Consider the following 72089-nt stretch of genomic DNA (forward strand, 5'->3'; position numbering starts at 1 on the left):
TGGAAGGGGTGCAGAACTGGCTATATTTAATGTGATTAATATTATGCAGCCCAAGCCCAGTGTAACTTTTGAAAATGTAGAAGCAGATTTTTCCCTTTTTTATAATGGAGTTACTCCAGAGTTCCCCAGTTGAGGAGAAAAATATGGCACCGAATATTTAACTTCCAAAAAACAACAGAAATACCTCAAAAGCTGATACTTCACAGCAACAAATGCAGTCTGTGTCATACAAGCATTCTGTACTGTTGAGGTAGTGACCACATGGTGCAGGGAGGTGCTATGGAACTATTAATCTATTATGGAAATCAAATTAAAGTACTGAACAAAATGCACACAGATGACCACAGCACAAGTTGCCAATATTATAGCCATATCCAGCTTGAATGTGCAATGGGTAGCTCTACTGATAACATCTCATTTCTTCTTTAAAGTACAGTACTGCATGTTCTGTATAGTTTTTCCTTTCAAGCCAGTTTTTCTTTTCTTTTCCTTTTCATGTGACTCCAGCTCTTTTGATTGGTAGACCCCAATGGGACAGAATAGAAATTACACCACAAGCAAACAGATGAGATGGGTTATCTGGCTCAAAATAAAGCACATAAGTTACTCAGGTTTAGTGGTAGTGCTTACTGGGAGGGAGAATTGTACTTTCATTTATGTTCATCCAAATATGGAGAAAGATTGTTTTATGTGAGAGCTAATATGTCTGTCTTTGTAGGAATTCAAAGAAATCCTCCCTCTGCCCTTCCCTAAGCAATCAATACATTTACAGCCATGGAAGAGTAATAAATTCAGATAACCATGACTGAATAATTAGATAGATAGACAGATAGATATAAAATACACACACACACACACACATATTTCAGATCTGAGTCCTGTGAAATTTTCTGACTGCCACAAACCTGGCAAAAAATCAGAATTCCAGAGGTTTGGAATACAACAAAACATTTTTCCTCTTCACTTCAAATGTTCTGGTGAAAATAAAAGGCATTTTTCACAGACTGAAAGCTTTTATTTGCACACATGAATGTTCTCAAGAGGTGAAGATCAACCCTGCACAGAGAGCCAGATTAATAAATTCCCAGGCCAGAAGGGATCATTGTGATCATCTGGTCTGACTTCCTGCATTACACAGGCTATAGAACTTCCCCAAAATAATTCTTGTTTGAATTAGAGCATGTATTTTAAAAAAAATCTAATCTTGATTTTAAAATTGCCATGATGGAGAAACCACCACTGACCTTGGCAAGTTGTTCCAATGTTAATTACCTCACTCTTAAAAATGTAATACCTTCTTTTCAGCCTGAATTTGTTATTCTTCAGCTTCCAGCCATTGGATTGTGTTATAACTTTCTTTGTTGGCCTGGGTACATTATCAAATATTTGTTCCCCATATAGGTACTTATAGATGGTGATCAAATGATCCTTTAACCTTCTCTTTAGTAAACTAAAACAGTGGTTCTCAACCAGAGGTACACAGAGGTCTTCCAGTGGTGCATAAATACATCTAGATATTTTCCTAATTTTACAACAGACTACATGAAAAGCACTAGTGAAGTCCGTACAAACTAAAATTTCATACAATAACTTGTTTATACTGCTCTATATACTATACACTGAAATCTAAGTATGATATTTATATTCTAATTAATTTATTTCATACTTATATGGTAAAAATTAGAAAGTAAGCAATATTTCAGTGTTGGTGTGCTGTGACACATTTGTATTTTTGTGTTTGACTTTGTAAGCAAGCCATTTTTAAGTGAGGTGAAACTTGGGGGTATATAAGACAAATCAGAGTCCAGAAAAGGGTAGAGTAATCTGCAAAGGTTGAGAACCACTGAACTAAACAGACTGAGTTCCTTGAATCTATGACTATAAGATATGCTTTCTAATCCTTAAATCAATTCCATGGCTCTTCTCTGAGCACACTCTCCAATTTATTAACATTGGATATTTTTGAATTGTGGGCACCAGAACTGGACACAATATTTCAGTAGCAGTGACGCCTGTACCAAGTACAGAGGTAAAATATCTCCCCACTCCTACTCAAGATTCCTTTGCTTATACATTCAAAATTGCATTAAACCCTTTTGTCTATGGCATCTCATTGGGAGCTCATGTTCAGCTTATTATCTAGCTTGACCTCCTCATCTTTTTCAGTCACTGCTTCCTAGGGTAGAGTCCTCCAGCCTCTAAGTATGGCTACATTCTTTGTTCCTAGATGTACATACATATTTACATTTGGCTGAAATAAAACACACATTGTTCACTTACGCCCCATTCACCAGACAATCCAGATGACTCCATATTAGTGACATTTTCTTTTCATTAGTTAACACTCCCTCAATCTGTATGACATTTGCAAACTTTATCACTAATGATTTTATGGTTGGTTTTTTTTCCAGGCCTTTGATAAAAATGATAAGTAGTGTAAGGCCGAGACCTGAATCCTGCAGGGCCCTACTAGAAAAACACATGCTTGATGATGATGCCCAATTTACAATTGCATTTTGAGACCCATCAGTTAGCCAGGCTTTAATCCATTTAATGTCATTCTAGTTTTTAAATCAAAATGTTGTGTGATACCAAGTCAAACACCTTAGGGAAGTCCAGGTATCTTATGTCAATCCTGTTAGCTTTGTCAATCAAACTTGTTATCTCATCAAAAAAGTATATCAGGCTAACTTGATGGGATTTATTTTCCATAAACCTAAGTTGACTGATATTAATTATATTATCTGCCTTTAATTTTTTATTAATAGAGTCCTATATCAGATGCTCCATTATTTTGCTCAGGATCAATGTCAGACTGACAGGGTCATCCTTTTTATTCTTTTTAAATATTGGCACAATCTTAGCTTTCTTCAGATCTTCTGAAACTTCACCAATGCTCCAAGAGTTACTAAAAATCAACATTAATGATCCAGCGAGCTCCTTAGCTAGCTCTTGGATACAAGTTATCTGGACCTCCTGATTTAAACATTTCTAACTTTAGTAGCTGTTTAACATCCTCCTGAGTTACTATGAAAATAGAAAATGTTTCATGATCATCTGACATATATCTATCTATCTGCCTTCACTTCCTCACTAACCCAGGTTGTATTTGTAACTAGTCCAGCTTCCTTTTGCAATTGTCGCTTTTCAGACTTCTAGCAAATTGTTCTTAAAAAATACCCAATTATCATTCCTGAGGGCTTTAGTGGAACTTAAGTGGTGCATAAGCCTTGTTCTGGCCTTCCTCACAGGGGTGAATTTCATCCAAAAGCAAAAAAAATAGGTTTACACAGCTCTGTTCCGGAACTGGAGTGTAGCTAATTAATGAAATGTGCTCACGTTTTGTTTAGTTTTGGGGGTTTTGTTTTGTTTAGTTGGTTGGTAGATTGGCTAGTTTTAAGTTGTTTTTCTTTAAATTGAGCCAATTACCATTAGCATATTTTCATTCTTTGCTCTCTATCTTTCTCTCAAAGTATATTTTCCTATCCATTAAAATTTATAGTGGCTTGCCAATGACTTTGCTGGTTGGAGTTTTCACTAGAATTTAACAATGCATACATTGTTCTGTAGCATAGTATGCACTGCCTGATTAAAAAAAAATTCTCAGCATTTATGAAATGCAATTCCACCAACTGTCAGAGATAAACAGTTATCTCCACTTTATTGAACTAAGTAGTCCTTTATTTGTTGTTATAGTAATCCTTGAACATTGTTGTTTCATTAAAATTGTCAAGTTCATTGAATTTTTGATAATAGGGCTTAAATGCAACTCCTTTTCTCACAACCACCACCACCACCACCAAATATGATTATTAGATTCATAGCATTTATGGCCAAAAGGGACTATTAGATCATCAATTCTGACCTTCTGTATAACATAGGTCAGAGAATTTCACTCAGTTACTTCTGTACTTGAGCCTAATGACTAGTCTTGCAGAAATGCATCCAGTCTTGATTAGAAGACATCAAGAGTTGGAGAATCCACCACTCCCCTTTGTAATTTGTTCCAACTGTTGATCATCCTCACTGTTAAAGTTATGAGAATAAGTAAGATATGTGATTGATGCTAACTCAGAAAACCCATTCCATATGTCATGAGTTTTCATATTGTGAAAAGATGCCATCTAGCATATAACTTTATCAGTGCTTCAAGGTATCTTCTACTCTTTAAAACAAGCAGGAGCTCCATTGACTTTTCTGAATGACTTTATCATTTGTAGTGGTCTGAGTTCTGTGTGTGTGTGTGTGTGTGTGTGTGTGTGTGTGTGAGTGTGTGTGTATTTGGATTTGTGTTGAACAAAATATATATATATATATATATATATACATACATAAAATTAATGTTTACAAACTCAAGATAAAAGACATATCTCTAGCATAAAAAAGGGTTTCTTAACAATGCTTTCATAACTACTTTTTGACAACAGTTGGTTTAAATTTCCAAATAACCCTTGTTTCAAAGGAACAGTATCAAAACACATGCAAAAAATAAAAGTCTAAATAAGGCACAATAAATTATTTCATTGCTTAAGTATTGGATTTCAAAGGGAGAAGAGAGGACGCACACGGATATTAGAGTGAACTATATTGGATCTTTGGGAATTGCTGTCAAATATTGATGAAAACAGAGACTGTAGGAGATCAGATAAAAGAAAGAAATGATTACATTTGGACTAACAATGTGAAATTCATGGCCAACAGAGATTTCATAGTAAGCTAATAGCAATCCACCAAAGAACAAAGCTGGAGGAAGTCCGGCACATTTAACCACATTTACAATCAGTCAACGTATGTAGAAATTATATGTTTCATTTTGCTTCATTTTGAAATTCGTAAAGTACAGTGTATAGTGGATTTGATTGTGTCAGACAGTTATCATTTGTTCACAGGCATTGGAATCCTCAAAAGAGAGAGGACACCCATTCATTTTAGTAACATTGCTACAATTCATGCTCATCAAAGTACTAAATCATCTTTTAGCCTGTTAGATCTTAAATCACAGTTGTGAAATGCAATAGCTTATTGCTTTAACATATTTCCCATTCTTGGGAAATGTGCTGTAGTCTTAGATTTTCTTTCCCTGAGTATCATAGTACCTGGATCTGGGACACAGAATGTCCTGTTTAGAAATAATCATAATGTAAAGTAAAGGCTGTGATAGGAGTACACTGTTAGCACATCAGAGAACTATCCACAGTGACTCCAAGATCTCTTTCCTGAGTGGTAACAGCTAATTTAGACCCCATCATTTTGTATGTATAGTTGGAATTATGTTTTCCAGTGTGCATTATTTTGCTTTTATCAGCATTGAATTTCATCTGACATTTTGTTGGCCAGTCACCCAGTTTTGTGAGATCCCTTTGTAACTCTTCACAGTCTGCTTTGGACTTAACTATCTTGAGTAGTTTTGTACCATCTGCAAACATCACTCTTTATTCCTTTTTCCAGATCATTGAGGAATAAGTTTATCAGCGCTGGTCCCAGCACAGATTCTTGGGGGACACTGCTATTTACCTCTCTCCATTCAGAAAACTGACCATTTATTCCTACCCATTGTTTCCTGTTGTTTAAGCAGTTACTGGTCCAGGAGAGGACGTTCCTTCTTATCCCATGACTGCTTACTTTGCTTAATAGGGACCTGTCAAAGGCTTTCTAAAAGTTCAAGTACACTTTATCCAATGGATCACCCCTGTCCACATGTTTATTGAACCCATCAAAAAATTCTAATAGACTGATGAAGCATGATTTCCCTTTACAAAAGCCATGTTGACTCTTTCCCAACAAATCATGTTCATCTATGTGTCTGATAATTCTGTTCTTTACTATAGTTTCAACCATTGCTCTCATGGACTGAGAAAACACAGTTCAAATTAGGCAAATCATCAAAGGAAAATGAGACAAGATAATGGCATAATATCTAAAGGGAAATAATTTGACTAGCCATGACTGCTGCATTCACATCTGAAAAGCCCTGATAAACATCATTCAGGATAAGATTCAGCTGTGATGATGTTCACTAGCATAAACTACAGAAATACACATTTCCTATAAATCAACTAATATATCCCTAATTGGACTTCAACATTTCTCATCCATGTACAGAGCCTTGCAAGGGTTTGATCATTAGCTACTATGCATGTCGCATAACATCTTGGTACCACACACATACGCCACCTTTTTTACCAAAGCAGTGTTATAACATTAAATGAAATTCCAAAAGAAAACGTTATTTCATTTCATCTGTTAGAGAGCCATGCAAACAGACATCTAACCAAGCACCGTAGCTCATTTTGTATAGAAATGCCCCGTAGGCTGGCATACAAGGTTAAATTTTATACCCTTAAGTCTTCTCAAGAAAAGAAACACAAAAAATGAACTAATTAACTTTTCTATACCTTTTATTACACTGTAGTTTATGTTATTTTTTTAACAAAGAAGATGTTATTGCATAGGCATTTATTAAGTGGTATACTGGAACTGCCAGTCTTTCATGAAGAACATAATAACAGATTAGATAGATAGATAGATAGATGTGGTCCTGACAAAAATTATTTGGGCCAAATCTGTGTTTACTGACACCCAATGAAAGCAAAGAAGTTGAATAAATCAGAGCAGAACTGGGCCCATTGTTTCTAAACCCAGAAAAGATTACAGACAGTTTAATAGAGATCTCTATTATGTAAATCTGTCAGAAAGCAGTTGCACTATAATGTAAGGTTTCCAAAGTTGTCACTTGTAATGTAGCAAGTCTTTTCAGTGCACAGCCAATCTTTTTCCATTTTCTGTTCAACTTTTCTAGGTCCTGGATAAAAAAGGCTTAAAATATTAGTTGCTTATGTGACTGATCACCTACATAATACAATATTGTTTCTTCCGTCTGATTGGATGATTGAATTTTTGATTAACAGACAGAAAGAAGCCAATATGACCACACAAATACCTTTGGCACTAACCTTCATGCAACACATCTTTGCAAATTTTTTCACAAGACTTTCACTTTCTGTAAATATCCTTATAAACAAAACTATTGGTGAACAAATATTTGGAGAAAATTAATAGAAGAGAGTCATGAATACAACTCATGGGAGCAGAACTCCTGGGGACTACAGATAGAGTGCTACTTGAATAGGTTGTGATTTTTAAACTACTGTTGCATTGTGGATATTCTTGGGATTTAGGTCAGGTAGTCTGTATGTTAACCACTGCTGTGTTCCATGGAGCAAAAAGCACCTTGATTTTATGAAAAAAACCAAACCCTTTCCTTCTCTGCTCTCCATTATCCCCCTACTTCTGTGTTGGGAGTGGGCATCGTGCCTCTGCTGCAAATTGTGCTAAAGAGATGTTGAGATGATATAAATAAAATATAAATGCATCCCTTACATGTTACAATCGGGAGGGCAAAGCATGGATTGCAAAACGACAAAGATTTGAGGAGGCTCCACAAAAGTCAGTCTCTTTGCAGATGTCCAGGGATGTAAAGCTGCAGTTGGAGCAGCTCTGTATATAGCTGATTTAATAAAGCTTGACTGGTTTACTAAGAATGGAGTCCTCTCAAGTTATTAACCCACACACGGTAAGTGAAACATGTCATTTAAATACCATTAAAGTTGTGACGCAAACTGGCAAAAGTCAGGAAATTCTAAGTCAAGGCTTACACTCCATCCCTTGCTTTGAATTTCTGGGCTTGTCTTGGTTTATATCATGGTCTTAATGTTATTTAAGTATGGCTTTTAATTTAATTTCCTGTTTTGTTTATTTAAGACAGAAAAAATCTGTCATGAAAGTTTATAAAATACATAGCTTTCACCCCAGAGACTGGTACAACGTCTTCAGAAGTGAATTATTTGCCAGGCCTTATTTTTGTTTGTTTTAAACAAACATTGTGGGAATGTTTCAATAATTTTGAAAAAATGAACATAATGGGCGAAAGTCTATTCTCTGATGAGACTGCATGCGTAAAATTGAAAGCAGAATGTGGCACTCTCTCCTTTGTTGTGAGTATCTGTAAACATAAAAACCTGTTATATATTGCCACAGATGGAACCAAGACCTATAATTTTCCTACAGGGACAAGGTGTAGATTAGGAAATCTGTGATTGCATTTCCTTAACTTGGAGCCCAACAGCCTGAGACTTTATATTCTAGGTTACAGCCCAAAATAAATGTGTACATTTGAGTTACAAATCCTTGGAAAAGCAGCAAAGAGTCCTGTGGCACCTTATAGACTAACAGACACTTTGAAGCATGAGCTTTCGTGGGTGAATACCCACTTCATCAGATGCATGTAGTGGAAATCTCCAGGGGCAAGTATATATATGCAGGCAAGCTAGAGATAATGAGGTAGTTCAATCAGGGAGGATGAGGCCCTGTTCTAGCAGTTGAGGTGTAAAAACCAAGGGAGGAGAAACTGGTTTTGTAATTGGCAAGCCATTCACAGTCTTTGTTTAATCCTGAGCTGATGGTGTCAAATTTGCAGATGAACTGAAGCTCAGCAGTTTCTTTTTGAAGTCTGGTCCTGAAGTTTTTTTGCTGCAGGATGGCCACCTTAAGGTCTGCTATAGTGTGGCCAGGGAGGTTGAAGTGTTCTCCTACAGGTTTTTGTATATTGCCATTCCTAATATCTGATTTGTGTCCATTTATCCTTTTCCGTAGCGACTGTCCAGTTTGGCCGATGTACATAGCTGAGGGGCATTGCTGGCATATGATGGCGTATATTACATTGGTGGACGTGCAGGTGAATGAACCGGTGATGGTGTGGCTGATCTGGTTAGGTCCTGTGATGGTGTCGCTGGTGTAGATATGTGGGCAGAGTTGGCATCGAGGTTTGTTGCATGGATTGGTTCCTGAGCTAGAGTTCCTATGGTGCGGTGTGCAGTTACCGGGGAGAATATGTTTCAGGTTGGCAGGTTGCGTGTGGGCGAGGACCGGCCTGTCACCCAAGACCTGTGAAAGTGTGGGATCATTGTCCAGGTTGGGTTGTAGGTCCCTGATGATGCGTTGGAGAGGTTTTAGCTGGGGACTGTATGTGATGGCCAGTGGAGTCCTGTTGGTTTCTCTCTTGGGTTTGTCTTGCAGTAGGAGGCTTCTGGGTACACGTCTGGCTCTGTTGATCTGTTTCCTTATTTCCTCATGCGGGTATTGTAGTTTTGAGACTGCTTGGTGGAGATTTTGTAGGTGTTGGTCTCTGTCTGTGGGGTTAGAGCAGATGCGGTTGTACCTCAGTGCTTGGCTGTAGACAATGGATCGTGTGATGTGCCCAGGATGGAAGCTGGAGGCATGAAGGTTTTCGGCATAGGGTGGTGGTAATGTGACCATCACTTATTTGCACCGTGGTGTCTAGGAAGTGGACCTCCCGTGTAGATTGACCTTTCACAGGTCTTGGGTGGCAGGTTGGTCCTCGCCCACAGGCAACCTGCCAACCTGAAACATATTCTCACCGGTAACTGCACACCGCACCATAGGAACCATAGGAACCGCAGCCACACCATCACCAGTTCATTCACCTGCACGTCCACCAATGTAATATATGCCATCATATGCCAGCAATGCCCCTCAGCTATGTACATCGGCCAAACTGGACAGTCACTACGGAAAAGGATAAATGGACACAAATCAGATATTAGGAATGGCAATATACAAAAACCTGTAGGAGAACACTTCAACCTCCCTGGCCACACTATAGCAGACCTTAAGGTGGCCATCCTGCAGCAAAAAAACTTCAGGACCAGACTTCAAAGAGAAACTGCTGAGCTTCAGTTCATCTGCAAATTTGACACCATCAGCTCAGGATTAAACAAAGACTGTGAATGGCTTGCCAATTACAAAACCAGTTTCTCCTCCCTTGGTTTTTACACCTCAACTGCTAGAACAGGGCCTCATCCTCCCTGATTGAACTACCTCATTATCTCTAGCTTGCCTGCATATATATACCTGCCCCTGGAGATTTCCACTACATGCATCTGACGAAGTGGGTATTCACCCACGAAAGTTCATGCTCCAAAACGTCTGTTAGTCTATAAGGTGTCACAGGACTCTTTGCTGCTTTTACAGATCCAGACTAACATGGCTACCCCTCTGATACTTAAATCCTTGGAAGCACAGGTTTACAAAGGAAGCAGTACAATGGCTCTAGTGATAGTGGCATACCTACCTCTCTGGGCTAGAGGGGGCTAAGAGCATGTGAGTTCCTGTTGGCTGATCTAGGAGCAGCGTTGCTGGCCCTTCTTAAGCCAAAAATAAGGTTGCAACAGGAGGTCGTGGAAGGAAAGAAACTAGAGTGAGAAGGTGACTGCAAACCCAAAAGGCACTAGAAATGGACAACACTGGGGTAATCTAGGGTCTGAAACTTTGTTGGTCATATTTTAGTTTTGCAAAATCAGTATTAGGGGAGAGTTAGATCAAACTGACACTTTATTCAAGTCTTCAAAGTTCAAGTGGGTGGAGGATGAATATATTTCTGGTTTTGGTCCATCTCTAAAGCTTTGTTTACATTAAAAAAAAATCACACCATTGCTATCACCTCTTCATGGCCTAAGAGTTATACAGAGGTGTGCTGGAGGGGATTTAAATTGCCTTTTCTTTAGCAACACATCTGGGTTACTAATTAAGGATAAATGCAGGGTATTACCAGAGCTGTCACTTCCCCATATGGCCATGTAGCCATGTTAGTCTGTATCCACAAAAAAAATGAGGAGTCCAGTGGTACCTTGAAGACTAATAGATTCATTTGGGCATAAGCTTTCATGGGTAAAAAACACTTCTTCAGATGCTATCTGGTTCTGTCCCTTGCATCTGAAGAAATGTTTTTTTAACCCATGAAAGTTATGATCAAATAAATCTGTTAGTCTTTAAGGTGCCACTGGACTCCTCATTGTTTTTCAAATGCTATGTGTAAGCTTCCAAAGTTTTCCCAGAGGAAACAGCAAAAGAATTTAGATATATAGGTACTGTAGCTGGGAAGGTGTGATCACACTGAAATTAATGACTTGTCACAGATCTGGGAACAGAATGCTGACCAGATAAAATTAAAGGAATCAGTAGTTGGGAGGCAAAATCAAACCAGTATCTTAGATGCCTTTATACAAATGCGAGAAGTATGGGTAATAAGCAGGAAGAACTGGAAGTGCTAATAAATAAATACAACTATGACATTATTGGCATTACTGAAACTTGGTGGGATAATACACACGACTGGAATGTTGGTGTGGATGGGTATAGTTTGCTCAGGAAGGATAGACAGGGGAAAAAGGGAGGAGGTGTTGCCTTATATATTAAAAATGTACACACTTGGACTGAGGTGGAGATGGATATAGGAGACGGAAGGCTGGAGAGTCTCTGGGTTAGGCTAAAAGGGGTAAAAAACACAGGTGATGTCATGCTGGGAGTCTACTACAGGCCACCTAATCAGGCGGAAGAGGTGGATGAGGCTTTTTTCAAACAACTAACAAAATCATCCAAAGCCCAAGATTTGGTGGTGATGGGGGACTTCAACTATCCAGATATATGTTGGGAAAATAACACCGCGGGGCACAGACTAGCCAATAAGTTCCTGGACTGCATTGCAGACAACTTTTTATTTCAGAAAGTTGAAAAAGCTACTAGGGGGGAAGCTGTTCTAGACTTGATCTTAACAAATAGGGAGGAACTTGTTGAGAATTTGAAAGTAGAAGGAAGCTTGGGTGAAAGTGATCATGAAATCATAGAATTTGCAATTCTAAGGAAGGGTAGAAGGGAGTACAGCAGAATAGAGACAATGGATTTCAGGAAGGCGGATTTTGGTAAGCTCAGAGAGCTGATAGGCAAGGTCCCATGGGAATTAAGACTGAGGGGAAAAACAACTGAGGAAAGTTGGCAGTTTTTCAAAGGGACGCTATTAAGGGCCCAAAAGCAAGTTATTCCGATGGTTAGGAAAGATAGAAAATGTGGCAAAAGACCACCTTGGCTTACCCTTGAGATCTTGCGTGACCTACAAAATAAAAAGGCGTCATATAAAAAATGGAAACTAGGTCAGATCACGAAGGATGAATATAGGCAAATAACACAGGAATGCAGAGGCAAGATTAGAAAAGCAAAGGCACAAAATGAACTCAAACTAGCTATGGGAATAAAGGGAAACAAGAAGACTTTTTATCAATACATTAGAAGCAAGAGGAAGACTAAGGACAGGGTAGGCCCACTGCTCAATGAGGAGGGGGTAACAGTAACGGGAGACTTGGAAATGGCAGAGATGCTTAATGACTTCTTTGTTTCGGTCTTCACTGAGAAGTCTGAAGGAATGTCTAGTATAGTGAATGCTTACGGGAAGAGGGTAGGTTTAGAAGAGAAAATAAGGAAAGAGCAAGTAAAAAATCACTTAGAAAAGTTAGATGCCTGCAAGTCACCAGGGCCTGATGGAATGCATCCTAGAATACTCAAGGAGTTAATAGAAGAGGTATCTGAGCCTCTAGCTATTATCTTTGGGAAATCATGGGAGACGGGGGAGATTCCAGAAGACTGGAAGGGGGCAAATATAGTGCCCATCTATAAAAAGGGAAATAAAAACAACCCAGGAAACTACAGACCAGTTAGTTTAACTTCTGTGCCAGGGAAGATAATGGAGCAGGTAATCAAAGAAAACATCTGCGAACACTTGGAAGGTGGTAAGGTGATAGGGAATAGCCAGCATGGATTTGTAAAGAACAAATCGTGTCAAACTAATCTGATAACATTCTTTGATAGGATAACGAGCCTTGTGGATAAGGGAGAAGCGGTGGATGTGATATATCTAGACTTCAGTAAGGCATTTGATACAGTCTCACATGATATTCTTATAGATAAGCTAGGAAAGTACAATTTAGATGGGGCTACTATAAGGTGGGTGCATAACTGGCTGGATAACCGTACTCAGAGAGTAGTTGTTAATGGCTCCCAATCCTGCTGGAAAGGTATAACAAGTGGGGTTCCGCAGGGCTCTGTTTTGGGACCGGTTCTGTTCAATATCTTCATCAACGATTTAGATGTTGGCATAGAAAGTACGCTTATTAAGTTTGCGGACGATACCAAACTGGGAGGGATTGCAACTGCTTTGGAGGACAGGGTCAAAATTCAAAATGATCTGGACAAGTTGGAGAAATGGTCTGAGGTAAACAGGATGAAGTTCAATAAAGATAAATGCAAAGTGCTCCACTTAGGAAGGAACAATCAGTTTCACACATACAGAATGGGAAGAGACTGTCTAGGAAGGAGTATGGCAGAAAGAGATCTAGGGGTCATAGTGGACCACAAGCTTAATATGAGTCAACAGTGTGATACTGTTGCAAAAAAAGCAAACATGATTCTGGGATGCATTAACAGGTGTGTTGTAAACAAGACACGAGAAGTCATTCTTCCGCTTTACTCTGCGCTGGTTAGGCCTCAACTGGAGTATTGTGTCCAGTTCTGGGCACCGCATTTCAAGAAAGATGTGGAGAAATTGGAGAGGGTCCAGAGAAGAGCAACAAGAATGATTAAAGGTCTTGAGAACATGACCTATGAAGGAAGGCTGAAGGAATTGGGTTTGTTTAGTTTGGAAAAGAGAAGACTGAGAGGGGACATGATAGCAGTTTTCAGGTATCTAAAAGGGTGTCATCAGGAGGAGGGAGAAAACTTGTTCACCTTAGCCTCCAATGATAGAACAAGAAGCAATGGGCTTAAACTGCAGCAAGGGAGATTTAGGTTGGACATTAGGAAAAAGTTCCTAACTGTCAGGGTAGTTAAACACTGGAATAGATTGCCTAGGGAAGTTGTGGAATCTCCATCTCTGGAGATATTTAAGAGTAGGTTAGATAAATGTCTATCAGGGATGGTTTAGACAGTATTTGGTCCTGCCATGAGGGCAGGGGACTGGACTCGATGACCTCTCGAGGTCCCTTCCAGTCCTAGAGTCTATGAGTCTATGAGTCTATGAGTCTAGGTGGTGGTACATTGAGTTGTCACCCAATATAAGGCTAAATACATTTATTTGAGAGAGCCCTTGAGGTGTGTCCACAATGCTATGTGTGGCTCAGGAGAATGGGCTAACCTTATCAATCCAAGATGAAGTATCCTGAGCACCTTTCCAAAAGATAGAGAGTATGTGCCCCTGGAGAGTGAGCTCTCCTTCCACCCCTGGAGACAGTAGGCCTGGTTCTGTCCCATTCCAGCAAAAGGCCTTCAGCCACCACCACCTGGGCAGTACACTGTCTTCTTCCTCCCCAGTGCAACTGTGACTCTAGGAGCCTTAATTTTCTTAATGATGAATTAAATATCTTCACTTTTGATCTGAAAACTTGAAGAGTTCAGAGTCTAGAAGATTGACTTCTTACTGATGCCCACCACAATGTCCATGGATACACCAGTCTATGGCATTGAAGTATCCTTCACAGAAGTACTGCTTTGTACTTTAGGTTGAGATGTGCCAATTGCCTGCCTGGCCTGCTAGTTTATAACCCAGGAGTAGTGAATGAGACTTACAGACTCAATCACAAAACAAATGAAGGGGAACAGCACTCTATGATGTCCCTTGCAGGATATCCTAAAGCATCCCATTTATCCCATTCAAAAGAGGAGACTGGGATTATCATAACCTAGTCCCAGATTTGGACCTTAGCGTCCAAAATATGGGGGTTAGCATGAAAACCTCCAAGCTTAGTTACCAGCTTGGACCTGGTAAAGCTGCCACCACCCAAAAAATTAGAGTGTTTTGGGGCACTCTGGTCCCCCCAAACCTTCTCTGGGGACCCCAAGACCCAAATCCCTTGAGTCTCACAACAAAGGGAAATAAACCTTTTCCCTTTCCCCCCTCCAGGTGTTCCTGGAGAGATACACAGAAACAAGCTCCATGAATCTAAACAGAGGGATTCCACCCTCCCCGTTTCCAGCCTTGGAAAACAGAAGTACCGAGAGCTAATCTCTCTTCCCCCCTCACCCAGAGGGAATGCAAAGTCAGGCTAGTAAATCTAACACACACAGATTTCCCCCTGACTTCTTCCTCCCACCAATTCCCTGGTGAGCACAGACTCAATTCCCTGGAGTTCCCCACTAAAGAAAAACTCCAACAGGTCTTAAAAAGAAAGCTTTATGTAAAAAGAAAGAAAAATACATAAAAAATGGTCTCTCTGTATTAAGGTGACAAATACAGCGTCAATTGCTTAAAAGAAATATGAATAAACAGCCTTATTCAAAAAGAATACAATTCAAAGCACTCCAGCAACTATACCCATGTAAATACAAAAGAAAAACAATAGAAATCTTACTGCCTTACTATATTTGTACTTACAACTTGGAAACAGAAGATTAGAAAGCAGGAAACAGAAATCCTCCCATAGCCGAGAGAGAGACAGGCAGAAGACCAAAGAACAAAGGACTCACACACAAACTTCCCTCCACCCAGATCTGAAAAAGTCTGGTTTCCTGCTTGGTCCTCTGGTCAGGTGTTTCAAGTACTTCTTTCCAGGTGTAAGAGACATTAACCCTTAGCTATCTGTTTATGACATGCCCCCCAAATTGCAGACAGTGGGGAAGCTCACTGGCGGCGATTTCCTTCTAGAACTTTAAAATAAACAGATTAATACAACACATGCACCTTTACATATACCAGTAAGTATATAACTAACAGACTTCTACATTTTAAGAACACTTTTTAACTACTGGATTCTGGGAAACTCTCACGGGAGAGTATATCAGCTACTTTGTTAGAAGCTCCTGAGATGTGCTGAATTTCAAAATCAAAATCTTGAAGAGCTAAACTCCAACGAAGAAGTTTCTTGTTGTTCCCCTTGGCAGTATGAAGCCACTTTAGTGCAGCATGGTCAGTTTGTAGCTGGAACCGCCGTCCCCAAACATATGGGCGTAGCTTTTCCAGGGCGTACACAATGGCATAGCATTCCTTTTCACTGACTGACCAGTGACTTTCCCTCTCAGACAGTTTCTTGCTGAGAAACACAACAGGATGGAAGTTGTGATCTGTTGCTTCCTGCATGAGAACTGCTCCTATACCACACTCAGATGTATCCGTGGTTACTAGGAATGGCTTGTCAAAATCCGGGGCCCTGAGTACAGGGTCAGACATGAGTGTCGCCTTAAGCTGGGTAAAGGCCTTTTGACACTCATCAGTCCACTTAACTGCATTTGGCTGGGTCTTTTTGGTCAGGTTGGTCAGTGGGGCAGCGATTTGGCTGTAGTGTGGTACAAATCGCCTGTAGTACCTGGCCAAGCCTAAGAAGGATTGGACCTGTTTCTTTGACCTTGGGACAGGCCACTTGTGGATAGCATCCACCTTGGCCTGTAGGGGGTTTATGGTTCCTCGACCCACCTGGTGCCCCAGGTAAGTCACTCTGTTTTGGCCTATTTGACACTTTTTGGCCTTAACAGTTAGTCCGGCCTGCCTGATGCTCTCAAAGACCTTTTCCAGGTGTAGTAGGTGTTCGGGCCAGGAGTCTGAAAAAATGGCCACATCATCGAGGTAGGCAACTGCATATTCTCCCAGTCCTGCTAGTAGACCATCTACCAGCCTCTGGAAGGTGGCGGGTGCATTTCCAAGGCCGAAAGGAAGGACATTAAATTCATACACCCCCGCATGGGTGACGAATGCTGACCTCTCCTTGGCAGGTTCATCTAGCGGTACTTGCCAGTACTCCTTGGTTAAGTCTATTGTAGAGATGAACTGGGCCCGTCCCAACTTTTCCAATTGCTCATCGGTGCGGGGCATTGGATAGTTGTCCGGACGAGTTACAGCATTTAGCTTACGGTAGTCCACGCAAAAGCATATTTCCCCATCTGGTTTGGGTACCAGAACCACTGGAGATGCCCATGCACTGGTAGATGAGCGGATTATACCCATCTGTAGCATGTTCTGGATCTCCCGTTCTATAGCAGCTTGGGCATGAGGAGACACCCGGTAGGATGGGGTTCTAATGGGATGAGCATTACCTGTGTCAATGGAGTGGTATGCCCGTTCAGTCCGTCCTGGGGTGGCTGAGAACAATGGGGCGAAGCTAGTGCACAGCTCCTTGATTTGTCGCCGCTGCAGACATTCCAGAGTGGTTGAGAGGTTCACCTCTTCCACGCCACCGTCTTTTTTCCCTTCGTAGTAGACACCGTCAGGCCACTCAGCATCATCTCCCTGGACTGTAAACTGACAAACCTGTAAGTCTCTGGAATAGAAAGGCTTGAGAGAATTAACATGGTACACTCTGGGCTTTAGTGAGGAATTGGGAAATGCTATGAGGTAGTTCACAGTTCCCAGGCGCTCTTGGACAGTGAATGGCCCTTCCCATGATGCTTCCATCTTATGGGCTTGTTGCGCCTTCAAGACCATAACCTGGTCTCCTACCTTGAAGTAACGTTCTCTGGCATGTTTGTCATACCAGGCCTTTTGCTCTTCCTGAGCATCCTTTAGGTTTTCTCTAGCAAGGGCTAAAGAGTGTCGGAGGGTGCTTTGTAGGTTGCTTACAAAGTCCAGAATGTTAGTTCCTGGAGAAGGCGTAAACCCCTCCCATTGCTGCTTCACCAACTGTAATGGCCCCTTAACCTCGTGACCATACACAAGTTCAAACGGTGAAAACACTAAACTGGGATGTGGTACAGCCCTGTAGGCAACCAGCAACTGCTGCAACACTAGGTCCCAATTATTGGAGTATTCATTGACAAATTTACGTATCATGGCCCCCAAAGTTCCATTAAACCTTTCCACCAGGCCATTGGTTTGATGGTGGTACGGGGTGGCAACCAAGTGATTCACCCCATGAGTTTCCCACAGTTTTTGCATGGTCCCTGCCAGGAAATTAGATCCTGAATCTGTAAGGATGTCGGAGGGCCAACCTACCCTGGCAAAAATGTCTGTTAGGGCCAGGCACACAGTGTTAGCCCTGGGGTTGCCTAGAGCTACTGCTTCCGGCCATCGGGTAGCAAAGTCCACGAAAGTCAGTACGTACTGCTTTCCTCTGGCTGTCTTTTTTGGGAAAGGCCCCAGAATATCCACAGCTACTCGCTGAAATGGGACCTCAATTATGGGGAGTGGCTGGAGAGGGGCCTTGACCTGGTCTTGAGGCTTTCCCACTCTTTGGCATACCTCACAAGACCGGACATACTTGGCAACGTCCTTGCCCATCCCCTCCCAGTGGAAGGACTTCCCTAACCGGTCCTTGGTTCTGTTCACCCCAGCATGGCCACTGGGATGATCATGGGCTAAGCTTAAGAGCTTCCCCCGGTACTTAGTTGGAACCACCAACTGTTTTTGCGGCTGCCATTCTTCCCGGTGTCCACCAGAAAGAATCTCCTTGTATAAAAGTCCTTGGTCTATAACAAACCGGGATCGATTAGAAGAGCTGAGAGGCGGTGGGGTGCTCCGTGCCGCCGCTCACGCTTTCTGAAGGCTGTCATCTGCTTCCTGCTCAGTCTGGAACTGTTCCCTTGAGGCTGGGGTCACCAGTTCTTCCTCAGACTGGGGACTTTGGCTTGGTCCCTCTGGAAGCAATGTAGGTGATGGGGTTGTTTCCGTTGCTGGTGAACCGCTCTCCGCTGGTGCACCTGAGGGTATTTCAGGCTCTAGCTGAGCCTTTTGGGTATGGCTCTGTTGCTTCTGCCAGTTTTGGCTTGCTGGCGCCCTCTGGCGTTGAGTTTGAAGATGTGGTTGGAATTGCTGGTGCTGGTTGCTGTTCCAGTTCCGGGCCTGGGACTGGAGGTGCTGTGGCTGTTTCAGTGGTTGGCATGGAATCCGGGTCCACTACCTCTGTCTGGGTCTCTGGTAACACAGACGGGGCATCTGTGGATGGCTCAGGAACAGGAATGGGTCTGGAAGCTTGCCTGGTTTGGCTACGTGTAACCATTCCCACTCGCTTGGCCTGCTTCACCTGGTTGGCCAAGTCTTCCCCCAGTAGCATGGGGATAGGATAATTGTCATAGACTGCAAAAGTCCACATTCCTGAACAGCCTTTGTACTGGACAGGCAGTTCAGCTGTAGGCAAGTCTACAGCTTGTGACATGAAGGGGTAAATTGTCACTTGGGCCTTTGGGTTGATGAATTTGAGGTCTACGAAGGATTGGTGGATAGCTGACACTTGCGCCCCCGTGTCTCTCCACGCAGTAACCTTCTTTCCGCCCACTCTCAAATTTTCCCTTCGCTCCAAGGGTATTTGAGAGGCATCTGGGCCTGGGGATCTTTTGGGTGATGGTGGTGTAATGAATTGCACTCGGATGGCGTTCTTTGGACAGTTGGCCTTGATATGTCCCAGTTCATTACACTTAAAGCATCTTCCATCTGATGGGTCACTGGGTCGAGGTGAGTTACTGGAGACTGGTGAGGTGGAAGAATACCGTGTCTGTGGCTTTACTTGGGTTGTAGGTGGGGTTTTTGGCTGCCCTCGGTTGTAGGGTTTATGGTCGGTGTGCCCTCTGGGGTATTCATTCCCCTTGACAGTAGCTTTCTTGCTTTCTACCACTTCCATCCATCTGGCTCCAATCTCCCCTGCCTCGGTGAAATTTTTGGGTTTTCCATCTTCTATGTACCGTGTTATGTCCTCAGGAACACCATTCAAGAACTGCTCCATTTGTATGAGGAGGTGCAGTTCTTCCAAGGATTTAACATTGTGTCCTGATATCCAGGCCTCATAATTTTTCCCAACGTAGTAGGCGTGTTTGGGAAATGACACATCTGGTTTCCACTTTTGGGTTCTGAAACGCCGACGAGCATGATCCGGGGTTATCCCCATTCTGTGTCTGGCCTTGGTTTGAAAAAGTTTATAGTCGTTGAGTTCTCCTTAGGCATTTCAGCTGCCACCTCTGCTAAAGGTCCACTGAGTTGTGGCCTCAATTCTACCATGTACTGGTCTTCAGAGATGCGGTACCCAAGACAGGCTCTTTCAAAATTTTCCAAGAAGGCCTCGGTGTCATCACCTGCCTTGTAGGTGGGAAATTTCCTGTGCTGTGGAACAATCATTGGCGCAGGGTTGTTAGGGTTGGCTGTGTTTTGCTTAGCCTTTTCTAATTCCATGGCCTGTCGGTGGGCTTCCCTCTGGAGTTCCCACTCTTTCTCTTTTATTTCCAGCTGTTTTTGGTGGTCTGCATCTTTGGCTTCTTGCTCTCTTTTGTAGGCTGCCTCTCTGGCTGCTTGTTCTCTTTGGTAGGTCCACCTCTCTGGCTGCTTGTTCTCTTTTGTAGGCCACCTCTTCTTCTTGTAGTTTTCTGAGGTGGGCTGCATTTTTGATCTGTTCTTCTCTTTCTTTCAGCTCCATCTCTTTTTGTTTTATTTCTACTTCCTGTATTTTTTTTCCATCTCTCGCCTGTGCTCGGCGTCTTTGATTTGTCCTTCGGCCTCCATTTTTGTCTTGTTAGGCATGGTTCCTGTTTTCTTGTGTTGGGGTGCCCTCCGGTGTTTATTGTCTGAACTGCAGGCTCTGTTGCCTCCTGGGGTCTGCCTAGCAACAGTGCCTTATTCCCTTTCTTCCTCTAGCTAATCTTTTCAATGTAAAGTAAACTAGAAAAACCACTTTATTTGCATGTGTATAGTGCTGGTATTTGACTCCTAATGGGAGTGCTATTGTGTGACAAAAGACCTGTAATAGTCCCTTAATGGTTCCTTGCTTAATATGCAAGCCAAAAACTGCCAGAGAGAGCAGAAAAAAAATTCTCTCTGGTTCCTTTTAAAAGCAAACCGTTCCTCTCTGCTTAAAAGCCCCTAGCAGAGAAAAGAAAAATATAATATTCCTACTGGCCTCTGGATTCTATCTTTCCCACAAATGCTGCCACTCATATCATAACCTAGTCCCAGATTTGGACCTTAGCGTCCAAAATATGGGGGTTAGCATGAAAACCTCCAAGCTTAGTTACCAGCTTGGACCTGGTAAAGCTGCCACCACCCAAAAAATTAAAGTGTTTTGGGGCACTCTGGTCCCCCCAAACCTTCCCTGGGGACCCCAAGACCCAAATCCCTTGAGTCTCACAACAAAGGGAAATAAACCTTTTCCCTTCCCCCCTCCAGGTGTTCCTTTAGAGATACACAGAAACAACTCCGTGAATCTAAACAGAGGGATTCCACCCTCCCCGTTTCCAGCCTTGGAAAACAGAAGTACCGAGAGCTAATCTCTCTTCCCCCCTCACCCAGAGGGAATGCAAAGTCAGGCTAGTAAATCTAACACACACAGATTTCCCCCTGACTTCTTCCTCCCACCAATTCCCTGGTGAGCACAGACTCAATTCCCTGGAGTTCCCCACTAAAGAAAAACTCCAACAGGTCTTAAAAAGAAAGCTTTATGTAAAAAGAAAGAAAAATACATAAAAAATGGTCTCTCTGTATTAAGGTGACAAATACAGGGTCAATTGCTTAAAAGAAATATGAATAAACAGCCTTATTCAAAAAGAATACAATTCAAAGCACTCCAGCAACTATACCCATGTAAATACAAAAGAAAAATAATAGAAACCTTACTGCCTTACTATATTTGTACTTACAACTTGGAAACAGAAGATTAGAAAGCAGGAAACAGAAATCCTCCCATAGCCGAGAGAGAGACAGGCAGAACACCAAAGAACAAAGGACTCACACACAAACTTCCCTCCACCCAGATCTGAAAAAGTCTGGTTTCCTGATTGGTCCTCTGGTCAGGTGTTTCAGTACTTCTTTCCAGGTGTAAGAGACATTAACCCTTAGCTATCTGTTTATGACAGGGACTTAGAATCACACTTCGATTTCTCACATGGCACCACTGAGGACTAAACGTGAGACTACACAGATGAACCCACAACCCTTTTTATTCCTAGAAGAATCCTTATGATTAGTGCATCAGCCCTCAATTTTTTGCACATTAGTACAATGTACTAACCACCAAGATTGTTCTGGGAATGGCATTAGAGCATGAGCCAATTACATTTCAAGTGCTGAAAGATCATTCCCACAAAATGCCGCTGTGCTGTGAATGAATAGTAAAGTTTCCAGCATGGATTCTCAGATACCTCTAAGGTCATACTGAGATGCTGGCAAACAAAATGACACCTCATGCCAACGTCCCCATGTTCCAACTGAAAACTCACAAATCAATAGCAGGAACCTGTCTGGCTCACCTATGTGTTTGTATTGTTAAAATAGACATTAGAATTTTAAAAATGTGTTTAGACTTTATTGAATTCTTGTGAGTTGCTGCATTCATTAAACTCTGTATCCCGTATTGTAAGATGATATTTCAGCATTTGTCTTGTAAGGCTCTGTGACATTGTAAATCACCAGACAGGAGAGAGATATTAACTAGTGTAAAGTGCTGGTCTCCAACAGAAGGTGATATGTCCTGGATAACAAGGAAGAGCCAATGACACCAGATGGAATATTAAGACGGATAAAACACTTTATTGCTCCCTTTCCCCACCACGTGAAGATGAGTCATGCAAGTGGATTCCTTCTATCAGTTGAGTTCACAATTCAGAGCACATGGGAGAAAGGGAATAAAAACACTAACAAGAAGGAATTGGATCTCTATGCTGCTTGTACTCTGGGGGGCAAGGTTTCTAGGCATAAGCAAGGGATCCCCAGCTGCTTAGCCTGGGTTAGCCCTAAAGGACATATAGAGCTTGTTTATTATAGAAACTTCCATTACTTTGAAAACTTGAAACTGTAACTCAGTTATGTGTGTATGTTTACTTGCTTTAACATTGTAAATAACTTCCTTGTTTCCTTCTTGTATTAATAAATCTGTATATAGTTTATTACAGGATAGGCTATGAGCACTGTCTTCAGTATGAAATCTAAGGTGCAATTGACCTGGGTTAAGTGACTGGTCCTTTGGGACTGGGAGTACCCTGGATATTGCTTCTTTTGGTGTAAGGGATCATCTATCACAAACATAAGCTCACCTGGGTGGCGAGGCTGATCAGAGTACCCAAGGTAACCGTCTGTTTCTCCATGTTAGGGCTATTATAGTGCCTGAAGAGTTTACACTTGACAATTGATTGGTGAACTCACAACCATTTTGGAGTTTGTGCACTGCTTCCTAACAGTCTGCTCTGTAGCTGGTACTCATACTCTTGAGGCATTCCAGGACAGCTTGACCCATACATCCCAAACACTAGAATAGATCTTGTTATATAAATACAGCTATAGTGAAAACAAACCGCCTAATGGTTTTTGTTTGAAATAAGGTGACTAAAGCTTTTGAAAATAGTCAGGCAGAATTACAGACCCTTTGCACGAATATGTGGAACTACCTGGCATAGAGATGGCAAATGTGCTGTACCCTCTGCCCTCAGTTCTTTGGGGACCTTGGGCACAGTCTTTCCCAGAACACCTAGTGTGATTGCACATCATCCCCAATCTGGCTACCTTAATGTCTGGCCAGAAACATTTGAAACTTTCCACATGTATAGAAGGGATTATCATGTGAAAGCATGCATAGTTGTCCAGGCCAACTGTAAAGAACTGTTTACTCTTAGAAGAGTAGTGTGTCAGAATCTAAAATTCATGTTAAACTAAATGGCTTATGGATTAACTTTTTCACCAACATCTGAATTTTGAGCCCAGAGTAGTTGTCTGTTTCAGAGGTAATAAATCCTCACAGCAAAGCAGAAGATATCATAAGAGCAAAATAGTTTATGTAATTATTATGCTACCAAAAATAGTCTTTCTTCTGGAAGAAAGATACAAAAGCACTTATTTCTGCCTAAGCATACTCTTTATTATTTGCAGTAAAGTAGAAAGCTAAATCTGCACTCAGTAACATTTTAAGAGATTTGCAAATAACATTAAATAGTCACTAGTATCAAAAGATTGTTCCACAAAAATGCATGCACTAAAACCTTCAGCACAAATTAAATCATTCTTACATTTTGGCAATGTAAGAGAACTGGCTCAGTCATAAAATTGGTGATTCATTAGTGTTAATTAGTGCTTTTTCCCAGCTAGTAACAAATTAGAGAGACAGACTTTTTTTCTGTATTAATCATTCCACAATTCCAATAAAAGTATAATTTATGTATCAGCCACTTCAGATTTTAATTGCATGTATTTCAAAACAAGCTTTAAATGGTTTGAAGATACATATGTTAAAAAACAAAAAGAACTTACAAAACTGAGGCAAATTCAAAGTTAGTTAATAGCAGACCCTAAAGAATGGTGCTTTTCAACTTTTCAGCAGCCAGTATTTGGGCTGAGCAAACAGGTTTGGATGAAATAAGAAACAACTGTGAACTTAACTCACAACTTGAATTGAAATGTTGTGTGTGGTTGTAAAAAGTTTGATTAGCTTTGTCATTATTTTCTTATCTTCATCACCCATCTGTGCACTGATAAGATCTGGGCAGGAGTAGGAGTAGGAGTGCTGGAATGTGGTTAGTATTTTGGGCCCTACAAGAAGTAGGAAATAGCAGAAATCTTGTGAGATAGCCTGATTTTGGTGATATTTTCAGCTTAGTTGTGGAAACACCCCAAAAGGTATTGTCACAGGGTGTTCAGCCCCATTAGTAGGGAGCAGAGTCCAGTGCCCCTGGACTGATTACCTGATGCCCAATAGGGCTTAAAGGAAGGCCTCTGTGCATTATAAGGAAGGAGATGGACACAGGTTAGCAGTAGATTCCTGCAGGGCTCTGAGTCAGTAGTTACTAGCAGGCAAAGCCTGTAGAGAAGGTTAAACTCCAGGCAAGACTTGCTGTTAGAGCAGGAAGACAGCTCCTCAGGGAAGAGAGAGTGTGCCTAGCTTTGGACTGGGATGAAAGAAATCAATTTTTAAGAGAGAACAGACCTTCAGGGAGTAGGGGGCTGGGCCCAGCTGAAACTGGGATGAAGACTGTGTAAGTTTGAATTCTATTTTGAAAGACTTTGTGCAGGGCTCAATTGGACAGCAAAAGGGGGAATGTTTTGAATCTCTGGAGTGAGTGAACTTTTTAAGCAGGTGCTGAGTGGAGGGGAAACTGAGGTAGGCCTCCGCAGAGGCACACTTGGCCAGCAGGTGGTGGTCCAAGGCAGGTGCCCCCTTTGATACTGTGAATGGTCTGGATAAAGCTTCCCAAAGTCTCTGCATTTGGAGGAGGGCATTCAAGAGCTGCATCCATTACCAGCTGAAGCAAGAATGGAGATGACTAGCTGACCCACATCTCTTGCCTGAATAACACTACTACCAAGGAGAAGAGGTACCAAGGAAAGGATTAGGGTACCTCTCTCCTCTAAGTCAATCATTCACTAAAAGAAAAGTCTTTCTGTGGCCACTGGTGGCAGTAGCAACATGCCAACACATTCCACTGTGTTGCATTAGCTAACACTGCTGATTCAGCCAGGCCGGGGATGGTGGTGTGTGTTGATCCCAGTGGCACCAGAAGGCTCTTTAGTCTTAAAGGCAGTGACACTGAAGTTCAAATTTGAACAGCAGCTGGTACTGCACTGCCTGATCCTGTGGCAGCTCATCCCATGGCCTAATTGTACTGTCAGAGCTGCACAATGGATCTCAACCTTGTTTTGGACGCCAGTCCTTTGCTCTCTATGCAGAAAGCCATGTGCGCCAGCAATAGCATGAGAAGTGTAAATGCTGAACAAAATGTTACCCATTTCCTCTTACTTCTGCTGCCCATGTCAGTAGTTAGGCTGGAGGCATTCACTGCAGTTAAGGTTTTTATTTTAATTTTATTTTTCTATTGCTGTTTTCTTTTGTTTTTGAAAGACTCTTTAGTGCTCATGACACATGCCCCCTATTTATCCACACACCAAGCATAGCATAAGCAACGGCAGTGCCCTCCCCTGCTACTGAGCTTCAGTGCTAGCATGAAGTGATCATCTCCGTAGTTGAGAAGGTATTTCAGGCTCTAGACATTGGCCACTCCTGGCCAGCTAGTGACAATTCAAGTGCTGTAGGTCTCTTTCTGTGAAGGCTGCCTTCACATCACCATTGCTTTTCTCATATGACACCAGCCTGCCTTCTGACAGATGAGAACAACCATCTCACACTAATGACTGGAAATGAAATACAGTGGGGAAATAGAGGGGAAAGGCTCTATGTCTGACACAAAGCAATTTCCTATTATAAAAAAATAAAAGGGAGGGTGGTTGTCAGGTTTTTGTGTGTGCTCATGTTAGCATTGTAGGTGTGTGCTCAACTATTAATGAATATAAGATTAAATGGATTCCATCTGAACAAAAGAGGAAACCTCAGTGGCCTTTTAGGAAAGCCAGGGGATACTAACCATTCTTTAAATTGATATATGAGATCATGTAGAAAACCATTTGTGCTCCCTAAGCGTTAAATATGTTAATGATGAAAATACCAGCTTCCACTATGTTAAATGCAGATGTGCGCTAGTAATGAAATACTACCTCTTTCAAAACCCAAATTAATTATATTTGCAAGTATAATACACTTGAATTATATACAGCTAAAAATCCAACTCTGTTGTTTGATTACAGTAAGAAAATAAAACACCTGTTCATTGCATTATTACAAAAAAAAGCTTTTAGCAGGTATTCCTTTAAGAAGACTAATGTTTTAATAACTCTCTTAGCATTAGCAGACAAAATCCTTTTTAGCTAGTCAACAAATTTCAGAAGAAGGCAACTCCTAGTATTTTTCATGTTTGAGTCACTGAAAGTTTACTGTTTTACCAAATGATCACATACTGTGCCTTCCTTTTAGAGAAGTAATTTTGCATTAGCACTATATATACAGCAGCAATCTCCCTGAGTCGGTTATTGATCCGATCTCCCAGCATTGTATTAAAGGGAACTGTACTGCTGGAAGTGTCCTATTCAGGAAGCAATAGAAAACCTAGTTCCTGACCACTTGTGATATTAAATAGTCAACAGTGGGGGTGTTAACCTTAACCCCAAAGAAAAGGACAAATGCAAATTTCAATAATTACACTTTTGTCTAAGTAAAATTCCTTTAATTTCAAGGGTTAAGTAGTAGGCTTGATTCTCAATTCATACTACTGCATATTAGGTGTAACGCTATATAAATCAGTGGATTTATAACAGAGAAAACTTGTTGGAGTGGAGAATCTGGTCTAGAATTCTTCATTTCCTTTCATAAACTATTGTGTAGCATTGCTATGCAGTGTTGAACAGCTGCTGCATTTCACCACAGTTTGAGTAAAATAGTACATAGAACATCAGTATATTGGATTATAACTGGATTATGATGAGAAACCTAATTTTGAAGTCAAATGCATAACCTCACACACGGTTTAATGGAATCACTCCAGATTTAGAGCATTGTAAACTAGCATCAGAACTTGGCACCGTAACTTTAACATTTGAAAAGTTTTAATGCTTGCATGGAGTTATTAAAAAATATAGAAGTACGGTATATTGATCTCTTTTAAAAAAAAAAAGAATGGGTTAAATACAGCAATGACAAAATGTAATGCAGGCTACATTCTAGGTGTGAAAGGGGCTCTATGGCAAAATGTTATTTGCACCAATGTGGCACTAAGTGAATAAGAAATGTACACAAAGGGGGCTGAGGGGCAATTCAGATGGAGCACACCTGCTGTACCATCCCTTGGGAAGATACCTTCTGGTTGAGCTGGCCAAGTGAAAAAACAGGTATGCAGGAGATGGGATGGTCCTGTTCTATCCCACTCTGGATGGCTTGTAAATGAGGGAGCACTAGGAAGGGAGGCCTTTGATTCTTTCCTCTCCACCGATGTGCACCCACAACTTGATTGCAGGGCATGATTTGGTACTCCACCTGGACTCTGAGGGTCAAGCTGGGTGTTTTCACACTTGTCCATCATCACCAGCAGGGGCGGCTCTATGTATTTTGCTGCCCCAAGCATGGCAGGCAGGCGGCTTTCGGCCTCATGCCTGCAGGAAGTCCGCTGATAATGCGGATTTGGCAGCGCGCCGGTCCCGCGCCTTCAGCGTATCCGCCACCAAATTGCCGCCGAAACTGCGGGACTGGCAGACCTCCCACAGGCGCGCCGCCAAAGGCAGCCTGACTGCCGCCCTCACAGCAACTGGCAGGCCACCTCCCCCCCAGCTTGCCACCCCAGGCACGCGCTTGGTGCGCTGGGGCCAGGAGCCGCCCCGATCATCAGTGAGAAAGGTTCTGCTGGCCAGCGACACCTGTGCATTGCCCATGGCTTTGCACAAGTCTGATTGATTACAACTCAGTAATCAGTTCTGTTGATGCAACAGATGAAATAGAATCCAGTTCACTCTCCCAGAGCTGTACTAGCTCGGAGGGGCTAACAGGAGTAAAATGCAGTGAAGACTTATTTTAGTCACAAAAGGAAAGAAATATGATTCCCAATACATATAAAGAACATTTAATAGTGAACAAGGGCCATTTATACGTTACTCTTCAGAATAGAACAGAACTTTAGCCGTGAATTACCTGCCTTTCACATGCTTTATTTTAAAATAACAAATGTTCTAAATGAATCAATGTGTATTTACATCTTTAACTTTGTCTGAAAGTGGCTCTTTGTCTGGAATTTTGCCATAAGTCATCAGTAGCAGCACTCTCACTGTATGGCTTCTTGAAACTGATAGCGCAGACAAAACTTTATCCCAAGCTGAAACTTGGCCTAAAAACTCATAGCCAGCAAGGATATTTATTTGCAAAATTACACATAAAGGGAAGAAACTGAGTTATTTACTAGATTATATTCATGCTCATAAATCTAAAACTTTCATTTTTTAAAAATTGGCAACCATTTAGACCATGTAATATTGCTGAATCAACTCTGGTATTTTCAACAACAACAAAAAAAAACCGGATGAGTGATTCAGGTTTTCTGACTGGGTCCTCCAGACAGAGGTGTATTTTTCTGTGTTTCTTCTAAATAAATATTGATTTTCTTAATTGCGTATGTAGATAAGGAATTACAATATAGATAAGAACAGGTATGAGGGAGCTGGTCTTGTTTGCCAGGCCTGTTAGGTGAAATAAGCTTCCCTCTCCTCTCCCCCCCCCCCATATAGAGGTCTAGTGTAAGGTCTGTGAATCACTCAAATCTTCAAAATATGGCCCAAGTAGTGCTTAGGCCTCATGCTGGCCTTCTGCACAGGGATGAATTCCACCCAAAATGCAAACACTACCTCATTATGAGCTAAGCTATCACCTCCCAAGTAGAATCTCACAGGAAAGGACATAACACAATTAAACCTCTGCAAGTTTCTGGTGATGCCTTAAGGGAGGCTTTTGCAGCCAGAGCTGAAAGTTGGTCTTCACACCACAGAGAGCCGGAGATCATGGTGAAATCTAGTCCCAGTTCTGTGTGTCTCTAGTTCTTCTGCACTTTCCTATGGCCAACCCCTCCACTTGCAGAGTGGCTCACCCAGAAGCTGTGCTACTGCTGGTCTCTGTGACCGATCTCCATTTTCTACCCTCTGTCAGGATAGAAGATGGGAAATAGAAATTAATTCCGCTACTTGATGGGTAGCATTAACTTCTCCAGCTTTGCCCTGACGGGTCCAACAGGTTAACATATGCGCATGAAACACAGTGTCTCCTTCCTAGCTTTTCCTCCTTGCCTGGTCCTATCACGAGATATCACACATAGCCCCAGTCGCACAATGGAAATTCTGTGAACTTTTGGAGGCGCAAGTGGAGAGTGTCCCAAGGGTTAGACCATCACAGCCCTTACTTAGATAGACAAAAGAGTAAGGCTCCCCACTTACTCTACTACTCAGCTCTATTCCTAATGGCCCTGGGGAGGATAGCAAGATCTATTTGCCCAGTGCTCCTCACTTCAAGCAAGTGGGCAGAAAAGAGGCCAGGAGTGGGAAGAAAGCTGGCCCCTCCAGATTCCATAACAAGAGTTCCACTCAGCTGTAGTACCATAAGTAACAGTATCCTGCAATCAAAGCCAGAGATTCTGCATTCTAGGGAGACTTTCCCCTCCGAGTTATTCTCTGTACTGTGCCCCTCTCTCTTGCTGGTTCACACATTTTAGATAATAAAAACACAGGGGAGTATGTACCAAGAGAGAGAAAACAGGATGAAGAAACAAAATATCCAAGTCTTTGAATTTGGTTTCTCTTAGCTCATTTAGGAACAAACAGTAACATCTATATGGCTCTGGTTATCTTATCAGAACACAACACCATAGGGCAAGAATACATTACTGCACTATGTTGGCACAGCAGCACCAATGCAGCTGTAGCGTATCTTGTGAAAATGTGCTATGCTGATGGGAGAGCACTCTCCCAATGGTATAATTACCCCAGCCCGACCAGAAGCAGAAGGTATGTTGGCAGGAGAGTGTCTTCTGCTGACATAGTGCCAGTGTGGACAGCATGAAACTTGTGTCAGTCAAGGAGAGGTTCACACTCTTGAACAGCATAAGTTAGATTGACATAACCAGTAGTGTAGACCTGCCCTGAATCACATCAAATTTAGAAAATGTTACTGAGATTATATTGATTATAAGACTAACATTTAGTTCTGGGATGGCATATTTGCAAACAGATACTTATACCTGTATGAAACTTGTATCCCTGGAACATGACATGCTGTATATCTCTCTATAAACTGTGCTACTTGTACCATAAACTCTTTATCTTTTTTTACTTTGCACACAGTGACTTTTTTATTCATAAAAGTTCACCTGTGATGAATGTTCCCTTCCCTTTCACGGTGTTGATTTTTAAACATAATGTTGGCTGCAATTCTTCCATCATTACTAGCATATTTCCTTAATGTCCCTTGTTAATATAGTGTACATGACTAAGACAGAAGCAGAATTCTCATTTAACTTCAACACATCATATACAGCCAGGGGTTCAAAACTTTGGCAGGTCCTGCTAAAGGTCTCACAGGCTGCAGCATGCTGAAAGTGTTATTTGCTTTTCAATAAATGTGTTTGGAAGCTGTTAATTGAAAACCTTTGTTATATGGCAGTACTGGCTGGAATTTAAATACACCTTCCTGCTGCTTTGTCTGAGAGAAGGGGAAATAGGATCCAGACTCTGATTTGTGCTAAGCTGTCGTCAGTCAGGAGTACTCTCTCCCGATTAACACTGGAGAAGCTGAGATCAGAATCTGATCAGATGTTTCCATAATAATATCCATTCAATAGAGATTGGAAGATAGGTTTGGGAAAAGATAAGAATACTACCATGATTCCCCACATGCTCCAACCATCAAGTGCTTTCTTAATCAAAACAAATAATCTTTTTGAGGAATTCTGAAATGTTTTGTTTTTAATTTCTTTTTTTCTGCTCAGCACCAGAACTGGAAGTGCTGGATTATCATGAGAATGTCTGTTCTTGTGGTATTTCTGATATGAGCAGAATGGATGTGCCAGAAATCTCACATAGAGAGAGCTCACTTTTGTGGACTCAGAGGTAAAATTGCTCAGAGGTCAAATTCCAACCTAGGATACCTTCTTCGGGCTTGATGCTGCTTTCTCATTAATCTAATTTCCCTGTCTGCAATGGATTTACTCCTGTCTGCCGGTGGTGCAAATCAGAGGCAAATCAGGTCCATTAATGTCAGTGGAGCCATACCAGGGATGAAGTTGGCCCATGAGGTTCAGATAATCTGAATCCGCATCAGATAAACATCTGAACTCCTGGGTGGTTTTCCAAATCAAAACCATGCTACAGCCCTCTGGCACTTTTCCATTTACAAATTCATAGCTAAAAAATGGACATATATTTGGATGACACAAGATATTTAGGAATGAGAAATATTTGAAGTGCTGCATCAGCAAATCTGCAAGGAGAACTATATTGCAAGAGTTTATACAACTTGTTGCTCCGGTTGACTCATGTTTATTTATTCACTTCTCAGACTACATGCTAAGGACTTGATCCTACACACTATAAAATATGACCATACATTGACATGTATTTTATGCAGGGCTACCATGCACGTGTACTCAAGTGCAATGCTTGATTCCACAGTTACATGGTACTGTGCACCCATATATATATCAGTCTGTTCTCCCTTCTGATAAGTATGTCCTTCACTTTAGACTCAAATTTATCTCCATGCAACATAAATCAGATGTTTATCTCATTTTTATTACTATAAATTACTTACACGATGGGCTTGATCTCACCATGAATGTGTGCACAGAGCTCCCACTCTGGTCAGTTCCCGTCTCTCATGTGATGTTCTGTAGGGATTACTCTTGTCCCATCCTTTTTTAACATATGTCAGACCTGTTGTGGGACTCTGAAGATTCCATTGTCTTCAGCATGCTGACAACATCCAGCTTTATATCCTCCTCAGGGAATGTGACTAGAGCCTCAGTACCCGAGAGAGGAAAACAGCTGATCAAAACTCAACCCAGCAAGATGGGGTAAGAAGAGGGAAGACACTTGAAGCAAACAGCCAAGACCTTGACCAAGCTCCCTATTAAGGGTGTCGTCCCCCCTGTCAAATTAGCATAGAAGTTTGTAGTATTTCTAGTTTTGTTCTTGCTGCTTGAGAATCAGGTAGTAACCATAACTAGGGAAGCCTTCCCACACCTCTGGGGAGAAGCCTAGTAGCCATGATATGCTTGTTTGGCTCCTTGCAACTGGTTACTATCGTTCCCTGTACCTAGAGCTGGATTAATGCAACAGTTAATCTAACTGCAGCTTGTAGAACACACAGCAGCCCACTTCTTGTATTGAACAAGCTGGAAAGAGGACATCATAAGTGTTGTACATCCAACACTGACCCTCTATCCACTAACAGGCCCAATTCAGACTGTGTTGTAGTCTGATCATCTTTGCAGCTTGGTGGAAAATCTTACCTTTTGCAGTAGTAAACCAAAAGGGATATACTCAAACTGGGGGTAATTTACCCAACTGCAAAGGGCCTGTGTAATAATAGAGCCCCAGGAAAGACAGGGAAAGGGGAAGGAAGAAGGAAATGCAAAGCAACAACTGACCCCTTGTCAGAGAGGAGCCTGCTTTTGATTATATTCTTATGTAAATATTAATTTTCTGTATCTTGGCACCTAAATATCAAAAGGGATTAGTGCACTGTAAAAACTAGAGAGAGAGAGAGAATCAATGAGAGATCCAGCCATGGGGCTTCATAAGAGCAGGTAATTGATAAATACCAAATTATAAAACTAGGATGATTTTTTTACAGTTAATGATGGTAGGGACATGATTTTCCCCTCCCTTCATTTTCAGCTGCTTGGACTATTACATCTTTGTATCCCACAGTCTGCATCTTATAGGTGTCTAGAGGGAAGAGAAAGCACCCACAATCCACCTGCTGGGCATTCTCTAAATGTGGGTGGGGGGTGGCTCTTGCAAGCTTAGATCTGGCAGACCAGGCTGGCTCCTCTACTTCTTTCCACAGAGTCTCAAGTGCTAAAGTTATGTTGGAGGGAGTATGAAGGGCAAAGCATGCTAGAGCATATCAGGAGCAGGAAGGCGTGGTGAGTGGGAGTAGCCAGAGTGCATTCTGCTCCAGCAAGCTCAGCTGGTGTCACTTAGGGTATGCCTACCTTTCAATGTAAGGCTGGGCTCAGACTCAGGCTCAAGACTAACCCCCTTCCATCCACACACAAATCATGCTAACTTGGGGCTTAGACCCAGAGTCCCAGGACCCTGGGGGCTGCAGGGTTTGAGCCCTATTTCAGGGGCCTTCTGAAGCACCCCTCTCATAAGATATTGAAGTTCAGTTTGTGTCCTTGACAATCTGCAAGGATTTTTTTCTTTGCTCCTGGACTGAGCTATTTGAGACAATAACCCTCTGTGTCTTGTCCTGTTCCAGGCCCCTCGACCATTTCTGGCTGCAGCATCTCCACAGCTCATCCACGCCGCAGCAGAAGCCTGGGCCGATGTCCCTTTCTGGACTGTTCCAAGAGGAAGTGTTTCCGTGATGAATTTATGGCTAAAGTCCTGGACAAGGCCAACAAGCAGGCCCAATACCAGTGACAGAGGGACTTGCAGCTAGTGGAAAGGCTGAGGCTGGCTGCACAGCTTGAGGACAGCAAAGGAGCTGGCTGCACAGCAAAGGAGCAGGCACTTGCTTTGCAGTTCCTGGAACAGGAATGGTGGCTAAGGGAGTAGGACAGTGCTCAGCAGAAAGAGATAGTCTGAGTGGCTCATATCACTAGTGACTTGCAAAAGTAGCATCACCTGCTGCATCACCCACACCATGGCCCAAGTTCCCTGTGCATTAGCCTATGCTGCAGTCCAAAAGCAGCCTGGAAGACTCCATGGCTGGGTGTCCCATGCAACTGGGCCCCATGAGCAGCTGGGCAGGGCAACCTTGTCCCATGCAGTCCTCCATATAGACCCTCTCCCCATAGGGACCAACTTTCTCTGGTGATGGTGGGTGCCTGCACTCCCCGCCCCTTTCCCTGCCCCGGCCCCGCCCCAACTCCACCCTTTCCCCGCCCCTGGCTATGCCCCCATTCCAACCCCATCCCCAAAGTCTGTCCCTAACTCTGCCCCCCCTCCCTGCCCCTACTGGATCCCTTCCCCAAATCCCTGCCCCAGCTCCACCTCTTCCCCTAGCACGCCATGTTCCCCCTCCTCCCCCCTCCACCCCGCTCTGCGAATCTGCTGTTTCATGATGCAAGCGCTGGGAGGGAGAGAGGAGAAGCAGGATGCGGCGGCACGCTCGTGGAGGAGGCGGAGATAAGCTGGAGCAGAGGGCGGGGCAGGGAGTGGCCGGTGGGTGCTGAGAACCCACCAATTTTTTTCCGTGGCTGTTCCAGCCCCGGAGCACCCACAGAGTCAGTGCCTATGCCTCTCCCCATGGATGCCTCCACCTCTCTCCTACAGTGTCATGTGCACAACAAATGGGGAAAGAGGGAAAGGAGAACAGGTGGCCAGGGGCCTTGCCATGGTAGAGGGGCTTCTATTTTGTACATGGTTTCACTCTTTGCATTTGTTCATGCAAAGAGTGAAACCATGGTAATTTGGTGCGGCAACAGCAGCTGGCCTGCCTGGGAATGGGTGAACATTGCACTTTTCAAATACATGTTTAGAAATAAACTTTCATGATGAAATAAAAAAATCTTTATTTCTATAACTGCTTCACATTGTGATGTATATTCAAAATAATAAAGGAAAACACACAATTGGGGCAATTAGGAATTAGTGTGCAAAGACTATTCATCAATCTATCGCAATCCATACTTCAATCACTTCCTTTCATTAGTCCATACTGTGAATAACCCTCACCCTCCATTTCATGGCTGGTCATCTCATTCATAAGTACATTGCATGCAACTAACATTCCATACCCCTCCCCACAATCAATGAGATCCCATATCTCCCCCCACAAGCAGATCCATTGGGCCATGTAAGCCCATACTGTGGGAGGACATATAATCCCTGGCTTCTGATGCCTGGGTGCATCCAGCTCCAGCTGCGGTAGGTGCCTTTTCTGGCTGCGTGTACTGATTCAGCAGCCCTTCACTGTCATAAATCCATTCAGGAGGACAGGCTCACCTCTGGCTTCACAAAGATGGTGAAAAGCACTACAAGCTGGGTCAGCTGATTCAAGTCCCAACAACCCTGGGCTTACAGGGTAGTGTAGGCATACCCTTAGGGTGGCACGAGTTAGAGAAGCATCTGTGGTACTTGTAAACCAAGTGCCAGCTCTGGCCAAGGCTGCAGGCATTAGCTAAGAAATGACAGATTCATAGCTGGAACCAAACCAGCTCACTGTTATGTTACTTGTGTTCAAAATAGGTATTAGTCTTATTATAATGTGTTGAGTGCTTAGACTCTATGAAATGCTTGTAAATTGGTGCATGATTTAATCCCACTTGTAATGTCTGTATTCCATGCCATAAGGAAATATGTGCGTTTTGCTTTATAACTTTGAAAATGTTTGCTCTGAACTTGTGAACCCAGGCATGGGAATCGTGTTCCCTCACCTGCCCCCATCCAGGAAGACTAACAAAAATTAAGTGGGCCATCATAAGACACAAGCTTTGTTAATTGTCCCATTCACTCACAGAGAATGATATGCAGAAGGCTCATCATCCCATCGGTTTGAATGCTGCAAGAGGGAAAGAAAAATAGTCCACATGAAGATTTCTCGTCTCTTCACTGTTTGAACTCTCACAGGGCCAGAGACTCTAAACTGAAGTGAGAATCTCCCATGGTTATCCCTGGGTTTGCCCTGAAAAACAGTTCGAATTGACAGATCACTACAACTCACTCTTAGGATTTCGATTTGTGTGTGTGTGTTTGCTAGGGTTACCATACGTGCACGTTTTTTCCAGATGTGACCTCTTTTTTGGTCCTTTGATCTCCTTCTGGTTGGATTTTTGAAATGACTGGGAATTTTTCTTGCTCGTTGCAGATCAGAAAGAGCCGACTGGCGGTATCCACACTCCGACTGGTCCCTCCCCTGCATCCGCAACTGCTGGATCCTGCCTAGCCTGGCCCTCCAGGAAAGCGGATCTGCCAAGCATCTCTTGGCCAGGCTGCCTGCTCTGCTATGGGGATTGGAGGGGTGACAGGGCCAGGCCCTGGTTCCCCACCCTGGGCAAGGAGAGAGGCCTGCTGGGAGGTGCTGACTGACAGGCTGGTGCCATGTCTCAGGCCTGCACCAGCTGCCCTGCCACTGTCACAAGGAGTGTGATGCTATCCCCCACCTCAAGAGTGAGGCCACAGGTACCCTCTCAACACAGCCCAAATAGCCCCTCCCATTGCAGTACACACACACACACCCCTCCAGTACCCCCTAACTGTACTCCCCTCTCCACTCCTCCCGGCAGCGTCCTTTATGTGGGAACTTGAAATATGGTAACCCAAATGTTTGCTTATTTTAAGATGTAAATAACTCATTTCTTGTTCCTAGTTAATAAATGTTTAAATAGTTTATTACAGAACTGGCTAAAGGCGTTGTCTTTGGTGTAAGATCTAGGATACCAATTGATCTGGGGTAAATTACGAGTCTCGAGACTGGAAGCAACCTGAATAGTTTGTAATTTGTGTGTGCGTGTGTGTGTGTGTAAGTGACCATTTATCACTAAGTCCAGCTGGTCTGGTGGCAAGATAGATTGCTGAGCCTAAGGAGAATGCCTGTGACACCATGTTTATAGTGATTCAGGAGTTCACACTTGTTGTGGGGTTGGTAAAATCTAATCTAACATACCACCAATTTGGGGTGCCTGCCCTGTTTTTGACAGCCTGCCCTGAAGTAGGCACTCGCAGCCATGAGCCACTCTGGACAGCAGCCACAAGGCTCTTACCTGCACAGAGGGTACAGTTAAGACAAAGAATCCAGGAGCTATAAATGACTAATTGGCAGCCCTTCTGTTGCACTGTGAAGACCCTGCCCCTAAGTTTTGTTTTGTTCTCTAAAATATTTGTTTTAACTTTCATCCATGTTAATTGCTAATGTTTATTTAGCAGATGGAAGATTATTGAAAATGTATTTAGCAGAGATGGACTTGATTTCCTTGATGCAATATTGACTGAGTAATTAGCAAACCAAAGGATAATTCAACTGGCAAAATTGGAAAATGTTAGTGCGAGTAAAGCCTAGCACTTGTCTTTGCTCTTTTTTGTACTTTTGCAACAGCAAGGAGGAGTGTTAGGCTTTACTCACACTAACATTTTCCAATTTTGCCAGTTTAACTTATAATTATACTTTGGTTTCCTAATTACTCAGTCACTACGGGGATTTATTTATCATGCCTTCAAAAAGAAGAAGGATTAAAGGGTGAATTCTGTCTTCTTTGCAACTTCACTGGTTTCATGGGGGTTGCATTGGTATAACTGAGCATAGAATAAAGGTGAGCAACTGTATGGGTATTCTGAAAGTCAGTTCTGTATGTTCAGTGAGGTTATACCCAATTTTTTACAATGGAGTTACACTGCTGTAACTGAGAGCAGCATTAGATCCACAGTCTTAAAACCAGACCCTGAACTCACTGAAATCTATGACAGCCTGATAAATAAATCCCTGTAGTGACTTAATATGGCTGCAATACTACCCAAAGCTCAGTTTAAATAGCAATCTTCTTGTCATCACTCTAAGGTATTTAAAATCCCCACACAAAGGGTTACAAATTAAATCTTTGTAATGTCCTAAATCCTCTCATTCAGCCTATAAAGCTCTGAAAACTTTTCTCTTATAGTCTCCTAATAGTCTTTTAAAATATATTTAGGTGGCAGCATCTAACAAATCCTCCTAGAGGATCTTTAATTAACTACAATATCAGTTTCTTTCTTTGTTTCTTTCTTTCCACCTAGTTATGCCACTGATTTACACAGCATCCATCCTCTTTTTTTCCTCTCTCTTTTCTTTCCTTATTTCCCCTTTTCCCCCAAGATCCTTCAAAATGGAATTTTAGCCAAAGGAAGACGGAAGGCCTCGTGACCCCTTCTGGGCAAAATGGAAAATATTGAAAAGCCCTCTTCTCTTTTCAAAGAGCACAGGGGGGAAATGTCACTGCATATTGAACAGAATGGCTTTATTTGCATGTCACAGAAATTCAGAGGGCTGCGGTTTGGAGGGTATTTCTGAGTAATGCAGATAAGATTGTTCTTTATGTGTGAATCCTTTATAGGAATGATCATAAACTTTTAAAAACCAAGTTCCATTCTATAGATTTGGGTTTTCTTTTCTCAAAACAGCATATTTATTACTGTTTGTGTTTTAATCAACATTTTTCCTCTGAGATCAGGAGGTACTACACACTATATGGAGAAAAATTGTCTTAACATTGCAAGCTTTGCAGCTCCTGTGCAGCATAACTGAAGAGAAACTGTTGCTTATTCCCATGCCATTAACTACTAATTGTCTGAGATATTCTGTTTGTTTCCTTGCTTTGCATTTGAATGCCAATAAAAATGTAGCAGTCAGTTTTGGTTTGGTTTGTGGTGGTGTGAAACATAGGATTAGCCAGCCTGACCCATTGGCAGCCTGACTCTGGGCTCCGGTGCAGCAGCTCAGTCTACAAAAAGGGGCCAGGATGCCTGTTTAAGCAGATTCGGGGCAATTTCCCTGCCATAGAGGAGTTCCCCTTGGGTGGGCTAAAGCTAGTGTAAAGACCACAGACTCCCAGTGTTGAGGCATGTGGTGGGTGGGTTTGGGGCTCGAGGGGCTGTGTCAAGGTAGAAGGGGAAGTAGCTGGAACACGCAGTGCTCTTCCTACTCTAGAGCAGCAGAGAGGTAGTCACTGTCATCTTCCATTGTCCCATGGCACCACTCTGACTCATGCTGCAGGCAACATCCAGAACCCTGAAGGAGGGGGGTATAAAGTTGGCTTAATCTCCTCCGGCAGCTTTGTCTCTGCTCCTCTAGGGCTGTGCCTCCTGCAAGGTGCAGTACAGGACTCAAGACATAATATTTACTCACATTAGCCTAAGGCCTTATACCCCTGAAAATCATAGTCAATTTCTAGCCAGCTTGTTTTCCCCTGTGCTTGCATTTGCAGGCTGATCCAGCAAGGTGCTGAGTGTTTTCAATTCCTAGTGAAGTCAGTGGCAGTTGAGGATGCTCTGCACCTGACACAATGAGGCCCATAGTCTGATGGAAATATTATAATATGAACTCAAGCCCTGACGGAAATATGTGCTCTCTGTACACTAGCCCTAGCGAAGTAGGACATACAGCTCAGTCAGGCTTCTTAATTCCACATGAGAAACACATGCAGTATCAGAAAACCCTTAGAGCTTCTCCAAAATGACCTCCCATTTGAGTGCCATCCTGAAACTCAGACTGCACAACTGAAGCATGCATGCCTAGTTCTTGCTGATTAGCACTCCACACTGGTTGTTTTAGAAGGTGATGTGTAAGGAATTAGCAGGGCTGTGTGTACCACTGCCCTCTACTGGACAGAATGATAACTGTGTTATGAGCCCCACAGAATAAACAGCTCCTAGAAAATCTCCTTTCTCTGGTTGTCAGAGACTTGTGCTTTTTCTGCTGGGTAAGGTGATTTCTTTCCTGTTGTCACCATAGTGTGCAGCTCAGTGACAACTGTGACATACTAAGTTGTTATGAATTTGTTATAATATCATGGTTAGTGATGGCTGACCATCAAGAATTTGGCTAGATACACAAACTTTTGGATGCATATCTGCATGAAATCTGGAGTATTTTACCATCTTGGGTCTCACAAGCAGGGCTGGAAAGCTGTTTGAATTCTGGTACTTCTTGATTCCTGGTAACTAAGTAGCAAAGGAAATATCTAGAGTGATATACACTAGCATAAGCAGGATCTGAATGAATGCTTCCCTGACAGCTAGCTGGGAGGAGCAGAGACTCTGGTGTGGTCATGTAAATATGGTTTGCTCCTGCTTTGCTTAGATATTCAGCAGATGGAGCAGTGTTTTGCTCATTATAATCAACTTGACTGGTCTTGGGTCACAAATCAAGGTAGTACTGAATGAAGGGGTAGTGAAATGCTGTTATCAATGTTGTGATTATTGTGGGAATGCAGGGAAGCAGGACTGTGCTTAACATGTTCCAAATGGGGGATTGTAGCAGGGTGCTGGTGCAAAGGCACCCAATTAGCCCCTGCTCAGCCAGCCCCAATCAGGGGAAATAGATTGGGACTGGGGAGAAGTCTGGTGCCTGGCCTTTAGAACTGGCTGCACCTGCAGGTCTGAGAGTTCAAGGGCTATAAAGGCTGACTGACAGCCAGGAGGGAGATGGCCAGGGGAAGGTCAGTCTCTGGGCTGAGGCAGACTGTGGGTAGAAGAGGTGATTGTAAGGCCTGCAAGCTGTATAAAGTATATCACTGATGGTGGGAGAAATGTGTAAATAAAGCCATGGGTGCTGCAGAAGGAGAAGCCTCTCTGTTTTATTGGGGCAGCAGAGGGCCCCAGGAAGAGGGGCGGGCAGAGGACCTTGTTACGGGGATCATCCTTAGCGGAGAGGACCTCACTGAGCCAGGGGCTTGACTGCTAAAGCCTTGTGAAAGTAAGAGGGGTGGGGACAGAAGTCCTGGTCAGGAGGCTGCACAATGTTCCATGGGTTCTCTCTAGACTGGCTTAGCCTGTTCTTCCCCACTGTTCAAATAATAGAGCTAAAGCTTCATTGGGAGCTTCTTTTGTTGTTTTAATTGCTCAATCAGAGTTGAAACCAGTTGTGGTAGGACTGTGTTTCTACCTTGCCTGCTAAGAGCTAAAATCACTTGAGATAGGGCAGTGTTTCTGCCCAGTCTGCAAAAGAGCTGAAAATCACTGAGAGACTGATGTGCAGAGGTCACAGCAGAGAGGCAGAAGGTGACTGACAGTCAGTTGGTGAATGAGTGACCAGCAGGATAGTAGTGAAGAGCCATGATGAGCAGCCAGAAGGGTGGTGCCGGAGAGGCACGACAAGGGGCCAGCTGGGTGGCAATAGAGAGGTGTGAAGCATGGCCAGCAGGGCAGCGCCAGAGAGGCATGATGAGCAGCCAGCAGGGCGCTGGGTGGTTGGTGGAGTACAATGAGAGCGGTGAGCAGGTGGCTGGTGAGCTGCTAGCTGAGTAAGATGCCTCTTTACCCCCCACCCAGGGTGGGTGTGTGATGAATTCTGCAGATGCAGCCCTGAACTTGTGGTCTGCACTGACCAATGACAGCAACTGTGACTGGGGTGCAGAGAAGGGTTGGGCATGTGAAAAGGACTTTTGGGTTGCTGGACTTAAGGACCTGAGGGGAAAAGGGCACTGCCCAACCTGTTTGGGGGTGAATCTTTTACTAATGGTTTATGATTATGAACTCTGCGGTGTTTTCCCAAATTAACTCTGAGTTACTTCCCTCCTTTTATTAAAATTTTCTTTCCTACACTTGGACTCTGTGCTTGTGAATGGGGAAGTATTGCCTCTCAGGGGTGCCCTAGGGTGGTGTCTAATTTTCCCAGGTTACTGGGTGGGGGCTTGAGCTGGTTCTGTATTGTATCAATGGAAAGGAACCCCTAGATATTGAACCTGGCCCTGGTTGCTGCTGCCTCCACCTGGCAGAAGGGTTACACTAGGAATAGGGGAATGAAATTAAGGAGGAAATGTAGGCTGAATAGGAAGAGATGTTCCCTGACAATGTGCGTTATTAATCTCTGAAATGTTCTGTCAGGGAAATGATGGAAGCCCCACTGCCTGGGACATTTAACACTAGACTGAGCACAAGGTTTACACATAAGGGCTTGTCTACATCACAAAGTTGCAGCGCTGGTGAGGGGGTTACAGTGCTGCAACTTAGGAGGTGTACACATCTGCAGGGCATCACCAGCGCTGCAACTCCTTGTTTGCAGCGCTGGCCGTACTCCCGTTTTGTCTCGGGTGTAGAGGATCCAGCGCTGGTGATCCAGCGCTGGTAATCAAGTGTAGACACTTACCAGCGCTTTTCTTGACCTCCGTGGAATAAGCAGGTATCCTAGCATACCTGAGGAAGCCTCTCTGGTAATCAAGCAGGTCTCCTTCCCCGCGGTTTGCTCCGGTGTTCCCCGAATCCCCCCCCCAAGCGGGTCTCCTTCCCCGCGGTTTGCAGGGGGGTTCGGGGAACGCGAGAGCAAACCGTGGGGAAGCAGGTCTCCTTCCCCGGTTTGCTCTCGCGTTTCCCAAACCCCCGTGCAAGCAGGTCTCCTTCCCCGCGGTTTGCTCTCACGTTCCCCAAACCCCTGAGCAAGCAGGTCTCCTTCCCCGCGGTTTGCAGGGGGGTTCGGGGAACGCGAGAGCAAACCGCGGGGAAGGAGACCTGCTTGCTCGGGGGTTTGGGGAACGTGAGAGCAAACCGCCGGGAAGGAGATCTGCTTGCAGGGGGGTTCGGGGAACACTGGAGCAAACCGGGGAAGGAGACCTGCTTCCCCGCGGTTTGCTCTCGCGTTCCCCGAACCCCCCTTGAAGCCGCCCAACAGCGCTGCAGTGTGGCCACATCTAACACCACTTGCAGCGCTGGTTGCTGTAAGTGTGGCCACTCTGCAGCGCTGGCCCTATACAGCTGTACTAATACAGCTGTAACAACCAGCGCTGCAAAATTGTAGATGTAGACATACCCTAAGAGGATAATCAGGCCCTGAAGCAGGAGTGAATATGGAAGACCTAGAGAGCAGCAGCTATACAGTAGCTCTCAGGGTAATTTATAGGTGAGGATCTGTCTGTAAAATCTGATTTATTAACTTTATACTCTAATAAGGGACCATCAAGATTCCTTTTGGAATGCAAGTTTGACTTGTTTGTGCAATATACATCACTGAATGTATGGGAACTAATTTGGTGCTGTACCACGTGACTATTGCTAAAGATCCTTCATCTTAGTGTATGAGCAACATGGCTCACATGACCAGGATCCATTACCGAATTTGGTCTGCTGGTTGGATCATTTTCTTCCCCAGCTTGAGCCGGGTACTGAGGGAGAGTGCAACGTGAACGCTGATCCATGCCCCCCAGCTCCTTAAGGAAAACCACTTGTTAGATTTTTCAAAAATAGTATAAACAGTAACTGGAAAATGTTAGTTACACAACTTCCATGGAAAATAAAAGTATCTGTTTATAGTTACATATTCATGTATTCAGACAGTGTAGCATAAATAAATATTAGTATGTGTTTAACATTGCAGTGGAAGTGAAACCAGGGGAAATTCAATGCAGACAGTTTTTATTGGATCTCAGGAGGAAAAGAGCAGCAAAATTTTCATAGAAAAGTCTATTGCTTTGTGATGTCAACACCAGCCCTTCAATGCAGAACAACCTTTTTAATTGTGCACTGGAGAGGACTATAGTGTTATAGAAAGCATTTGGTAACTTGGTGTAACCTAGTTTCTCCTACTGTGAAGTGTTAACTATTTATGGATAGTTGTCTCTCTGTTTTTGAAGTATCATTTATACTTTACTCCTTAGAGGTAACAAGGTTTAAAATAATTCATTCTTTGTCCTTTACTACCACATGCTCCACACCTGTACACTTCACATTGCCAATTCAGGTTTAGGTTGCGGCCCTTAGCGCAGCCCTGAGAAGGGCACAATGCAGAGCCTCTTTGCCTCAGGGTGTTCTGGAGGGAGGAGTCATTCCTCAGTTTTCTGGCCTGAGGAGAACATGTGCAAGCTATTACCTGCTCTTCTGTTCCTCCCAATAAACCTGATTAGCTTTGGAAGGTAGGACATGGGGCCATGGTCCGGCCTCCTCCTCAATCTCTCCCACCCTCTCTGGGGTGATTGGTGTCCCTGTGGGGGTATCAAGGACCTGATCTAAAGCCCATTGAAATCAATAGGAGTCTTTTCATTGACTTCAGAGGAGTATGGATAAGGCCCAGAGGGGGCAGTCCTAAGTACAGGGATTTCAATTATGCCTGGAACTTGTGCAGGGTGCCAAAGTGAATGGGGAGAGGCAAGAGAGGAAGGGTCCCTCTGGCCTCTTCCCCCACATCTACAACCTCACACCAGGGCCAGGTATAATCTGGCACACCTCAAACCCCATGTATACAAAGCGAGAGAACAGTACAAACATTGCAGATTTGAAAATTGGCTTGCAGACCGGACACAAAAGGTGTTAGGGAAAGTGAAGAGTTCAGAGTAGGGGAGGTACTGGGTGGTGTGCTGCAATGGTCAATAATAAGATCTGGGTTCGTTTACCATCCAGGCACCGACTTTCTTCTTTCCAGGTGGGTGCTCCTCCCCTTCTCTGCCCCGAGGCTCTGCCCCTGCTCCTCACCTTTCCCCCAAGGCACCACCTTTGCTCCGCTTCTTCCCACCCCTGCACTGCTCCCTTCCCCAAGGGTCTGCCCTGCCTCTTCCCACCCCCTCCACCCCTTCCCCCCCAAGCACACCCCACCTTCACTCTGTCTCTTCCCACCCTCACTCTGCCCTCTCCCCCCAGCACCTCCTGCCCACTGCCAAAAAGCTCATTGGTGGGGTTCGCCAAACAGCTGATGGGCTGGGCCCACTGAGCAGCTGATTGGTGGGTGGCTGGTGGGTGCTGAGCACCCATTACTTTTTTTTTTCCAGGGTGCTCCAGCCCCGGAGCACCCAAGGACTCAACTCCTATAGTTTACCATGTTTACAAATGGATTTAAGGAGTGCAAGAGTGCAACTGCAAAACCTACATTTGCTGATGACAAGTTAATTGACAGTGGGAAGCACAAAGAAACAGAGAAAATCTCTAGGCTGATAAGTGGCTCAGGCATTTCAGTGCAGTAACTAAGCGGGAATACAAAAAGCAAGAGATCTTATCTTCCGTACTCCCCATAAAAATAGTGGGCCAGATCCTCAGCTTATGTAATCAACATAGCTTCAAAATAAGGCATCAAGGATTGAACAGAAGTTGTGCAGATGAAATACAGGTTGTAGGGCCTAAGTTTATCAATGCAGGTGTTCATGGATCACAGGTTTTGTTCTGGGACCTGGTTAATGCATCGGTTGCAGTGGCTTCCAGGGGAGTGTTGATGTGCAATGGAGGAGATAATCAGGCCCCAGGACTTTAATGATCATAAGATCTGCAAAGCGGTAGCTTTAAAACAATGAGAAAATGTAATTTAATTTGTGTGTGTATTGAAGAGTAGTAGATGGGCATGCTGGAGACAGGGGTGCTGGAATAATCTGTATAATGGGGGAGATGCTGAGAGCCATTGAACCAAACTGTAAGCCTGTATATAATGGAAACCACTACAAGCCAGCACTCCTACTTCCAGCACCTATGCCTGGAGAGTCCTCTCTCCATGGAGCAGGCGCAGGATAGGGCTATAGAACTGCAGGCTTCCCGTGCTGTTTTGCCAGTGTGCCTCAACCCATACATGGCGACACACTATCCAGGTGAAGGAAGATAATTCAATCTCAGTTCCCATTTACTCCTTGGCTTCTCTATGGGGCTGTCAACAAGGGTGCCAATTGGTGCCACCTACAGTGGTCTTGTGATGTGGGTTTCTCCACAAGGGAATGGACTGAAACCATGAAACTCATAGTCCACTTCACAGCCACCAGACAGCAACAAATTTCCTTTGCTACTGATCTGGGGCTTGATCTTGCAAGGTTTTCTCAGTCCCCACGGACTGTGTGGAAGGTGCTCAGCCCCTTACAGGATGGGAACTTTGAGTTGGGCTTTGGCCAGTGACATAAAGGGGAAAGGTTACCAATCCCCCAAGTAGCTACACCTGCAAGATGTATATTTTTATATACAGTGGAGAAAACCTAACGGCAAAGAGTGTTTCTAGAGTTAAAGGGAAAAGATTTGAAAATGCCGTACCTGTTTCCAGGTTAGGTTTTATGACGTTCTTTCAGTAAAAGCTGTTTAAAATTATATTTGCAAAGCCAGCATTTATATTCCATAATAAAGCAAAGGCTGCGAAGAAAATCAGCTCCTGATATTACAGTTAAAAGTTGGAGGTGTAATTACATAGTCATTCATCTAATATAACAGATTTTACATCCAGGAATAAAACATACTTTTTAAAAAAGCATTTTTGAATTATTAAAAATATACAGTTTTATACTGCCCTCTTAGTAAGCAATTTTGTTTCTTGGTAAAAGGCAGTAAAACAGCTCATGCCTCACTGGAGACTCCTGTATACAGCTCTCTTCTGACTGATCAACAGTGATGCATTAAAGTGTATTACGGACTTTGCAGTTCATCTTTGAAAATTGTTTTTTTCCCCCATTTGTTCCAGCAATTTAAAGCTGATCTGAGGCATTTGCACTTTCCCAGTGAATTAATTATCTGAAATGCTTCTAGTGCTACATCATCCTTCATTTTCATCCTGAAGGAACAGACTTGTACCAACTCTTCTGCATTTAATGCCCACTTGTTTTGGAACATGAGGTAGAAGATCATCCTCACTTTAAGTTTTCATATGTTTGGGAGAAATAGTCCTTCCACGATTTTCTTTTGGACTGGTACCCTCAACATTTTTATCAGCTTCTTTTGAAGATGATTATCTCCCACTGTCCCTTTCAGTGTAGGGAGTCCATCTTTAAAAATTTCAGCTGGCCTGTAGAAAACATTTCTAGCTATCTGGGTGTGTGCATGTCTGTGCATAGTGGGTGATGAAGTTCTTTTCATGGTAGGAATGTCACATCGACCTGCAGAATAACCTCTTCTTCTGAGTTAGCGATCTAAATAATTTCTTTTAGGAGCCTCCTTGAAAAATGTCTCATGAATGGCCAACATTGGGAAATACTCACTGACGACTGTGCCACCCCAGGAGAAACCCTAAAGAATATCTCTCCACAAATCCCTGTGAAGAATAGTTCATCTTTGGCCATCTTACTCGAGTCCAATTTAAGCTCATTGATGTGCCCCTTTATTTGACAGCCCGCTTTGCTACACACCAGGGGAAATCACCTATGAGAGGGCAGGTGCCAGTACCCTTGGGGGTTTCTGCTAGAAAAGGGCAGTTTTAATCTCCACAAAAGGCTCCACAGGAACACCATCAATGGAAGCTGTCTGAGGCAGGTTCTCAACCTTTTTCTTTTTCAGCTCCCCCTCAACGCCCAACAACATGCTATAAAAGCCTCCATGGCTCACCTGCAGCACCATATTTTTTTCTGCATATAAAAGCCAGGGCTGGCATTTGGGGCTAGCAAGCAGGGCAATTGCCCAGGGCCCTGCAAAGCTAAATTGCTCAGGCTTCAGCTTGAGGCCCAGGTGGCAGGGCTCAAGGCAGTGGGGCTTCGGCTTTCTGCCCTGGGGCCCAATTACTCTAATGCTGGCCCTGCTTGGCAGACCCCCTGAAACCTGCTCATGGCCCCCCAGGGGGCTCCAAACCCCTGGTTGAGAACTGCTGGTCTAAGGGATGTGCTAAATCAAGTGCGCACACTCACACGCACATAGATACAAACACATACACTCAGAGAATCAGAGCTGGACCCTTTTAGGGTACCTAAGGACTCTCTGATGGAGAGCACCCAGAGAAAGCCCTGAATGAAACTGCCCCTTGACGTCAAAGGGAGTACTTAAGAATTCTTTATTTACATATCTATGCCTTCTCACAACCTGTGTGAGTAAGGGTGTGCAGGGCTGAGCCCAAACACTTCATAAAAACTAAATCCTGGAGAACTACACCAGTCCCCACATAGTGATAGCATGTTCTACTCATTCATACATCTGTGTTTTCCTTCGTATGTCATCTAATGTCTCTCTTTCACATTGTTTGAACTGTTTTGTTGAGAACAATGGGGGAGGTGAGCGGAAGAATCATGGTGGGTATGTACTGCAGGGATAGCTGACGTTTAATTCTAAATTCAATTTAAATCCTTTTGATTGTGGGCTTTCAGGGTGAATATATGCCAATATATTGTCTCTCAGTAAACCTATCACATGACTGTGTGAAGAACAATACCTACCCGGTTACTGGCTATGTTATCTTGCTTTCACATGGAGTAGCAATAGCAGTAAATTACACATTAGAACTTTTTCCAGTCAAAAAAGCCTACACCTGATTTTCTGTATTGCCCTTACCTTTTAAGCATGAACATGTGGGGCTTGATTCTCAGCACCGCTGCAGCCATTTTGCACTAGTCTGATGCTGAGTGGGGATAGATTTGGTCGATCCAGCATGTTGCGAGATGTCCCCAGGGTGCCAGGCTGCTGTGTTCACTCTGATATTACACCCCAGTCAAACTCAGCACAGCAGGGCATAGTGGGGAGGTGTTGCACCCCAGAAATCTCTGGCTGTCTGAACAGTCTGAGATTGCTCTGTTTTTTTCATCCTGGAGACCAGGTCAGTGGCTGGACAACCCAGGGTTGAGGAGTGCAAAGGCCACCTTAGTTCTCCTGCTCCTGCACTGAATGAAGAGCAGCTCAGACACTGGTCCAGAGTGTGACCTATGGAATCTGCAAGTCAAGTGACCTATTAAAACTGTGCTCAGGCCCGTTGATAGCAATTCCAGGCACCAGGGCAGAACTGTCAATGGTTGCTCTTCTGGCATGGCCAGGGCTTCCACAAGCCTGCCCGGCTGCCTTCACCGCCATCGGTACCACCCTTCATGTGCCTAGGAGCCCTACGGCCCTCCTGGGTGATTTAAAAGGGCCTGGGATTCCCAGCTGCTGCTACTGCTGCAGCGGCAGCGGCCGAGGGCCCCGGGCCCTTTTAAATCACCTGGGCCCCTGGGCAATTGACTCCTCTTCCCCCCATGTCGGTGGGCCTGGCTGTGCTGTATGTCTGCTGGTTGCAACAAAGTGACTTTCAGTGTGTCATCTCCAGTTTCAATCATAAACTCCCCAGTGAGAAACTGACTAAGCTACATGCAATCTGGATAACTAGCAGGACAGATAAAGGGACGAAAGTGTATAAAGGGTGCAGGTAATGCAGAAAATCAGGTCTGAGGTGTGTTGACCAGAAAGCTCTCTTGTTGTTTACTGCACACAAAGCAATGCTTCTTAGCAGCGTGAACGGGGAATGCATAGGTTTGCTGTATGGAGACTTCAATAGCATGTTACAAGATTAAAAATATAGAGTGTTTTACAGTGAGATGTAATTCTACTAGTTCTAACTAAACTATATTTGCCTTGTGAAAAGAATAAGTGCTTCTCTTGTTAGAAGTAATGGAGCTACACTAACTATAAATTTCACCTGCTTTTGTTATCAAGTGATTTCCCTGAAGCTGTAAATTAGTCTCCTGAATTTTCTTTGTGCAATAGGAGCAAAAATGAACTAACTCTCTGCCAAGGAATGAACTCTGGAATATTTTTTTCCACATTTGCAAGCATTTGCAAGTCTCTCTAAGCAAATCAGGGTCCCGAACAAGGCAAATGGATGAGAAAGTTCTCCAGGGAAAAACTAGTGAGCTCATAGTCCAAAATTGATGTAGTGAGAGTACTTTTTTTTAAAAAAAAAACTCACACTTTCCACCATGATAAAACCAGAAGCAAACATTAGCGTAAGTAGTTTTTGACATCCATTGTTCAATGTCACTAGTGTTTTCCCCCTATATAGCGGAACAGTGGTTTATTCATAGCTCATGGGATTTTTTTTTAAACATAAATCATTACAGGGCTTTTATTTCTATATCAATCAGTGGCTTGTAAAAATCCACAGGGATGAATAAACCATGCAAGTTGGCAAGTAGTTTTAGTGGTGTTTAAAACAACTGTGGTAGTTATAAACAGTAAACAAAACATAGTAACCAATTTAAACACAAGAGATTGTTGGATCACAGGAGCATAAATCATTAACTTAATAATTTCAGCAACAGTGACTCAAAAGCAAAATTAAGCCAACAGTTCCCCCTGTAGCAATAATGAAGTACTGTATTTCTAAACAGAAAATGCATAATTGCGATACATAATTGCAACTTGGAAATTCCTGCAAGATAAATACTTCAGAAGAGAGATCTGCAATTTGCTGTCATGCAAAGTGCTTATGTAAACTATTGTAATTCCAAGCATATATTCTTAAAAATCATCCTAAAGCCATGACTAGGATTTGAATTAAGCTCCTGCTAGGGTATTTGTGGAAGGGTTCTAGGTATAAATGTGATGCCAGCTTGTTGCTGATATGGTGACAGTACTGTGCTTTGAGATAGTCATGGATTACTAATTCAAGTTTCCTCAAGCAATATGGCCAACAACTGTCACATAATGGGAGACAAAACAGTGGAATGGTCTAAGACTGCAGGCCTCACTGAGTCTAAACTCCCTTTTAGAGAGGACTACAGAATCAGGTTCTAAATATAATAGCTGGTCCTGTAGATGGTATTGAAGCAGTGACACAAATTTCACAAAACACCAAAACAATTTTTAGTTTTCTAGGCTCCTACTTCCCCTCCAATCTATCAAGGATTTGTACCATGAATAGTGTGGAGAAAGTGAATAGGGAAGTGTTATTTACCCCTTCATATACCACAAGAATCAGGGGTCACCCACTGAAATTAATAGGCAGAAGGTTTAAAACAAACAAAAGGAAGTACTTTATACAAAATGTAGTCAACCTGTGGAACTCATTGCCAGGGGACATTGTAAAGGCCAAACATGTAACAGGATTCAAAAAAGAATTAGATAAGTTCATGGAGGATGGGTGCATCAATAGCTATTAGCCAAGACAGTCAGGGACACAACCCCATGCTTAAGATGTCCCTAAATCTTCAATTGCTAGAATCTGGGACTGAACAAAAGGGGATGGATCACTTGAAATTTCCCTTTCTGTTCATTTTCTCTGAAGCATCTGGCACTGGCCATGGACAGAGTTGGGATACTGAACTCGATGGACCATTGGTCTGACTTAGTATGACCATTTTTATGTTCTAAGGTGAGTTACAGACTTGAATGCTGCTGAGCATGAACTAATCTTAGCTATGCTCTACGTATTTTGATGTGTTCTGCAGTAATGTGTAGATGGTTTGAAAACTGCTCTAGGAAGTGAGGAGGGACCATTCTCTGTGACTTCCTTTCCCTTTTGTATGACCCCCTTACAGTTTTGCTTCCTTCTGCGTTGCACAGCAGTGGGGAGAATATTAGGGACAAAAAGAGACCTTTCTTTTCCTGAAGTGCCTTCCATCTGAGGATCTTAAAGTTCTAGGTCCAACTGTCAAGGTTTGCCGTTATGAAAATGTGCAGAAATCTAAGATAAGCCTTGGGATTTCAGACAAATCTCAACCAGAATACTCTTAGACAATATCCCATATTGGAAAAAGGGATGTTTTAGGATTAATACACCCAGGAAGCCAGCCTAGATTCTAGTCCTTTCTTGAATCCACAGTTGCAATCACACATATTCCTCTATTTCTGTCTTTTAAAAAACACAACATAATGATTATGGCTTTATTTTGAAATGTGTAAAATATAGAAAAGAAAAAAAACAGAGAAAAATGCCAGTAACAAGGATTCAACCAAGGAAAACAAGATTTAACCCTAATATTACTGAGAAATAAAGCCCACATGTTGTTACAATAGGAGTCAGGCAGGAGTTCTAACCTCCCTACAATTTATTAATTATATTGGCCATCTCTCTCTCTCTCTCTCTCTCTCTCTCTCTCTCTCTCTCTCTCTGTATAATATATATATGTCAAAATCTGATATGTTAAAAATGACACTGGGATTTGTTTATGAATTGTTATTTCTGCACCCAACAAATCTGTGGATGAAACCTGGTCTTAATTTGAATGATTCTGATGAAGATAAACAGCATTTCACATAGCTACTGATGAACTGTTACTGTAGATTCAAGACACCAGTCTGATATTTTAGTTAATGGAGTCCCAGCCCCCATCTTTCTGTCCCCATCTCCTCTTGTCTTATACTTAGAGTATAAGTGGTGACAGGCTGGGACTAAGAGTAACTTTATCTTGTTCCCCTGCTGATGTTGAAAAATTCTGATTCTGAACAATACATAAATAATAGGCCTTTAAAACGGTGTAATTTATGTACCAACAGGTCAGAGATTAGAGTCCCTTAGCTTTAATGCACCAGATCTTTGTTAAGATCAATGTAAGTACAAATCAATGATGTTGCTCCAGATTTACATCCACTTAATCCCCACTTACTGACATATAACCTACAGTTAGGGCTTCTGGTTTTAGGTTTAGACTGGTAAATACTGATAAAACACCATTGATACAAATAAATAAATAGATCAGTGTTCATCCAATAAACACCAAAAACTCCACCAGAAATGGTTATTGTATTTAAAGTCTTGTCTACATGGAGCAGTAATGCTGACACGGGGAGATGTGATTTCTAAAGAGTACTAATGGACTGTGCATTAATTGGTCCATGTAGAACTTGCTGGTACACCCTAGCGAACAATAGAAAGCGATTGCTCATTACAGTATATATCACTGTAATGAGTAATGTATATGACATATGTATATGATATGATATAAACATCTACTCATTATAGCAAATACAAAGAGCTCCCACCCCCAAACCCTGATTTAAGAACATCTATGTAAAACTCAAAAATAGTTAAAATAAACCTCAAAAAATTAAATTAACAAGCCCCTCAAAACAGAAGACCTACCCTACAGTACTCCACCACCCCCCTGTCCTCTGAACCTGGCCATGTACTTTTACTGTAGGATTTGGGATATGCTAGGCTGAGAGGGATAAAACCAATTCATATGAATGCAGAGAATAATTTCTAAGAACATTGCATTGGGTATATATTCTCCTTTCAAGTTTGCCATAGCATTTGTTGAAAAGCATTTGAGGAACAACAGAAGCCAAGAAAACCCTGACAACAGCCAACTATGGCTGATGCCAAAATGAGTATTAATAACACATTTAACCAGAAGTAGAAAGTTAAAAAATGTTTCATAGCTTAAATATTTTTCAGGTAGGCCACATGCTCATAACACCAAAATGTTGCAGCTCTTTACATAGAAAAACAATAGCGATCATTCACCAGGAGCAAAGTCTACTATCAAGAGGATTATGCAGAGTAGACTGAAAGAAGAAAGATGAACTGTCAATGTACAGTCCAGTTCTAGCTACTCTTGCATAGCTTCTTGATGGGGAAAAGAGGCCATGTGCACCTGCATGTAGGGCAGCCTGGGGTCTAGGGCTTAACCTCACTCAGCTCAAGGCATACTGGAGTCATTGTATCATCAGTGGCACTTGATTTCCCAAAGAAGGTGGGATTGGCCAAAGCTCCGCCCGTTAGCCTCCATTCGGTACCAGCTGGCATTCTGAGACTGGAAGGAATACACTCTTCACTAGTAGATGCCATTCCTCCGTGTACTCCAAAGGAGATTGGAACCTGTGCTGTAGAATAAATAGGAGTTTTGCCACTGACTCCAGGAGAAGCAGAATCAAATTCAAAACTTCTAGCAACTGACACTGATGTAGCCCCACTTCACTCACTCACAATCACCTTTTATATGTCAGTGGCTTTTGCAGCAGAATAGAGCCCTTCAAATGTTATCTTTTTCTTTGACAGTAGAATAAACATTTCTCTTGAAAATGTGAACTCAGGTGCATGCTGGAAGAGTAGTGGGGCTTTGTTTATGTGCAAACAGACAACAAACATCTTCCCTAAAAAAGTACTGGGTGGTTGAGTCAACAGTGCTGGGTTTACAATGGCTCCAGTGGTTCCATGGAGCTGGGCCCATGCTGAGAAGGGGCCCCGGCCTGCTCCGCTTGTAATGCGCCCCAAGACCCCGCTGGCTCCCTCCACCCACCCCTTGCTCCTCTCAGTCTCTGCTTCCCACCACCTGTCTCCCCGGAGCTGAGCCACCTGAGACTGATGCAGAAGCCTGGCCAGTCTCAGCCAGGTGTGGGCAGGGAGACAATGTGGAAGGCTTGGCTGGGCCCCTCCAGGCAAGTGCGTCTTGAGGGACCCCGCTGGGCAGGTCCTGGCCTGGCTGATTGTGCCACTCCCGAGGGGATGGAGTGATTCCCAGCCCTGGGACCAGCCCTGGCTGTGCTGCTGGCTCAGCCCAGCAGACACAGTCGCCTCCCAGCAGGGCTCGGGGAGTGGGTCTGTGAGGCGTATGGGAGGGTGCTGGGCAGTGAAGGGGCAGGGAGTTGGGGCACTAGGGAGTGGGAGTTCTCTGGGGAATACTGGGCAGTTGTGATGGGGCTGTGGGCAGGGGTGGTGTTGTGCAGGGTGCTGGGCATTTGACTGACCTCCCCATGCCATGCTCCATTGCCTCCATGGGGGCCCACAAATATGTTTGGTGCCAGGCCCACAAAAGGTTAATCCGGCCCTCGCTGTCACCATATGTTATGAGTAGTGCATGTCTATGTGATGAAGAAATGCTGACCATCTGAGTTCACTCTCTTAACTAGCATTCCAGCCAAAGTTGCTAGAAATTACTTAATGTGTGTGAACAACATAAACTGTAAATAAACCTACATGAGGGAATGTGGTCCCTGCACTACAGAAACCACCCTCTGAGATCCCAGAGATTAAGTCAGAAGTTAGCTCTTCCTTGACCAATAGTGATCTATGGTGCAGAAGAACATGTAACAATTAAGTGATGTGAATTAGTGTCTACTACGGGCTGAGCTGAGAGTAGTAAATGAATTCCATGTATAACAAGGCAGAGTTGCTATGAGACAAGGTTTCAGAGTTCCAATTAATCTGGGTGGTATTCTTCATCTTGAATCAAGCAATATAAAGTGATTTGGAAAAGATTCTGTCTGTTGCAATGCATGGAAGCTGGTTAACCTAATAGATTTTTACCAACACAGGAAACAAGAGGAAATGAGAGACAGTTATATATGCAGTACAAAATAGTCAGGATCAAGCTTATTAATAACATTCAGTCTTTGTGTTGTATTTTTCATTTACAGAATGCTTTACAAACACTAACTAAGCACAACAATTCATAATTAACAGTTCCAGACAACTCTAGATGTGCCATAACACATGGTAGCTATGACATGCACAAACTTGGGAAAAAGCAATTATTTTGCATGACCCTCCCTAAAACTACACTCACTATGTTACAAATGTTGATGACATTTCATTGCAAAATAATCCCTACTGTTGTTTTGTCCTAGTCATAACCTCCCACCACACCACCACCACCACCGCTCCTTTTTCGAGAACCTAGAGTCAATTTAATCCAAAATGACAAGTTCTACTTTATGGTAATTCCAATGATGAAGTACTTGTAAGAACCTTTGCAGGCACCTGTTCTTTGTTGCCAAGAACATTGTTCGGAGCAGCTGGAAACATGGCTCACCATCAGGAAAGGATAGGAAAAATCCAGTTGTAAATAATGCACAATCAGCATCCTAGTCCCACGAATATATGAACAATCTATTGGAAGAGACAAAGAGTCGTGGGTGAATACTCACTTTGACATGCATCTGACGAAGTGGGTATTCACCCATGAAATCTTATGTTCCAATACATCTGTTAGTCTATAGCCTCTATAAGGTGCCACAGGACTCTTTGTTGCTTTTTACAGATCCAGACTAACACGGCTACCCAACTGATACTAATCTATTGGAATATACTCTGCTTTTTAGGCATACCACTAGTTATCCTGTAAACTTAATTGTATTGCCACTGCTGTGATTCCAAATACATCACTAAAACCTATACAGATGTAGGCAACTCTCAATAACTCCAGGTCAGAGTCAAGCAGATATAAATGGCAGGTTGCATAGATGGAATGGACCGCATAACTAGATATGCTGAAAAATGGTTACTGCCTGATGAGGCAGTGATGGATAGATGGCCTGATGGATGCTGTCAAAATATACAGGGTAAAAAGAAGTGTAGCTCTTTTAGGCAAATACAATACAATGAACCATACAAACTCAAATTAAAAAAATAGTCTCTTTTCTCTTTTTTCAGCTTATGACCAAAATTATGGGAAAAGAGTGCGGTTATACACACTGTAAACCACAGAGCTCCAATACCTATAATGTCTGAAATCTGTGAGTGGCCAAAGTCATGAAAACATCAGATACTGTAGAAAAGACTAAGGTCGACCAAACGCTCTGCCCCTTGCTATCACAGGGAAGCAATGATGGAATTCTCCCATATTCATCTAGCCAATGGTCCCTGTTTACTGTTTCAGGGTCAAGTGAAAAAATTCCAATGCAGTGCGGCTATAAATATCATGATCAGTTCAACCCTGCAAGAAACCAGGACTCACAGTAGTTAAGGATCAAGTGGATTAATAGGTCTTGTCACCCTCCTGATACTAGAAATGGCATGCATCTGAGGAAGTGGGTATTCACCTACGAAAGCTCATGCTCCAAAACGTCTGTTAGTCTATAAGGTGCCACAGGACTCTTTGCTGCTTTTAGAGTACTTGTGGCACCTTAGAGACTAACAAATTTATTTGAGCATAAGCTTTCGTGGGCTATCGCCCACTTAATCGAATGCATGTAGTGGAAAATACAGTAGGAAGATATATTTATATATATACACAGAGAACATGAAACAATGGGTGTTACCATACACACTCTAACGAGAGTGATCAGTTAAGGTGAGCTATTACCAGCAGGAGAGAAAAAAACTCTTTGTAGTGGTAATCAAAATGTCCATTTGCAGCAGTTGACAAGAAGGTATGAGGAACAGTAGTGGGGGAGGGAAATAAACATGGGGAAACTATGATTATTCCCCCCCACACACGCTGTTCCTCACACCTTCTTGTCCACTGCTGCAAATGGACCATTTTAAGTACCACTACAAAAAGTTTTTTTCTCTCCTGCTGGTAATAGCTCACCTTAACTGACCACTCTCATTAGAGTAAGGGTGGGGAAATGGTACTTGGGCCAAAGAACTTATCCTCTTATTAAACAAGGTGCCATATGGGCATAACCATAAGGTATAGGAAGGATGAGGATATAGTAGTAAGAATATGTTTTATATAAGCTAGGGATGTACACAGATAGTTCTGACTACCCTTCTCCCTTCTGCTGATGGACTTTCTGATGCTGCCTGGTGCCTAGATACAAGGGTGAATGGCATTTGATAGTTAGATGAAGAGAGAAAGGAAAGTAAAACAATATCCTTATTCCAGAACACTAATTTATTGATCCCACATCCTGTGTTATGTTTGTTATATACCAAAAATTCTCTCCATGTTACATTCTGAGTTGAAACTGCACACACATTGTTTAAAGAAAAGGGAGGTGGCCTGATAATCACTTGAGATATTAATCCTGTCCTTAGGTCAGTGATTAACTCTTGTATGAATTGACTATTCCAAATAATTATGTATCCAAAGAGTTATTTGAGTCTGTGTGTATTATCATCAAAATCTCCCACACATTCTCAAAGGGTCCAGTTTATTCTTTAGTTTCTTTATGTACTCTATATCTGCTTTCCATGTTAATGTCATGATCCATTATGTTTCTAAGACCTCGTCTACACTGCTGGGGTGAGTCAACCTAAATTACACAACTCCAGCTACGTGAATAATATAGTTGGAGTCGACATAGCTTAGGTTGACTTACTGCAGTGTCTACACTGCGCTGTGTCAATGGGGCATGCTCTCCCATCGATTTACCTTACTCTTCTCATTACAGTGGAGTACCAGAGTCAAGGCAGAGCAATCTTCGCTAGACCTGCTAAACTGCCCCCTGGTGCATCGATCGCAGCAGCGTCGATCCCTAATAAGTGTAGACATGCCCTGAGACTAGGCAATTGTCTTCCCGCTGCCTTAATATGAGCTGTGACTATTTCATGCTTGAATTTTTAACTTGCAGAGGACTGAGGAGGACCAGATGGTGGATGGCACGTAGAAACTTTCATCTCTAGGTCACTGCCTGGTTCATATCTAGTCCAGGTGGGTCCAGACTAATAGCACGCACTATCTGAGGGCAGGATTCTGCAGCCTTTACTGAGGTTGTGTAGTGCTTGCTCACCTGAATAGCCCCAGAGGTTCAGATTATCTCCTCCCTATATTGGTATTTCCCCACATTGTCCTGTTGGGCAGGCTGACATTTGATCCCGTGAGGAAAAGGCTGTGGGATCCATCCCCAAAGTTAGTGGATCCCAAGGAATCTATGGAAGTCTCTGGGGATCCAGAGGAGGACAAGATCTAACTGTGCGGAGGCTCTGTGCTTCCACACTGGCTCTGGCTTCTGGTAGCCTGTTTGTGCCTTTCTCTTGCTCCAGTTCCCTCGCAGTAGAGTTCCCTGTGACACCAGAGACTCCCCTTCTTGCAGCTGCTCCCAAGAGTCCTAAGGGGCAGTTCTTTGAAAAGATAATACAGCTTTTTTGCCTAATTTTGATGGAGCTGGTGGGAGATGATGTGTTTTCCCCCACCTCAGCCACTCCTCCCTCCAGCCTGCCTAGTTTCCACTCCCTCATCCTGAGTAGATTCTGGACTATATAGAAAATCCTCTGCAAGCCTATAGTACTAGAGAGAGGATTCATCTTGGTGCATGGACATAGCTCTAGACAAATGGAGCTACTTCCATGAGGAAGTATTAGGTACCATTGACCAGGCCAACTCTTCTGCTGCTGCCAAAATGCAGAGTCAGGGGCAATGTGCACAGGAGGCTTAAAGTCCCTCTACACTGCCCTGTTCCTACTACAGCTCTATACAGATTAGAGCCACTCTTCCTGCACCATTAGACTGGTCTGCTGTAATACACAGCCAGGTGCAATGGCTGAGTGGACCTGGGTACAGGCAGTCTGCTCACACACCCTCTTTCCCAGCCAAGTCCTCTTTCCATTTTATGCTAGCAGTAGGGAAAGAGGCATAAGAGCCCAACATCAGCTCTGTGCCACTGGAGGATCTCCTAGTGTTGCCAACAATCATGACTTGTGGGGATTTTCTTTAAGCCCCAAGGTCATGGAGTTATGTGATTTTGTGAGACTCTCAACTTTTTTTTAAGTAAGTCTCTAGCCCTCGTCATTGCAGAGAAAAGCTTGAGAACAAATGCTCAAAAAACAAGGCAAAGAAAAAGAATGCCAAATTTTGACTTAAATATCATGAGTGCTGATTCCTGGCTCATTATTTTTGAACGTCTGGCGTTGGAAATACCAGTCCCCTTTTCACTGGGGTAATCTTCCTTGGACTGCTTACACCAGAGTGCCAAGTCGCCCTACTGCTCCAGAAGAGCAGGCTTCATGTGTCCAACCTGGTCTCTGGTTAAAATACAGGACATAGTTCTCTAGAACTGTCAATCAGGTCTTCCTCCCCAACACCAAATTATTTAAAAATAAGAAACCACCACCTCCCCCAAAAGCATAAAATGTAGAACATTTTGCAAGGATCATAATGCAAAGCTGTTCATTTTATAATTCAAGAAAAGCTTCCGAGAGCAGGGAATAATTTGCAGTCAGTCAGAGACAAAAGCCTCTTGGACCTATAAGGCCAAATTAAACCAGAGGTGAAAGTGGTCTATACTTTTTTAATTAGTTAAATTTTCTGTTCAGAAATTGTTCATGTAACTTTAAAGTGTCTCCTTATTGAGGTGTTTTTAACCTGATAAACTCTTGAAATTATTGACCATATCCTAGTGCAAATGGATGTAGCTCCACTGAAAGTCAGGGGAACTACTCAGATTTATGCCAGCTGAGGATCTGGTCCATAGGCTCTGATTTCAGACGTGCCACACATCTACCTTTTCCATTGAGGCCTATAGTGTATATAAAATCTTCATTACTTTTAGGTAACTAAAGAGACCATTTTTCAAAGTCATTTTCATGATTGTTGCAATCCATCCTCGGTCTCTCAAGATTTCAGAGCCAGAACAAAAGAGTTCAATAACGAGCAGTCCCCACTCTTATCACTGTGCACTTCTGAAAATCCAACCACTTCGCTTGGAAAATCTGGCCTTATTGTTTCAAATTGACGTGTTGTCTTTATATTTACTCATGTCAGATTTCTCTTGTCATCTCCCAGTTACAGAACAAAGCTGTGTGTGGTGATGTGTTTATTTTCCAGTTCAGGTAGTTTCATGCACTGGCAACTTAACTTTGAAGAAATAATATATCTAAAAAGGAGATAATCTTAAATCTACCCACTTTAAAGTGAAGAGAAAAAAAATTCAGTTCACATGATTAACTGTCATAAGCACAATACATACCATCAGAGGTGCCAAAGTCCAGCTTGAAAGGTTTTAAATGTTTCAAGCTGTGCAAGCATGCATTTCTTCCAACAGGCAGAACCAATTATGATGATCACAGGCAAAACCTTAGTTAAACAGAGGATGTACAATTTTTGTAAATCGTTATGTGGCAATTACTAGTGATTGAAATAAATGAGTCTGAATGTTTATTATCTTTAGAATTAGTTTTCTCTCTGTTTCCCTACAACTGAAAGAAAGAAGAGATGCTGCAGGTGGCAGAGAGGATTTGTGTCTTTTTGAAGGATAGACAATGAGGTTCATATAAAATAAGACCTAATCCTAACCCAAGATGAGCCTTCCTCAGGCTTTAAAAAGTTTGGTAAACTTATGTGTTTTTCATTTCTGTATAACCTGTTCTACCTGATTTTAGTTGGTCCCAAATTATTCACAACAAATGTTATTCCAGAGGAATTTCCTGCTCTGTTACTATTTAATATTTATATATTTTAGTAGTACCCAGAGGCCAGAATGAGGAGCAGCTCCCCATTTGCTAGGTGTGGTACAAAGAGATAGAAGAAAGAACTATAGGAAATCCCAAAAGAAGGATGTTGTCATGGGATTCATAACGCAATTTTACAGACTAAGATCCAGATCTGCAAAGATTTTTGACATCCCATTGATTTCTATGGGAGTTAGGCACCTAAATGTCTTTGAAGATCAGGGCTTATGGTCTTGTCTTGCACTCAAAACCTACAATGGTTTCACTAAAGGAGTTTTTAAAAATCAATATAGTTAAATTGGTGCACACTCCTGTGTTGACACCCTTAAATCTGTTTAACCCTGGCAAAGCTACATTACTGTAAAGAAGGTTTACATCAAACTCAGAATGGCCTCAGTGGGTTTTGCACCAAGCTAATTATGTCAGTTTCAAAGCACATCTGTAGTTAAAACAGTGTGATTTTAAACAGGCTTTGATAGTGCAATCTGATCAATGCAGGCCAAGCTTGATACCATAGAAAGCCCTATCGACTTCTTTTGGAGTCCACTTGGAGATAAAGGTCTCCCTGTACAGATCCGATTGTGGTTAGTTCAAAAGCTTATCTGAACTATACTAGAAATTATCAATACATCATATTTTGTATAGAAGAGAATATGAATATATAGACATGATGAACATTAAGGTCAAGATTTTCAAAACTGACCATATTTGGTGCCCCAACTTTTGGCTGTCCAACTTGAAACACGTTAAAGAAGACTGATTTCCATGGTGAACACCCATCCTTTGAAAATCTGTTCCCATTAAAAATTGAGGCACCCCAAATCACCAGTTACTTTTGAAAATCTTGGCCTTATGTTACTTAGGCAATAGACACCAGACCACCGTCTAGAATAGAAAAGGTCAGATTGTCAGCTGAGGTAAATTGGCATCGCTCCATTGAAAGCCAATGTAGCTATGCCAGTTTGCTCCAGTTAAGGATCTGGCCCAAAGTCTTATTTCACAATATAACTAGATTTCACAGCTTTGAAATCACACCGTGGCATAATGGTTATGAAAAGCACATAACTGTTAAATACATAAAAGAAAAAGTAATTCATATGCATAGGTAGAATGCCATAAATGTAAATAACTAAATTCTGTCAATTACTACACACCAAACTCATTCATTACCAAAATCTTTGCACTGCAGCCAGTATTAAAATAGCCCTGCTGCAAGTTTCTTCAAAGAAAGATGATTCAATTGCTGTCTAGGAGCACCTGCAGCAGCCATCAATTCAGGCAGAACCAGTAGAGCAGCTCCACTGCTCAAGTAATATAGGCAGCTGTGGTGAGATGTTGACAGATGTTTGGCTGCATGTGTGTTATCTTTGTGTGCCGCCTCAGCTCTGCACAGACAGCTGGCACGGCAGACCTCGAGCAAACCGCCCAATGATCACAAGATACGTTAAGGGATGAAGGCACCCAGCCAGGTTTGTTGTTGAAGCACAGTACTAGCACCTGGCAGACTCTACAAGGATACTAAGACATGTATGCCTGTGACAATGGATGCAGCTCAGTCAGTGGTGGGACTTTCCACTGCCCCCTAGGCTGGACAAAGATAGTCTTGGAGAAAGTTTCTCTTCTTACTACAGCAGCAATTACTCTGCTTTCTTACATGTAGATTTAATAAAGCTTTCTGAGCAAACACCAGCATTCTGTATTTGATGTAATAGAATATTAATTTGAATCTATATAGTGGTTTCCATCTAATGATCTCAAAGCAGCATTTGGGTCCAGGTTAAGGAAAACTTTCTTATCAGGATAACACATAAATATATGCTTAACTTCAAGCACGTATGTAAGGATCACTGAAGTCAGTGGGACTTAAGCACTGGAAGTTAAGGAAGTCCTTAAGTGCTGTCCAGAATAAGCATTGTTTAAATATTTTCCTGGCTCAGGGGCCTAACAAATGTAGGCTCAAAGCACCCAGATGAAGCTGGTATTGTTATGTCAATTTACATATCACAGCAACTGTGACTTGTCCAGGGACACAGAAAATCAGTGGCAAAGCTGGATGTAGAACTAGGATCTCTTGAATACTATGCCTATGTCTGACCCACAGTATCATTCTTCTTTCATTGCTCAAGATATAACACGAAATAAGAGCAGTAACTGAAACTCAAAAGAACAGTAACAAGACAAAATTAGTTGATCTTTGCTGAAAAGTTCAGATTTGGTTTTTTTAATTGTTATTATTTTACTGAGCATTTTATCATGAATGCATATACCAAATATCAAGCATCTGTACATATTATATACATATATATACATCTATGTCATGTACATAAGTGTTTATGTCTAAACATATGTTAGTGCATGTATTAGCGAGATAGTGTATACACTCCATATCAGATAAATATAGTTACTCCACACTTTCATTTAAATTTGTAATGGAAAATATCAGATCCAAGAGGAAATCAAAGGAGTTGATTAATATCAGAAAAGGAATACAAAAAATTGGAGACAGAATGGATGCCTGCAAATCTTACTTTTTTGTATCTAAGGTCACTAATTTAATTTTCTCCTCCCATACATGTGTTCTTTGTTTTTTAATTTCCAGGAATTCTTGACTATTTATTCAATAGTTAACCAACAGGAGCGTGAGTGCGCAGCATGCTGTGGGAAATGTCTCAGTGATATGTTTTATTTGTTGAAAGTTGCTGAGGAACTGTGTTGGTATAACTGAATAAACACTAGCTATCCCACTACTTACATGGGAGTATAATATGAACATCAATTAACGTCAAACGTATGCTTAATGGCTCAGACACTGCCATGTGTCACACTCCCAACACCCAGCAAAGAATTATTGCATAGCTGCCTTGAAATCAAATAGAAAGTGTTTTTAAAAAAAATCTACAGATATATGTAAAGGCAGATGGCTTGTTTATATATGATTTTAATAAGAACAATGTTTTCATTATAAAATCTTGTGTGATTCATTCAGCATGTAAAACACAACAAAAGCAAAATAATGAGTAAGGCTTTACACACACACACACACACCCCGGGTTTTTGATTTTGTAAACTGCTGAAATATTGTCCTCATTAGCGATGAGCTACCCTCCATCCTACCCTCACTTCCTGGCTGCATGGATGGGGAGGGGGATTTGTACTTTGTGTACAAAGCATAAGATGTTGTTGTACTGTTTTGTTTCCCCTCTGACAATTCCTTTAACAATAAATTGTAGCTGTCCTTTCCACACCCCACCTCTCTCCCATATCCAACACTAAACTTGACTTTAAATGTGGGTGGGTTCATGAAAGGGATAATGGAGGTTATGCCACTGGCATTCATTGAATTACCTGTCCCTGATCTACTTCCATCTCACTTGTCCTCCCTCTTCTCCTCCCACTGATAATATTCCTCCCACTGCTGCATGCTTCACAGATGTTTTCTTTTCATGCTAGCGAGTGGTTATTTTTTCAAGTGGCTTCTTAATGCAGATGTTCTTCAGGCAAGTGCCCTCCTAATCTTCTGTTGACACTGTTTTTCTTACACAAACAGATTGCTTTGCTGTGTTACTTCTCAACTAGCGAAAAATAAAAAAACGAACAAAAGACAGTGAAGCCAATCATTGGGGGGATTTAAACACCTACCAGTAATATTGTAAGACAGCTGTGGCCACCTGGGATTTCACAGTTATCACTATGTTTCACACTATGACTCCTTTGAAATTCTTCCCTCTCCAAAAACACAGGCCCCCTACCCAGCTATAGCTTTTACTGTTAGCAATATAGGACCTATGACTCACAGTTGCGCAGTTCTGATTCTGTCCAATAGAGAGCAGTGGTACATGTGCACATATACATACCTCTCCCCCACAGCATTTCATTACAGTATTTTGCCATTTCATATACACCTACCAAAAACCAAAACATAATATAACTCAGTTGTTTCTATGCTGAGATCTGGATTTATAATAGTTAATGGATTCCTGTCACTCCTCTCTTCTAATTGAATTTGTACACCAAAGTATTTTGTTTGTTGGGGGTGGGATTTATTATTTTTTTATTGTGCCCTAGCATCTTCTTTTCATTTTTAATAGAAAGATCAGTTCTGGTCACTAGAGCATACGTATTCTACAGCTGCATATGTGGTGCAGGTCGCCATGTGATATTGGGTGGTGCTGCCCTTGCACCCGCCTACTTATTCTGCCAACATTTTAGAATTAGTTTGAGTTAAATCATTGAGGGATGGTGTCATAAACAGATAAGTAAGAGTTAATAGAACAGAAGTACTTCATATCTCTTTTGCCTGTAAAGGGTTAACAAGATCAGTGAGCCTGGCTGTCACCTGACCAGAGAACCAATTAGGGGACAGGATACTTTCAAATCTTGAGGGAGGGAAGTTTTTGGTGTGTGCTGTTAGTGTTTGGTTGTTGTTCTCTCTGGGTTCTGAGAGTGAGCAGATGTGCAACCAGGTTTCTCTCCAATCTCTCTGATACAGTCTCTTATATGTCCAGACTAGTAAGTACTAGGTAGATAAAGCGAGTTAGACTTATGTTTGTTTTCTTTATTTGCAAATGTGTATTTGGCTGGAAGGAGTTCAAATTTGTATTTTGCTGAAAGGATTTTAATTTGTACTTCTATACTTAGGCTGGGAGGGTATTCCCAGTGTCTATAGCTGAAAGACCCTGTAACATATTCCACCTTAAATTTACAAAGATAATTTTTACTGTTTTTCCTTCTTTAATTAAAAGCTTTTCTTGTTTAAGAACCTGATTGTTTTTTTTATTCTGGTGAGACCCCAGGGGACTCGGTCTGGATTCACCAGGGAATTGGTGGGGAGAAAGGTTAATTTCTCTCCGTGTCAGGATTACTTTCTCTCTCAGGGAGAGTCTGGGAGGGGGAGAGAGAAGGAGGGGGAAGGTGGATTTTCCTCTCTGTTTTAAGATTCAAGGAGTTTGAATCACAGTGATCTTCCAGAGTAACCCAGGGAGGGGAAGCCTGGGAGAGGCAACGGTGAGGGAAAGGGTTTACTTTCCTTGTGTTAAGATCCAGAGGGTCTGGGTCTTGGGGGTCCCCGGGCAAGGTTTTGGGGGGACCAGAATGTACCAGGCACTGGAATTCCTGGTTGGTGGCAGCGCTACAAGTACTAAGCTGGTAATTGAGCTTAGAGGAATTCATGCTGGTACCCCATCTTTTGGACACTAAGGTTCAGAGTGGGGAATTATACCATGACAGATGGACAAAAGGCTCACTGGAGGCCGGTTTCAGAAAGGATTGTGAGGTAAGATAGCTGTGTAGAAATGCCATTGAGCTGGCGCACTGCGTGGAAGCAGAAGTGTGACAGGATGTACCTACCACGCACTGGTTCAGCAAGGGTTAAGCCCACTCTGTGGGCCAAGGAGGCCACACCCCCTGTCCCTGCTGGGCATACTCCAGCTGGAACCAGGATATAAAAAAGAGCAGCTCAGCTCAGTCTGGGCTGACTGCCGAAGGGAGCAGAGGTGCATTGCAGACTCCTGCAAAGAGACTGCCGGCACTCCAGGATGCAGAGGCCAGATGGGCTGACTCCCAGCCAACTGACACCACAGATGGAGGAGAGACTGCAGAACCCCCGAGACAGCTGGCTGTGGAAGGATGGGTAGGAAGTAGCCATGGGGAACTAAACATTCATCTAGATGTAGAACCGGGGTTTGACTCAGTGTATTTCAGAAGGATTCCTGCTGAGTTGGTGGCAGATAACCCCACCACAGACAGGGCCCTAGGCTGGGACCCTGTGGAGTAGGAGGGCCTGGGTCCCCCTACCCTGGCTGCTACCCACCCCTGGGGAGTGGCCTATCCCCTTTGGCCACTAGGCTGCACTGCACTGCCCAGAATGGCAGTCCTATTGATTCTGGACACTGGGCCACACTGTCCTGCCACCAGGGGCAATCCTGTTGACTCTGGCTGCTGGGCCATGCTGCCCTATCTAGAAGGGTAATCCTATTGACTCTGGACTTTCTGCCCAACAACAAAAGACTGCTGCATGGACTCCGACCATTAGGCAATGCTGCCCTCAGAGCCATGGTGACTTGGGAGTCTAGATCACTTAGGCTGCCCAAGTTTTACATTAATTCCCCCACAACCCGACACCCCCTGACATGGTGGACCTTTTGACAAGAAGAAAGACAGAAAATAAATAAACTTCAAATGAGGTTGGGATAGTGACCGGAGATCAGCTTCACCTCTGGTATGAAGTGTCATAGTCCCATTACTTACATTTTGACTTCACTGGAGTTGTGCCAGTTTAAACCAGTTGCATATCTGGCCTGTACTTTTGATTTAAGGGTGCTCAGCATGTTCCAAGACCATGTCCTTAGGGAGGTGACATGGCCTAGGGGAATGGTCAGTGTTAGGAATCAGAAAATCTTGAGTCAAGTAACTTCACCCCTCTGTTCCAGTTTCTCCTTCTGTAAGTGAGTATAATGACAGTTACATTAAAAATTAGAATAATATAAAATCAACATGGTGCATGTTAAATGGATTAACAGCTGTCTAACAGATGGGTCTCAAAATGTAACTGTAAATGTGGAGTCATCATCAAATGGGTGTGCTTCCAGTGAGGTCCCACAGAGATCGTTTCATGGCCCTATCCTATTTAAAATTTTTATCCATGACTTGGAAGGAAACATAAAATAATCACAGATAAAGTTTGCAGATGACTCAAAAGTTTGGGGAGAGGTAAATAATGAAGAGGAGAGGTCACTGATACAGAGTGATCCAAATCACTTAGTAAGCTGGATGCAAGGAAACAATGTGTTTTAATATGGCTAAATATAAATGTATATATGTAGGAACAAAGGATGGTGGCCATACTTACAGGTTGGGGGACTCTATACTGGGAAGCAATGATGCTGAAAAAGATTTAGAGTAGGAGGGAGGATAATCAGCTCCCAGTGAAATGCTGTGGCCAAAAGGGCTAATGTTTTCCTGGGATGCATAAAGAAGGGAATCGTGAATAGGAGCAGAGGGGTTATTTTTTTCTGCTACACACTCTTTTCAAGGCCTAAAAAATGGCTTCTCCCATCTCCCCCTTAAAAATAAGTGGAGAGTTTTGTCCATGTCCAGAGCTCAGACCAAAAATGCCCACGGACTCTAGGAATTCCTCTCAGACAGAATATATGTCTAATTTCAGATGTCTGCCCATCCCACTGGTGATTTTGTTACATTGGGAAAATCTCAGAGCCCTGGTTAAAAGAAAAAGGAGCGAAGGTGGAGTTTTTCCATGGAAGGATATAAAGAGAATCTCAAGCCAAGAAGAAGAAAGAGGGGGGAAAGCTAAATATTTTTTTTTAAAATCCTGCCTTGAAAATACATTAAATGGCTGAATAATTTCAAGAGTGAGTACAGAATATTACTGGAAGGAATAGCAGAAACAAAGTAACTGACTTCGAAAGAAAGTGGAAAGTACTTCTGATTGGATTTCTACTAGCTGTGGGAAAGCTACTAGAAAAAAAGTGGGAAATGTTTAAGCAACTGTTGGAGAGAGTGCAGCTGAAACTCTTCCCAGTTAAATCTAAACAGGGAAAAGTGCAACATAGGCCATTGTGGTTAGGTAAGGAATGAGATGCAAAGAGTTTTACAAGCAGTAAGCTGAAAGCTTTCTAAAAATATATAAACAAATCTGGTGTGAAGGATTTGGAAGTACTTTGTGTAAAAATAAGCAGAAGTTAAAGGATCAAATTAAAGGAACAAATGGAATTACTGAATGCTAAATTGCATAAATACTTCAACTGACAACAATGGACTCTTTAGCTATATTCACATTACAGAACAAGGAAAAATAATAGCGGTATCCTAAAAACACAAAAAAATGAGATGCGGGGCAATGGAAACGGTACTGTACTAATAAAAGTACAGAGATGGAAGGAGAAAACAAGTATTATATTACAATACCTGATTTGAAGCCTGATCCTACATGCATTGAAGTATATCACAAAACTGTCAATGGGACAGAACCTCAGCTGCCCAAATGGCAGAGGAGAGACAGAAGTGGCTATATGCCACCTTTCCAATCTTTCTCAACTCCAGTCTCTCAAGTCTGGTGCAACTTAGAGCAGCCTCAAAGTTGATGTAAATTGTAATTGGTTTCATAGACTCATAGATTCTAGGGTCAAAAGGGACCAATGTGATCATCTAGTCCGACCCCCTGCACAAAGCAGGCCACAGAACCCTACCCATCCACATCTATAACAAACCCCTAACCTATGTCTCAGTTATTGAAGTCTTCAAATTGTGGTTTGAAGACCTCAAGCTGCAGAGAATCCACCAGCAAGTGACCCATGCCCCACGCTGCAGAGGAAGGCGAAAAACCTGCAGGGCCTCTGCCAATCTGCCCTGGAGGAAAATTCCTTCCCGACCCCAAATATGGCGATCAGCTAAACCCTGAGCATGTGGGCAAGACTCACCAGCCAGCACTCAGAAAAGAATTATCTGCAGTAACTCAGATCCCATCCCATCCAACATCCCATCACCGACCACTGGGCATACTTATCTGCTGATAATCAAAGATCAATTGCCAAAATTAGGCTATCCCATCATACCATCCCTTCCATAAACTTATCAAGCTTAATCTTAAAGCCAGATATGTCTTTTGCCCCCACTACTCCCCTTGGAAGGCTGTTCCAGAAACTCCCCTTGGAAGGCTGTCAATGACCCTGAAGGGACTGGCAGCCAGGAATCACTGAGGTATAGCTGTCAGAGGGGTAGCTGTGTTAGTCTGGATCTGTAAAAAGCAACAAAGAGTCCTTTGGCACCTTATAGACTAACAGATGTATTGGAGCATAAGCTTTCGTGGGTGAACACCCACTGTGTCAGATGCATGTTCAGCTGTTCTCTGGCCACATGCCCCATGTGGCCCCGCGATGCGGGCTGAGAATGAGGGTGGTATTAAGCCATTATGATAGCTCTATACCACTTGGGGATCCCATTACAGTAGTGGAGTCCCAAGGTAGCCCACTGGTGGTGACATCAGCTTCCTAGCTGGTTCGCTTACCTTATGCATTATGCCAATAAATGGAAAAGAGAATTACAAAAGACATATAGAATATGTTATATCACTAAGTTGAAGTATTGTCATCTACTGCCCAAGAAATGGATTTGTTAATTGTAATATTATTAACAACACTTTATTTGGTTTGTGATAGTGTGCTCAATACACTAGACTCTTTCTGAACATATTATAAGATCCAGGCACTGTCCTAAAGAGCTCAGACACCAAGAAGACAAGCAACATACAAATGGATGCAGTAGTGCAGAGAAAACACAGTGGGAGAGCACAACGTATATGCACATATGGAAGACCTATATTCTTTGGGGGATCCATTGCACTCACTTTTGAAAATCTGGGCCTAAAAGTCCATGTTTTCAGAATATATGTTAAACTTATTTTCAATGGAGATGAGAAAATTTTAAGATGACTGAATAGACAGCTTCAAAATAACAAAGAAGCTGATAATAAAGCACAAGATAAACTTTCCTCTAAGCTATGAGGCTCAACAACCATGAAACATAGGCCAACAATTATAAACGTAAGAATAAACAGAGAATCCAGTAACAACTTTTTTCTCTAAAAGCAGTCAACACATAAGATAAATTGCCAAATTAGGCCATAAAAGCACATTTGCATGAATGATTTAAGCAGTTTTATGGAGAAGGTCAAGAAACATAAAAAAACTAGAAGATGGAAGTGAAATAAATGTAATGGGGGCAAAAGGAGGCTACTTGAACATGCAGGCTGAACATGGACTACAAAGATCACTATAAACAGACGATGAAATTAACGATTATTATTTGTTTTATTACTTAATATTTATTTGTTTGAATAGAGCCAAATGAGTGCTAGATGCTTACAATGGAATTATCAGTACGGGTTTGTTTACAAGGTCTACAAGAATGAGCCCAATTTCCTTTTTTAACCATTAGGATAAAGGCCTTATTATTAGAAATATTAGACTTGACCAATGGAAGCGAAGAGTGCTTATCACCTTCCAGGAGTAGGTCCATTATTATTAACTTTAGCTTTTAATTAGCAGAACCTTTTTGTCTCTGTAGAACCATTTAGTTCTATTTAAAGTTAAGCCTGAACCCAAATCTAAACCCCAAAGTTTGGAGCAGTTCGGCTCTGTCCCTGAACTTAGTTGCTTAGCTCTGCTTCCTGGACCAGTCCCCAGTTGGTGTAAATCAGTGTAACTTCACTGACTTCGGTGGCATTATACCAGTTTACACCAGTTGAGGATCTAGCTGTATATTTTTAATTCCAAAAGTTTACGGTGGAGAAGGCACGTGGAGCCAAAAGACCTTTTCTGGATGGAGTAATCCTTTGATCCAACTGTGTCTCTAAACCAGTCCTTTAAAATAGTGTTAGACAATTATCTAAAAGCCATGCTCAAAAAGTAAATGGCAGTGGAATGGGATTACTGCTATTACTTAAAACGACATTTATCATTCCGTTTCCTCACAACAGTACCACTAGCCTCCTCCTTTTCAATCAGATTTGCCCTAAGGCATGATGTTAATACTTTAGTATTTTTGTTTCCAGTAAATTTAATGCACATGAACGTTGCTGAATTGACAGCACTGGAGACTCTAGTCCCACTCTGTTGATATATACAACAGGTATCAGTGTAAACTTCTTCTTTGCTACCCTGACAACAAGGCTCGGTGTTGTTTTTGAGAGCCTGCCTCTAGGCATGAGAAGGACTCATCTCTGCTCTCTAGCCAGTCCTTTGCCTCTTTCGTGAGGGTACTAATTATTGACCATCATGACTGTGCATTTTTTGCAACATGATCGTTTGTCCATTGAAATTGGACTGAAGCCACCAACTAATTTCTTATAGTTAAACAGCCACAAGATGGTGAAGAGTATTAATCACGACTACCATTGGCTGGTTTGAAGGCAGTCACCTACAAGCTGTATCCCATTACCAATCGCTCTCTAGTTTCGAATCATGTCAGCACAGAAGAAAATTACTAGTTCAGTGGATTTGGCATGGGAGGAAAGAAACGTAGCAAAATTGCATTATTGCAGTGAAAACACCTGGATGGCCTTAGGAAATAAATATAACAACTCTATTATTGTACTGAGAAAAATCATCACTTAAGAATTTTTAAAGGGAGAAATAATTTGAAGTGATCTTAATGTTTTTATGTGTCAGAAACAGCTTGGTAAAACAGCTCCTTCTTTTCTATTATCGAATGTTCTGACACATGGGTGGCATGAGCAAAGTGCAGGTTTCCTGTCCAGCTAAAAAATCAGGATACAATATTGTTCATTGTGCTGACTGGTTCTGCTTTAAAATTAAAAGCCTTGATAAATGTTTCTTCCTATGCTGTGACAAAAAAAAAAAAAAAATCCCACTTACAGAAGTTATGGATGTTCCTTTATGC

This window comes from Gopherus flavomarginatus, chromosome 4 (genome assembly GCF_025201925.1).
Source record: "Gopherus flavomarginatus isolate rGopFla2 chromosome 4, rGopFla2.mat.asm, whole genome shotgun sequence".
In the NCBI taxonomy this organism is placed as follows: domain Eukaryota; kingdom Metazoa; phylum Chordata; order Testudines; family Testudinidae; genus Gopherus; species Gopherus flavomarginatus.